The following is a 72,089-nucleotide window of genomic DNA, read 5'->3' as shown; positions in this document are numbered from 1 at the left end:
GTACGAGCTCCATAAAATTCCCCGGAGAAGCACATGCTATTCCGTGCTCTGTGTTGTGGCTGATAAACGTAATTGATTGTAATATTTGTGGTGATTATCTTTATTATTGTGCTAATTATGTCGAATTCTTTATATTTCGGATAGTGCGAGGCTATTTCGGACCCGTTGGAGTACAGCGGTTGAAGTTGCAATTCGTCCACTAAACCATCAAATAGGTTGAATGTTGATAATTATGAACCATACTGCTATATTTCTATATCATCCTTTGGTTTAAGTTCATAATCGAAAAACACTACGAAGTACACTGTTGTGCTTTTATGTGATTTTCCTCTTTGCTTTCTTTTTCAATGTGTTTTTCTCCATTTTCCTCTTTCAATTACATGTATATTGTGAATTTGCAGCCTTTATTGGCATCATGTTCTTCTCATAGGGCTCGTTTGGTTATGTTTATAGACACTTTTTTTCTATTTTTCAAAAGCGAAAAATTTATTTTTTACATAAAATTATCATTTGGATGGTTATGGATAAAATCAATTTTTTCAAAAATCAAATCAACATTAATCTATTTTCTTGAGAGCAACACATTTTGTTTTACATAATCAGAAAAGTGATTTTGGTTATCTCTAATTTTATTTAAGTGGAGCAAAACAGTTGTAGATGTCTTTTACTTAAGAATTTGTATCTTCTTCTTTGCTACAAGAAAGATGAGAGCTCTCGGTGTCGTTAGTATTTTTACGAGGGGTTCAAGTGACCAATTCATATGATAGCTGCGTACATTACTGTCGATAGTAACTTCTCTCATATTATGTCATAAGAACTATTAGCATCTTTGAAACTTTTGTTTATCTTTTGATCACTAAATTTTTTTTCCGTCCGAGAAACATTAAGAATATCATTTTGAATCGAGAGTAGTTCTTTTAATGTTTTAAGGGAATGAACACACTACTTTCATTAGTTCTAACTAGACTTGTCAAACGAGTGAATTGGGTTGAAAAAGATCCGACCCAAATTGACACATTTAATCTGTTTTGAGATATTTGCATGCAATATAAATCTAGTAACCCATATTCAATCTGATCCAAAATGGGTTTAGAATAGAAAAGCCTAAAATAATATGGGTGTTAAATAGGTTCATAACTTACTTTAGCCCAACCCACCTCTATGACTCCCTCTTCACTCTCTCTCGTTCAGACTCGATTTCAAGCTCGTTTACTCCGTGCTCTCACCTCAGTTTGGTTATGAGTTTTCCTAAATCGGGTTAAATATAGAAGTGTTTTAGCAGTATGGTTCGTGTCGGTTTGAGTTGGGTTTGGGTCGAATCAGGTATGGGTTACTAGATTTGTATTGTATGGAAATTAATCAAAACGGGTAAATGGGTCAATTTGATTCAGACCATTTTCGATCTGATTCTCCTGTTCAATGGGTCTAGTTAGAACTAATCAAGGTAGCACGTTCATTCCTTTCAAACATTAAAAGAACTACTCTCAATTCAAACTAATATCATTAATGGTTCCTATGAATATGAGAGAAGTTATTATTGACAATAATGTATGCAGCTATCATAGGAATTAGTAATTTCACCCCTCGTAAAAATATTAACAACACTGAGAACTCTCATCTTTCTTGTGGCAAAGAAGAAGATACAAATTATTAAGTAAAAGAGATCCGAAACTGTTTTCCTGCACTTATATGAAATTAGAGATAACCAAAATCACTTTTCTGATTATGTAAAGAAAAATGTGTTGCTCTCAAGTAAATAGATTAATGTTGATTTTGATTTTATCCATAACCACCCAAATGATAATTTCATGTAAAAAATAATTTTTTTGCTTTTGAAAAATAGAAAAAAAAAAGTTTCTATGAACATAACCAAACTGAGCTCTATGAGAAGAACATGATGCCAATAAAGGCTACAAATTCACAATATACATGAAATTTAAAGTGGAAAATGGAGAAAATCACATTGAAAAATAAAGCAAAGAGGAAAATCACATAAAAACACAACAGTGTACTTCAAAGTGTTTTTCAATGATTTGGAAAACATTTTCCTAAAACTGATTACTTATGTTGCTTACATAATAAAAGAACGAACGAAACTCCTCAAAGTATCTTTCCTAGCGACTGTATATTGCACTTGGATGGAGCGCAACCATAGGCAGTTTCAAAACAATCCAACTGACATTCAGATTATTTTGGCGAAGGTGCGGAAAAATGTAAGAGGTAGAGCTTCACTATACAAAAAAATCAAACCTTCGCAAGCTAACTTTGTTTTAGCTACTTTATGGAGACTTCCTACCTCCATATTCTCGAATTATTAGTACTAGTTGTAATGCCCGGGAATGCCCCTAAGCTGCTGTACATCATCTGTTATATACTACTTACATTTTACACCAAAAAAAAAATAATAAAAGAACGAAAAATATTTTCATCATTTAAGAAAATGTTTAGACATAAATTATTGTTGATATTGCAATATAAACGATTAATTTTAGGAAAATATTTTCCAAATCATTTCATTTTATGCGAAACAAACGGAGCCTAAGTATAACCCTTTTGTGTATTTAAAAGACACGAAAGATTCTCAAACAAGAAGTGGACGTACGTGCATGAGTTTGCAGTCGGTATTTGCATTTATTTGATTTTTTTTTTGGTTATAAATTTGATTGATTGATAAACTTTTATCTGTAAGGTTAGTTATGTAGAGAAATCTATTACAAACAGGCGGCGGATACAATAAAAAAAACCCATGCGTCATAACACTTAACGACCACAAACTACCTATAATTAAATATAACTCACCTAAATTCTAGAATGCAGTTCTAAATTTCCAACTTAACAATTCAAGTTGGAAATTATTGTTAAAACTATTAGAATATTTAAATAATAAATCACGTCTTCATCTAATAGCTTAAACTTTTTGAATACTTGGCAGTGGTCCTACAAAATCTCACATGATATTAGAGCTAGGACATCCTGAGTTCGAATCTTCCAGGCTCCTATTTGCCTCCCCAATCGAATAAAATCTAGCCTACGCGTGAGGGAGAATGTTAGAATATTTAAATAATAAACTACGCCTTCATCTAATAGCCTAAGTTTTTATAATAGTTGGCAGTAGTCTCACAAAATCTCACAAAAACTACATTATGGAATTTAAGTGAGTTATATTTAATTATAGGTAGTTTGTGGTCGTTAACTGTTATGACGATTAAAAAAAAAGGGAAAGCTCAATAGCTTGCGTATTTAATGATGGTTTCTAGATCTTAACAAATAAAAAACATGAATTGAAGTCAAAAGCAGAATTCTTTGTTTTTGTGGGGGTGTTGTTTATTGAACCTCATTTACTGAAGAAACACCCTCTTGGGCTACAATGCCTTGTTTTAAGTCCTGACCGCCGGACTATCCAGGGACCCCCTATTGTCGGGGAATTGTTTTTTTTTTTCTGCCTCTCCAGCAGGCAGTATCCCCTTTAGAGTTTTACAACCCCAAAAAATCTAAGGGAGAGACCTTAAAGTTGGAGCCTTTTAATGACCTGCTTAGGTTCAATGAGGGTCCATTTTTCTTGTGAGAGATGCCCCAAGAATTTAAGGGCTCCTATCAATTTTGTTTTAGTAACATCCTATTAATTAAGAGGATGTTGAATTTTGGGCGGCTTTGATTTAAATTTTGTTGACTTTAGAGCATCTCTTACATGGGGTTAGGTCGTTTACAAAACTGCAAGAGATCGTTGCATGTGAATAGCATCTGTTCGTGCCCTTCTTTTAATTCTTGATTTTGGACCCATTCACCATATCTAAAGTTCATGATTGTAATATTTCTTTCTTTCTTCTTTTTTCCTTTTTCTGACTCCAACCTTCTATTTTTCTTATTTAATCAAACAGCTCCGTAAGAAATATCATAAACAGTCTTTTTAACAAGTAATATATGCCGGTGACTTGTTTAAGACCCCTTCTTGTTCCTTCAAATGGTTATAAGACTCAAAAGCTCATTCACCAAACCAAGGGCCATGTTATGTCTACCATATTCGTATCCGTGCCCCTTGATTAGGGATACATTATTGACAAAGGTCTTGCTATTGGAGAGAGCCTCTGATCTTACGTGTTATTATTAGCTTTTGGGGCGGGTCTGTGAGCTCTAAGATATTGAAACTAGTGTAATTGAAGTCTATTGAGGGGTGTTCGTACAAGCTTCATAAAATTCAGCAAAGAAGCACATGCTATTCCGTGCTTTGTGTTGTGGCCGATTACCTAATTGTTAATGGTATTTGTGTTGATCGAGTTTTATTTTATGCAGAAAATATTGTTATGGAAGCCAAACGATCGAATAATAAAATAGACAGAACAAGAAAATAAATTGAACACCAGATTTACATGGTTCGGTCGTAGTGACTTACGTCCACGGGGAGAGCAGCACGAAATTCCACTATAGATCAAGCGATACAATTGAGATTACAACCACACTCGAGTCACTTAAATACTCTAAGTGTTTCTCAAGCCCCAAGTACACCCAATAACTCACGTAGTGTTTAGCCTCGCAATTTCTACTAAATAATCTCTCAATCTCGCGAAGGAATTCACAAATCTTACCACGAGATTTAATTAGCTAAAAAACACTAGCACATGGATGTAATTATCTAAACTTTGAAGCCCCATGATAGAGTCCCTCTACACCTCTTCGCACAGCAAAGCATGCCCACTGCTCCACTATCAAGCACTCAAAACGGCGCTTGAAGCGATTCATCAACAATAGCTCTCACTTAAAAAACCAACGTGTAAGCTATAAATACATATATGTCCACCGCCTGAAGAAGAGCATAACGTGGTCAAAGATGGCCACGTGTACTGGAGAAGGAAACTAAATCAAATGGAATTCGGTCAGCAAAAGTCCAATGTTTGACTTTTCTCGTCACTCTTCTTTTGGCCGACTCCAGCACATATTTGGAGCAACATGAAATATATTCCGTGCGCCCCTTTTGCTTTTATTTTTTTCCTTCTTTTGTTGGCTGCCAACTCTTGCACATTAGGAAAGTAAATTTCCAATATTTGTTTTTTTGCTCGATTTCGGATGTCGGCAAAATATCAATTTGGAATATTCAGATTTTTGTTTCGGGCTCAAACTCGATACATATTTTAACAAATATAGTATTTTATATTGGAGAAATATTGAAAAGAAAAAGACTACGACAGAAAAGAAAAACCGGCCAAAACTTTGACCGACGCTGGCTCAGTGCAATTGGAAACGGTTGCTGTGCAGGAGGTCCATTGGTACAGCAAGGGCATTAAACCGACACTGAAGGAGCACATGGACGTTGCGGCGAGCTCAGCCGGAGGGCTGGTTATGCTGTTGGCCAGTTACTTCCTAACCACGGATAAATTGATGGAAGAGGGACTTGATTACGTTTCCAAAATCCCGAGTGTCGTGCATTGTTCTGCCGAGATCCTTCGACTCACCAATGATCTCAGCACATCGTCGGTAACTTACTTTTATATTGTTTTTCTCCTTGTAAATAGTGACTTATAACAAAAAAAGAGTACATCATTGGTATATTCATAGTGACAAACTACTCTTTCTTATTTCTTCGATACGAATGCGAGATGAGTATTTGGACTTGCTTGGTATGAATTGGCGCGAGGAGATAGCTTCAAGGCGCTAGAATGCTACATGATTGAAACCGGGGCTTCAGAAGAGGCCGTGCGGGAACACATCGGGCATATGGTGCGTGAGACCTAAAAGAGGATGAATAGAGTCGTGTCTGAGGACTACCCAGTTCCCGGGTTCGGGCCTTTTCTTGGTGCCTGTTTGAACTTGGCACGAGTTTCTCAGATTTTTTACCAATATGGAGACGGATTCGGCTCTCCCAGTCACAAAACCAAGGACCATCTTGTGTCGGCTATATACAAAGCCGTTCCCCTCGATTAGGCATGCATTATTGACCAAGTTCTTGCTTTTGGAGAGAGCCTTTGATCTTATGTGTCTTCCTTAGCTTTTGGGGTGGCTCTGTGAGCTCTAAGATATGGAAGCACATGCTATGCCGTGCTTTGTGTGGAGACTGATTATGTAATTACAAACAATATTCGTGGTGATCGAATTTTATTTTATGTTGAATATATAGCTTTTTGTATTGGAGAAAAATTGAAAAGAAAAGTTATCATATAGAAAAAAAGAAATTCGTCAACTTTGACCAGGGGTACTCCGTGGATCCTTGGGTGTTTAGGGTGTATCCTCACCACAGAGCAGGCTTCACCGACTGGGGCCACCTCGCCTGTCCAGGAAACCCTAGCGGGCTAACAGGACAATGTTCCTTATTTTAACTTTCCTGGTGCCCTCACGCCCGGCCCCTCTTGTCCCCCTTGTATCTTGTTGAAAATATATCTCGAGTTTGAGTCCAAAAATGAAAGTTTCCTAATTCAAGTAGGTTTCTTATTTTGAATAGATTTTCTAATTGAATGATTTCCTTGTCGGAAAAGATTTCTTAATTGGAGAAGGTTCCTAAAAAGAGGTTTCCTAATTTGGATCCAATTCTTGCCTATAAATAAGAAGGGGATGTTATTTGTGAAGATCATCAAAGAGGAACTTCTGCTAGTGAATTACACTATGAAGATATCCGAGTATTTGTAGCGATTAAATTCTTGTGGTAAGAATTTGTGTCAATTCCTTCGTGAGATTGAGAGATTATTTCGTGAGGAATTATTGGGCTAAACATTGCGTGAGTTATTGGGTGTAATTGGGGCTTGGGAAACACTTAGAGTGTTTGAGTGATTCGAGTGTGGTTGTAATCTCTGTTGTATCGCTTGATCTATAATAGAATTTCGTGCTGCTCTCCCCGTAGATGTAGGTCACTATGACCGAACCAAGTAAATTCGGTGTCCGATTTATTTTCTTGTTCTGTCTATTTTATTGTTCGATCGCTTGCTTCTACAAGATATCTTTATCTTCCCGAAGGAGAGGGAATACCCTCTGTGTTTTACATACAAGGGATGTCAAGGTCCGCATGAGGTCCTAGATGAAGCAATTTAACCTCTTACTCATGAGGGAAAAGAAAAGTTATCATATAGAAGCAAAGAAAAATCGTCAACTTTGACCAACGCTGATTCAATGCAATTAGATTGGAACGAGTATTTTCTTCTGCTCCAATAATACTACTAGCTTTCTATATCGTTCTTTGGGTTTGAATTCATAATCAAAGAACACCTTCAAGTAGGGGTGTGCAAAAAACCCGGTACCCGCCCAACCCGCCCAGGACCGCCCGAAACCGGACCAGGACCGGTGGGTTCTAAGGGTTTCGGTCTGGTTCCCGGTTCCAATTTTTTGGAACCGGTGGGTACCGGTCCGGTTCCCGGTTCCGGGTGTGGAACCGCCCACCCGCCCACCCGGACCGGACCGGTATAATATATATAATATAATATTTTTAATTTTTAATTTAAAAAATTCAAAACCCTAAATCAGGATACTCTCTCACAACACAAGCTCACTCAGTCACTCTTGGTCGACGCCTCTCAAGTCTCAATCTCCGATACTCTCTCCTCTCCGACTCTCACCGTCTCCGTCTCCATCGCTCGGTCTCCGTCTCCGTCGGGTCCGCCGGTCTCCGTCTCCGTCTCTTCCATTGCGACTGCCAGGTCTGCTCTCTCGCTATCTCTCTCTAGCCGGTTGTCCTTTGCATTTGCTGCTCTCTCGATTTTCTGCGGGGTGTGGCTTCGTTTCGCCTGAATGTGGGGGTGTACGTGTGCGAAGAAACCCACGCACTTTGCTGGGCTTTGGATGTTATGCTGCATGAATTCCTCGCGTGTTTCAGTCGCATCTCTATTTCGTGTGAATTCCTCTTTCGCATGTTTCGGTGCTTGATGGCGTCTACTTTCGTGCGATTCTCGACATGGGTTGGTCAAATTCGCCGTTTTCCTCCGCATTTGCTGCTCTGGGTAGTGGGTTGTAAATGGGTAGTTTAGTTGGAGAAACTACCCATTAAAAGTCATTTACAAAATGATGCACTTAGATGGGTCTTTAGTAGCATCTCTGTTTTATGATGGTAAAACGGGTAGATATGTTGGCAAGCAAGCAAGAAAGTACCAATCATGGTCTATAGCAGGATATTTGGTAGCGAAGATGATGCTGGAGGATCCTTCGCACTTGGGAATGATTTCCCTAGAAGAGGACAAGCAGATGAAGCCAGTGATTAAGAGATCTTCTTCTTGGACTTGCTGAATAAATCCCGACAGTAGAAAAAAACACCAGAGAATCGAACAGAGAGCACAAGCGAGATTAGCTTGTTCTTACGCCGATATTCTTTTGGTGATTTGCATCTTGTAGGTTTGTTTTGAACCCTTCTGAAAGTTTGGTTTTGTGTACAATAGCAACTGCTAAATTGCATCAAGCTTGCTGAATAAAAAGAAAAACATTCTGGTACTTGTGCAGTTTTATAAATGCTTGCCTTGATTATGAGCCATGCTCTCCTATCTCACGAGTGATTCTCAGTTTTATACTTTTGTTAATATGATGGTAGAACTTTAGGGCAAAATTTTGGAACATCCATGCCCAAAAAGATGCTTTCTTTTACCAGTCACTAGTATGTTCAAGCTGCTGGTGTTCTAGAATTGGTATTCTTGGTATTTTATGTTCGATTAAGTTTGCTATGTTGGTAAATTTCTTTTGTTTTTTTGTGAAGTATTCAGTTGACAAGTGCTTGAGATCTCTTATATGGTCTCAATGTTTTTTCACCTTCAAGCCTGGTTGGGAGGCTTAACAAGACCCATCAAGCCTACCCGTCATGATAAGTTTTATCACGGCTATGCCGTGATCGACGTCGTTTTTTTGCGTTTCGGAGTCGTTTAGATGGGTTTTCTAGCTTTAGTTTTGAATCTTGATGACCTTAAATTTTATCCGTTAATGACATGTTGCTTGATTTGAGCAGGTGATCTATTAACATGTCAATGGAAGTAGAGAAATCCTATGATGAGATAACACCAATAATTGAATCAGAATCACTAGAACATGGAGGAGGGGAAGATGACTTTGAAGAGGCATCAGATAAGGTATCTGGTTCTTGTCCTCAGTCTAGTAAGCGAAAATCAGTAGCTTGGCTTCATTTTCGTAAAGGCAAAACTGACGCGAACGGGAAACTTGAAATGTTTTGCAATTATTGTGGGACCAAGTATTTGTACCATGTTGATAATGGCACTTCAACTATGTTGAAACATTTGAGAAAGTGCCCTAAGTATCCTCGCAATATAGATAAGAAGCAAAAATTGTTTGCATCACATACAGTATGTGGGAATCAAATGATAGGGGGAAATACTAGTATTGGAAGTGCTAGTTTTTTAACGACATGGAAGTTTGATCAGGAGAAATGTAGGGAAATGCTAGTTCGAATGATTATAATTGATGAACAACCATTTTCGATGGCTGAGCATGTTGGATTTCGTGATTATACCAATCAATTACAGCCTCTCTTCAAGCATGTGTCGCGATTTACGGTGGCTAGAGATTGTATGAAGTTGTATTTTTGTGAAAAAAAGAGTTTGAAGGCTTCCTTTCATAAGCTTAATTCTAGAATCGCACTCACGACTGATACATGGAGTTCCCTTCAGAATTTGAACTATTTATGTCTCACCGCACATTTTATTGATGAAAACTGGAAATTGAACAAAAGAATCATCAATTTTGTGGTGTTGCCTAGTCACAAGGGTAGGGATATTGGGAAAATGGTTGAGAAATGCATTTACGAGTGGGGAATAGAGAAAAAAGTGTCAACAATCACTGTGGATAATGCTAGTTCGAATGATGTTGCCATTGGTTATTTGAAAGAAAAGTTTGCAAGAGATAAACTTTTGATCTTAGATGGTGAAGTTTTACACATGAGGTGCACGGCTCATATATTAAACTTGATTGTGAGGGATGGCTTAGCTGAGGTACGCGATTCTATTGCACGTATTCGTAACGTTGTTAGGTATGTGAGAAGTTCTCCCATGAGAGCTAAAGCATTTCAAGATTGCATTGAGAAAACAAGGATCACTTATAAGGGTTCAGTTTGTCTTGATGTCTCCACTAGGTGGAACTCCACTTACCTAATGTTAGACACCGCCATAAAGCTAAGAAAAGCTTTTGAAAGGATGGATGAAGAAGATATTTCTTTCTCAACTGAGCTTAGCTCCGATACTCCAACTAGTGTTGATTGGGAAAATGCCATTATTCTTTGCAAATTTTTGAAGAAGTTTTATGATGCAACCAACAAGATGTCTGGGACTTTGTATATCACTTCAAATGATTATTTTGAGGGAATAGCTTCTTTATTCAATTATCTGAAAGAAGCGGCGAAGGCTTTCGATCCTAGGGTGAGAGTTATGGGTGCGAAAATGAAAGATAAGTTTGACAAATACTATGGGAGTTTTGAGAAAGTGAATATGATGGTGTTGATTGCTGTAGCATTGGATCCTAGAAAAAAAATGAATTATGTGAGGTATTGTTGTAGACTCATTTATGATGATATTGCAATAGTTGATGAGATGTTTGACAAGGTGAAGTTCGCCATGGAACGTTTGTTTAAATTTTATGAGAAATCTTCTCTTGGGTCTTGTGATAAGAATTTGGGTGGTCAACTTTTGAGTTCTACTAGTGCTGGTAGTAGTTGCGATCCTTATTGCGATGAGGGAAATGAAGGGGAAGATTGCGGTTTGGATTTCTACGTGCAAGAGCCATCATATGAAGCCTTTCTTAATGAGGAGAAAAAGAAGTCTGAGGGCAACTTATCTGAACTCGATCGGTATCTTAAAGCTGAACTTGAAGAGGCTCGCGATCTTGACATTTTGATGTGGTGGAGCATGACCGGTCAAAAGTTTAAAATTCTATCTTTGATGGCTCGGGATATTTTGTCTGTTCCTGTAACTACTGTTGCTTCAGAGTCTACCTTCAGTACATCTGGTCGTGTGCTTGATGGCTTTAGAAGTTCTTTGACTCCTAGAGTCTTGGAAGCTTTGATTTGCACTCAAGATTGGTTGAGAGCGGTTATCGAGCCGATTAATATTGAAGAGTGCATCGAGAATGCAGAAAAGTTTGAGTTGGGTAAGGCCATATCTTTTCATCTTGTAATTATTTCATATATCTAATGAGTGAATGCTTTATTTAATATCTTCTTTTTATTAGATATGGATCATGTTAACGTGGAGATTAACAGTACATAGAGTTTACAAGTTGAAGCGAAAGGAATATATGTGGTGAGATTTTTCAATAATTGTTTGATTTCAATTTGTAGTTCTAATTTATAACTAATGTTGTGTGATCATCTGCATCTATACGTATTGTTGTTTTGTTTTCAGGAGGTTGGAACTTGGAGTTTTAGAGCACTCAAAGCCTGAGAAGTTGTTTGCTGCTTTTATTCATGCGTAAGTTCATATTCTTCAATACAAAGTGTCTGTAAATTGTAAACACTATTATTTCAGACTTGTTTCATCTATACTTATTTGTTTTCAGGATGTTGGAACTTGAAGTGAAAGAGCTCTCAAAGCTTAATAAGTTGCTTGCTCTTTTGATTCCTGAGAATAGGAAAGTTGTTGTTGTGTTTACTTGCTAACTATTGTGAACTTGTGGCAAACTCCCATGTGTGATATATAATATAAGCTACGGATGTATTTGATGTGGAGCTTGTGAAGTTGTTATGCATGCTTGTCGTAATCTTTGATTGTCAATCAATTTGATTGAGATCAAAGCTTTCCTTCTGTGAAATCCATACCAGATCACTAGCTATTGTTTTTCGTTCTGAGTTCTGCATCTGAAGAATTTCTGCGTCTGCGTCTGCTTCTGAAAAATTTCAGCTTCTGCATCTGCTTCTTAAAATTTCTCCGTCTGCGTCTGAATAATTTCAGCGTCTGAGATCAAAGCTTTCCTTCTGTGAAATCCATACCAGATCACTAGCTATTGTTTTTCGTTCTGAGTTCTGTATCTGAAGAATTTCTGCGTCTGCGTCTGCTTCTGAAAAATTTCAGCTTCTGCATCTGCTTCTTAAAATTTCTCCGTCTGCGTCTGAATAATTTCAGTGTCTGAGTCTCAGAACTTAGATTATATGGGTCTTCAATAATGTATTTACCAGCTTGTAAAGTCTGAAAAACTTCCTTCTGAGCTTCCATAATATATATACATTCCTGGAATAGAATAGTTCAGAATAAGTATCAGATTTACAATAACATGGAAGGTTTTGTCAACTTCAAAATCAATAGGAGTTTTCCTCAACAACATATTCCCTTTGTTGACATTTGCTAGTGATTTGGTCGTGAAAATGCTGGTCTTTCTGTGAATTTCCTTACATCTTGTGGGTTGCAGTCTTGTTATTGAAAGTGCTCGTCCCGCTCGCTGCTAGCCTTTTGCCGCTCGCCACTCGCCGCGCTCGGTCCGATCCGAACCCATTGGGTCGGTTGGTCCCGGGTTAAACCTGGTACAAAAAATGAAATAAAAAAATTATCGGTTGGTCCCGGGTTGACCCTGGACCGGACCGAACCCATTGGGTCGGTCCGGTCCTCGGTCCTAGGCTCAATAGGGTCGGTCCTCGGTCCCAAAAATTGAGGACCAACACTGTGCGGGTTGGTCCTAGGGTTAGGGGGTGGACCGGCCCAACCCGGACCATGCTCACCCCTACCTTCAAGTACATTATTGTACAGACCAAAAAAATAAGGTTCGTTATCATTTTCTTATGCAAGACATTATATCTTAAAGTCAATACTTTCATTGAAGCCGTTTGCACAATAATAGAAATATAACTATCTTGTAGAAAGTTTCCTGGAAAGTGTCTTGACTCGTTGCATCTTTTGTCTTTAATTCTTTTTCAATTTAGTTTTCTCCATTTTCCTCTTTCAATTTCATGTATATTTTGAATTTGTAGCCTTTATTGGCAACATGTTCATCTCATAGAGCTTGACGAGGACGAGGGATGAGCAGCAATGGGGACCGGCAAGGTCTAAGGGTTGATTCGGGGGCTCAGTCGACCTTGGATCTCTGGGTTCATTCGAGGTTCGCTGCTGCAAGCGTCCAGGGCGAACGTCCCAAGTTCATGGGAACGCTGCAAAATTAATTCCACATTCACTTCACTCGCAATGTTCCTCCTCAATAAACTGTCGCGACCTTCCTCGAGGTGAAATACCAAGGGAAGCTAATGGAATACTAAGCCAAAGGCTCAGCGCAGATTCTCCCAAACAACAAGTCGTGATCCAACGATTTTCCAGTTTCCCACTCTAATAACTTCGAATTGACTTACCTCACTCAATTAGTTGCAGCATTCCAAGAAACAAAGCTTACATATTAGCTCACATTCTACGATTTTTTTTTTTTGCATTTATAAGCTGCCACACAGCTGAGAAATTTAAGCAAGCCGAAAGCCAGGTGCTAAAGCTCACCCATAATCTGGCAAATCCACAATGTACCAACTCTTGTTCACCAAGAAGTGATTTATAAGCTGAGTCTTGCCTGCAAAATACAATCAATCAGCCGATCCCTCGCGACCAAAGCAAAACCATAAGCGAAAAGAAGAGGACCTGGTTTCTTAAATGTAACCGTAACTTCCTTCTTCCTCTAAACCAGAGCATTGATATGCGAAGACTTGCCCAAATTAGAGGACCCAGAATCGCAAACTGGGGCCTCCCATTTTGGGACAGCCCTTGGCCCTCCCACTGCTCTTCATGAACTCCACTTCCATAATCTGGGCATGACCCTTGGCCGGATCGACCCCGGGCAGGAAGAAGAAAACTTTCTGGACGAGTCCGAGGCTGTCGGGCTTGCTGTTTTGGAAGCTGAGGCATGGAAGCTAGGTCCGTGGTGGGTGGGCTGCAAGAGAGGAGGGGTCTTGAGAGAGAGTGAGAAGGGCAAAAAGACATTATAAGTGTCATAAGTTGTGTACAGAGATCACTTTGGTGCCATAACTTTTTTTCGGATCACTTTGGTGCCAAGTCGGAGGAAAAGAGATCAGTTTAGTGACTCCGGCCAAAATTCCGGCCAACAAAAGAGCCACGTCAGATTTCCGGTGAGCCATGTCAGCATCGCAAATTAATAAAAAAAAAAGCCGCGTCAGATTTCCGACGGCCATGTCAGCATTGGCATTAAAGTGATCGTTTTTCAAAAAAGTTGACATCAAAGTGATCCGAAAAAAAATTATGACATCAAATTGGTCTCCGTACACAACTTATGACACTTATAGTGTTTTTTTGCCGAGTGAGAAGAGTGTGGCATTCGGAGATGGCGGAAGTGAGGGTTGAAGAAGAGAGGTCAAGTGCAAAGTGAAGATTGTCAAATAGAGATGATTTGCTTTGCCCAAAGGGGCAGTCTAGGAAGCGAAGAAAAAGAGAAGAGGAAGCAAAGAGGTAGAGGGAGAGAGAGTGTTTCTCGGTAAGGAAGCATGCTTCGACATTGATGGAAGGAGAGAGAGAAGAGTACGGGGAGAGAAGACACAGAATTTTGAAAACTTTGACGAGCAGGACCCATCTAGATACGTGGTAAGGGAGTGGAGCGGCCTATGGCTAACGCGGAAAGTGAAGTCTACCAAATATTTTTTCACTATTCTGAGGCGTCTTTTCGCCTGCCCTCAATTCAGGTCACCCAAACGTGGGAGGCGTATGGTACATTTTGATCGTCATGTCAAATCTCTAACGGCCACTATAGATGGAAGCTAAAAGGGGGGCCTTTTTGGGTTGTAAGCCAAATTTTGTGTTCCTTCGTGAGATACTTGAAGATTCAGATAGAATCTGACTTTATTGTCAGTAGATATAATTTCACTAAATGGTCAATAACAATTGTCCTCGACTAGTTCTGTTAAGATTGTGATTTAGGTAATAGGACAGTTCGTTCAACGAATTAAAAATGGAAGGTTCAGTTAGAGCTCGTTCACGTACAAAGACTTTCGCTTTGATTGATGATTTCTCAATCATAATAAACAACCACCATCGTAAGTTCATATTACTCAGGATTGTGCATATATCTCCTTTGATCGTTCATATTTCCAATTGAATAATCTTATTAGGCTCACATACTCTTCGTTACAACTTACACAGAAACATATAGAAATTACATAATTCTCTCTTCTGCGTGTTTCTTTTCTTGGTGTAGAGCTTTTTGTGGGAAAAAGGACACCACAAATGCTATGTAACTTTTTCGATCACTTGAGTACCACATTAGTGAAAAATCAATCACTACAATGCTTGTTGCGAAATTAAGCGATCGAACAATAAAATAAAGAAAGCAAGAAAATAAATTGGACACTAGATTTTATGTGGTTCAAGTCCACGGGTAGAGCAGCAAAGAATTTCACTATAAATTAAGCGATACAAAAGAAATTATAACCATATTTGAATCATTCGAACACTCTCAGTGTTTCTCAGTCCTCAATTACACCTAATAAATCACTCAGTGTTTAGCCTCATAATTCCTTACGAAATAATCTTTCAATCTCACAAAAGAATTCACAAAATTTTAACATAAGATTTTCGTGGCTTCAAACACTAGGGATGTAATTTACAAGTAAAAGTTCCTCTTTGATGCTCTTCAGAAAAAAAAACATCCACTTATATATATACACAAGCAATAATTGAATTCAAAATAAGAAACCTCTTCTTAGGAAATCTATTCCAACTAGGAAACTTATTCAAAATAGGAAACCTATTTAAAATAGGAAACTTTCCTCTTCATGCTCAAACTTAATAAATATTTTGTTCAATCTCCACCTTGGCTTGACGTTTGAAACAAGTCACAATCGCTTCATTGGAATCCAAACTTCACTGCTATTATTCCACAGGCTCTAATGGGCTCAATCGCCACAGATATTTTCCAAGTCCAAATCCAAGCCTTGCTTGAACTTCGCCATAATCCTGGACTTCATTAGAACACTAACTCTACCTGGATTTAACTGCTACACAAGGATTTTCAGACAACTTCATCTATCACATATAAAGAAAAACCACCGTTGCATCCATATATGTCAAGAGATCAAACATGCACCTTGTTAAACTCAATAGTTAGAGCAATTGTTAACTCTACCAACTCCATATTGCTACAAGCACCATGTATGTCGATTACCACATTAGCACCCGCTACTTTAAGAGTTTCTAGTTGCCACTCCACCTAGAGCTGAATACCGTTCGGATCCGTATAAACACTATTGCAATCACTGCTGCCTAAATGTATCGGAGACTCATCAAATGTAACTTCTTTGCTAATAATAGGTGGATTTAATTCTGACACCACAACCGATAGTCTCATTTACCTTGTACATAGCCTACGAACATGCACTTTTTTTCCTTCCATTGAGCTTACCATCTCTCACTTAAGTATAACACGAACAACCAAATATTCACTTAGCAGCTCAACAATTCTTCACGAAATAATCTATCAATCTTACAAAGAAAATCACAAAATCTTAACATAAGATTTTCATGGCTTCAAACACTAGGGATGTAATTGACAAGCAAGAACTCTTCTTTGATGCTCTTTAGAAAAAACATCCACTTCTGATATACGATTGGATCCAACATAGGAAATCTCTTTTTAAGAAACTTACTCCAACTAGAAAATTTATTCAAAATCAGAAACCTATTTAATATAGGAAACTTTCATCTTCATGCTCAAACTCGAGATATATTTTCAACAGTGCCTCTGGTGAGATATTCCGGTTCATTAAAATCATGTTGATCCATTGTCATGTGACACAATTATATCGACTCCTATCCAACTGGACCTGATCTGGACACAACTCAGCTCCAAATTTTAGCAATATTTCCTCTTAAATATGGAAAACCATACTAAATTATTACACATGTGACAAACAGAAGGGTAAAACCTCAACTTAGTACATTTGTCAACTTTCACGTATCATCCAACTCATCAATTTGATGGTAAAATTTATTGAAAACTAAGGGTAAATTTATTACAGGTATACCAGTTTGGGATTTTTAGCTGTCAAGAAATTAGTTTTGGGTAAATTTATCACAAGTGTACCAATTTGAGTTTTTTGTGGTATTAACCCTTTAGTTTTTGAAACTTTTTTATTGGCCACAACATTGATTGATTGTTATAGTAATAGTTTGGTGTTGTGTGCCGGCCAAATATTTTAAATGTGCTTCTTGTTATATATTTAACCTAAACTTTTTCTCGTCACATAAACACCATAAACTTTATGTGATACATTTATCATATGTTAAGGTTTCGTAAGATGATTTTTAAGCCAAAACAATGACGTTATTATTTCACTTAAGCCATGTGGGTGCCATTCAATCCTGTTTGCTTTCTGGCATCCATGTAGGCAGAATTTTAATGATTCTCATTGACAAAACTTTGATATAGGGTAAAATGTCACACATGTACAAATTTGGGAAGGTTTAGGATTTTTGGTGGCTTTTCACCTAAAATTACTTTGTGGTTAACAAGAAACGTGAAGTGGGACGAGGCATCAAAATATAAACGTATGCATGTAGAAACAAAACAAATACTCTAAATTTCCATTAAGACCCAACTTGATTGAACATTAATTTTTTAAACTCATTTTCACCCGGCATTTTTAATGTTTAAACAACCCATTACAACCTGATTGTAAATGAGTGAATGAATGGATTTATGATCCATTTTGACCGCTCTAGTTTTGAAGCACGGCATTTTTATTTATCCAAATCAGTCGTGGTGTGTCGAGGACAACCATTTTGGAACAAAATAAAAAAAAATAAGAACATAAATTCCAATGCTTAGAGAATGGCTTGAGTAAATAGAAAAATTTGCACCGAAAGCATCTGCAAACTTTTCCATGACTGGGGCTCCACAGCGACACCTATATAAAGGATGGTGAGCATACTGAGTCACTTGCATCAAATTTTGCAATGGCTCTTCCTGCTTTGTTCACAAGCTTCATCCCCTCCTCAATCCGCCATAATCAACCCTCTCTCTTGTTCTCTAGACACCTTCGCTCCTCCTTGTCCTCGTCCTCCTCCACCTCCTCCGGCGCTCAATTCGTGAAATGCGCTTTGAAGATTGAAGATCAAGAGATTGTGAGACGTTCGGCAAATTGGCAACCTAGCATTTGGGACTATGACTTTGTGCAGTCACTCAGTGTTGATTACACAGTAATGATTTTTTTTATCGGCATAAAATCCACTCTAGCTTAAATACTATGGAAAATATTCACATTCAGTATTGAATTTGCAATCTTTTTTCCATTTGGTCCTGAAACTTCGAAAAATTTCCTGTCATATTTTTTGGTCCATGGTTTTGACAATTTGAAGCTAGCTCATGTCCATGTCATTGGTAGCTGAAAGTATGCTGTGGAAAAACTCGGCACTATTGTGGATATTCAATTCGCAAACTACAAAAACAGTAACTCAAGTTTAATTTAAGCAAATTTCAGTAACACTTTATTCCATGATGGCACTGATTATTTGAATATTAGACTTTTGTTCGGTAGCGATTAATACCTCGGCTTCACTTTGCTATGTTCGAAGTTTAAGTTACCACATTGACAACAAAAACAACTTAAGTTTGGTGACCGAAGTGCACTTTTTCCCCATTTTCTATTTACTTTGATGGGATGAGTCCACAAATCCCAAAACGACATAGAAAAAAAGAAAAAGAAAAATTGTACTTTAAAATAGAAATGTGGTTTGACCAAAAAAGATTGATATATGGATGTACACTTCTTGTCCATTTCTGTATATGATTTATATACGACATTCGAGATACGTAACATCAATTTACACAACCATCCATAGCAACTCTATTAAATATACGGCCAACCCCAACAATATTCTACAGGAGATATTAATAAACCTGGTCAAAATGGCATATTCTCAACATATAGGCACGAGCTCAACAATGCCTATTCAAATGTTTTTGGAAATAAAATGAGAATCGATCTGTTTTAATACGATAGGCAATATGCAACTATGCTTATGTACTAACTGTGATTAAGATCTCAATTTTTATGAATTTTTAACGTGCCTAGGAGGATAAATATACCGAGCAACTCCGAAGGTTGAAACAAGAAGTGAGGGGTCTGTTCAGCAGGAAGATGAACCAGGTGGCCAAGCTCGAGTTCATTGATGTGGTTCAAAGACTAGGACTAGGTTACCAATTTGAGACAGAGATCAAGAACGCTCTAATTTCCATCTATAACAAGACTGAAGATGCTCAGCTTTTGGACGATCTCTATGCCACTTCCCTTCGATTCCGGCTACTCAGACAACATGGATACAAAGTACTGCAAGGTGGTCGCTAACTAGTTAACCTTTTGTGAATCATGTTGACGCATCAAATTTTACCTTACCATTCCTTTTGCTAAATGTACAGATGTGTTTGAAAGGTTTATGAACAAAACGGGCACATTCAACGAATTGCTCAATAAGGATGTGAAGGGGCTTCTTGGTCTTTATGAAGCTTGTTTTCATGGATTGGAAGGGGAAACCATACTTGATGAAGCTTGGAACTTTGCTTCTAAGCATTTGAAGGATCTAAACCTCGACGAAGTTCCCACTAATTTAGCGAGCAACGTGAGTCATGCACTAGGTATGCCAATCCACTGGAGGCCAAACAGGTTGGAGGCTCGGTGGTTCATGGACATGTACGAGAAACAACATGACATGATCCCCTCTTTGCTACGATTGGCTAAACTAGATTTCAATTTAGTGCAGTCAGTCCACAGGAAGGAACTTAGCAATCTGGCGAAGTATACACAAGCACTCTATAATTCATAGATGCAATCTGGCAGCGTAGGAGCGCATTTTCGAGTAACGGTAAAATTTATAAGATCGTTGAAATAGTGATAACTTGTCTAGGTGTGACATCACGGACATCAATAAGCTTCCTCCAACAATAAGAGATAGTTTTATGGTCTTGTACAACACGACCAACGAAGTTGGGTATTGGACGATGAGAGAGCGAGGTATCAACCCCATCCCTTACATGCGAAAAGTGGTAATCTCGACTTGCTAAATCTTTCACCTTATAATGTATATCCCGAAAAAGTAGGAGAAAGAACGTCCCTCGACTTGGTGATTGACACACTTTTCGAATTTCAATCCAATAGTGGGCGGATGAATGCAAGGCGTACATGAAGGAGGTCCATTGGTACAACAAGGGCATTAAACCGACACTGAAGGAGTACATGGACGTTGCGGTGGATTCGATCGGAGGGCTGATTTTGCTGTTGGATAGCTACTTCCTAACCACAGACATAGTGACGGGGGGAAGAACAGCATTGGTGTTAAAACTTGTGTACGGAGGCCACTTTGGTGCCAAAAGTTCTATTTGGATCACTTTAGTGCCAAATCGGAGGAAAAATGATCACTTTGGTGTCAACGGCGAGAAATTCCGACCAAATTAATACGTGGCATTTATAATTAAATTTTTCATCTTAGTTGGATTTTTTTTTAAACAAATTAGTCTACGTGGCATTTCCACGTATATATTTCGATTTTTTAAATATTTTTCTGAATTTTTTTCTTTTTTTTCTTTTTTTCTTTTTTTCTTTTCTTTCTTCTCCCTTTGGTCACCGCCGGTGACCGGAGGCTGGCCACCGGCCGCCTGGCCTCGCCCGGACGAGGCCGCCGCCGCCCGCCACAAGGCGAGGCCCGCCGACCCTCGCTCGGGTGACGGCGGGCAAGCCCCGGCGAGGTCGGCCTCGCCTCGCATGGGCGAGGGCGAGCCCGGCGAGGGCTCCTCGCCATCCGACGAGGCCGGCCGTGGCCCAGCCACGGCGGCCCCGCCGAGCGTCGCCTTCCCCGAGCGATGTCCGGCGGGGCCGCCGTGGCTCCGGCGACGGCCGGCCTCGCCGGATCTGGCGAGGGGAGCCTCGCCGAGGCTTGCCCGCCGTCGCCCGTGCGAGGGTCGACCGGGCCTCGCCCGTGGCGGGCGGCGGCGGCCTTGTCCGGCAAGGCCCGACCGACCCTCGCCCGGGCGATGGCGGGCAAGCCCCGGCGAGGTCGGCCTCGCCTCGCATGGGCGAGGGCGAGCTCGCCGGATTCGGCGAGGCTCCCTCGGCCTCGGCGAGGCCGGCCGTGGCCTAGGCCACGGCGGCCCCGCCCGGACGTCGCCTTCCCCAGGGCGACGTCCGGCGAGGCCGCCGTGGCCTGGGCGACGGCCGGCCTCGCCGGATCTGGCGAGGGGAGCCCTCGCCGGGGCTCGCCCTCACCCATGCGAGGTGAGGCCGACCTCGCCGGGGCGAGGGTCGGCCAGGCCTCGCCTGTGGCGGGCGGCGGCGGCCTCGTCCAGGCGAGGCCAGGCGGCCGGTGGCCGGCCTCCAGTCACCGGGGGTGATCAAAGGGAGACGAAAGAAAAGAAAAAAGAAAAGAAGGAAAAAAGAAAGAAAAGAAATAAAAAGGAAAAAAAATTATTTAAAATAAAAAATGCTGACTGTGCGTGCTCACTGTATCTCCGGCGAGCCACGTCGGCTTCAAATACTAATAAAAAATTGCCACGTCAGATTTCCGACCAATCAGATCGGAGTTGGCACTTAAAAGATCGTTTTTCAAATTTTTTGGCACTAAAGTGATCCAAATGAAACTTTTGGCACAAAAGTGGCCTCCGTACACAAGTTTTGGCACCAATGCTGTTCTTACCCCCATAGTGACGGAAGAGGGGAAAAGTGTCAAAAAAGTCATAAACCTTTTGCATTGGTGTCAATTTAGTCCTAAACTTTTTTTGGGTGCTAATTCAGTCCTAAACCTTTTGCATTTGTGCCAATTCAGTCCTTCCGATTAATTTTGGCCGAATTTTACTTACGTGGATGCCGGCCGGTCACTGGCGCTGACGCGGACAATTTTTAATAATATTTTAATATTTTTTTGAAATTTTATTAATTTTTTTATTCTTTTCTTTTTTCCCTCCCTCCTTTCTCCAACTGATCGCCGGACCGGTGATCGGCCAGAGGCCAGAGGCCGGTGAGGTCGACCTCGCTGGCCACTGGCGAGCCTTGCCATGGCTGGGCGAGGCACAACCTCGCCGGATCTGGCGAGGTCGAGCCTCTACGGCCGCTGGGCGAGGCACGACCTCGCCCAGCCATGGCGAGGGTCGCCTTCATCGTTGCTGGCGAGGGTAAGCCTCGCCAGGGGCTGGCGAGGTCGACCTTGCCAGCGGCTGGGCAAGGCTCGCCTTCGCCATCGCTGGCAAGGGCAAGCCTCGCCAATGGCCAGCGAGGACCTCGTTGGCCTCTAGCAGGTCGCCGGTCCAACGATCGGCTGGAGGAAGAAGGGAGGGGAGGGAAAAAAAAGAAAATAAATAAATAAAAATTCAAAAAAATATTAAAATATTATTAAAAGTTATCAACATCAACGCTGGTGATTGGCCGCCGGCCGGCCGACGTCCACGTCAACAAAATCGCGCCAAAATCGCCTGGAAGGACTGAATTGGCACAAAGACAAAAAAGTTTAGGACTGAATTGGCACAAATACAAAAGGTTTAGGACTAAATTGGCATAAATGCAAAAGGTTTAAGACTTTTTTGGCACTTTTCTCGACGGAAGAGGGACTTGATAACGTGTCGAAAATCCAGGGCATCATGCATTCTTCCGCCAAGATCCTTCGATTCAACGATGATCTCAGTACATCATCGGTAACTTACTTTGATAGTTGTCCTTTCCTTGTTAATCATCTCTTATAAAAACTGCACATTATCGAATTATTCACAGTGATGTTCCATTATTTTTTTATTTCTTTGATACAAATGTGAGATGAATCTAGGGACTTACGTTAGTGACCCATCTCTGTCGTCCATGCTTAGCATGAATTGGCACGAGGAGACAACTACAAGGCGCTAGAATGCTACATGAATGAAACCGGCGCTTTGGAAGAGGCCGCGCGGGAACATATCAGGCATCTGGTGCGTGAGACCTGGAAGAGGATGAACAAAGAAGTTTTTGAGGACTACCCATTCTCTGGGTTCAGGCCTTTTCTCAATGCCTGTCTCAACTTGGCACGAGCTTCTCAGTGCTTTTACGATTATGGAGACGGACACGGCCTTCCCGGTCACCAAACCAAGGACCATGTTATGTGGACCATATTCGAATCCGTGCCCATTGATTAAGGATGCATCATTGACCAAGGTCTTGCTATTGGAGAGAGCCTCTGATGTTATGTGTTATTATTAGCCTTTGGGGCGGCTCTGTGAGCTCTAAGATATTGAAACTATTGTAATTGAAGTCTATTGAGGGGTGTTCGTACAAGCTTCACAAAATTCGGCAGAGAAGCACATGCTATTCCGTGCTTTGTATTGTGGCCGATTACGTAATTGCTGATGGTATTTGTGGTGATCTATTTCTATTTTATGTAAAAAAATATAGCATTTTATATTGGCGAAATATTGAAAAGAAAGAGAGAATGCGACAGAAAAGAAAAACCGGTCAACTTTGACCGACGCTGGCTCCGTGCAATTGGAAACGGTCGCCGTGCAGTCCGTTAACATCTGAATTTTCGCCCTAATGTCTCTTTTCGCATTAGGAATTGAACTCGTTCATGCCATCGAAATCTGGCCCATAGTAAAATAATTCATATTAAATTAAATTTTGGCATGTCCCATTTAGGAGACATGTTGAATACAACTTTGCATTGTGATTTCCTTAATATTTCTCTACATTAGAGTTGCATTCATTCGAACTATGGGTTACATTCGCTTGTATTTCTCGACAACTTTGTTGGTATTGATGCACATGGTGAAATGCCTTTCACAAAGATGGATCTTTGGTTTTTATTTAATCGGGTTCAGTGGAGATTCGAACATGAAGTTACTAATGGTGGACAAATAAATCTAGAGTAAAGTAAAACGCAAGTATAGGAAACTAATAAATTGATAAATCGATAGACTGGAATCAAAAAGATACGTAAGTGTTGATAATTGCGGATCCTTTATAATGATTAAGCACGACTCTCATATAGTCTATTACTGTTGGGAGCGCGTAGCAGAAGCCCGATACCTTCACCTAGGGAGATTGCCAAGAGGGAACTTAAGTTCGAGCCCGTCAACATATCCAGTTGAACCCACCTTCACTCAAAAGCTTAAGTTAATGAGTTATGGGTCAACTATGATATATTAACTGTTCAACACTACATCAATTATCCAATGTGGGATTTCTCTAACACAACTCACACGTGTTTCTCAACAATTATGATGTGTAACTCTTTATAAACGATTAATATTCAAATAGCAAGTTACAACCTCACCCCTTCACCATCCTATGTCGATAGCATTACCAGTAGGAAAATTGAGGTGTCAACAAATTTATCCTGGTAAATCTTCTCTGCTGATCCGAACATTTGAATTTCTTCTTTTGTACTTGGACTGCTTTGAGTATTCTCGCAGTTCTGCTTATGCATTGAGGATCTAGTTCCAGTTGCACTTCGAAGGTATATTAAGGCCATAACAGCATCAGGGCTTCAGGCTGACATTCTCAACCCTGGGACAAACACTTCCGTGCATCTCCGGAAAAGCTGTTTGGTAAGTTATGCTTTAGACTGGAAGAAATCTTGTGTATCTCAGAATTAAGGCCTGTAATTTAGAATTTAGCTGCTTTAATAGGCAAAGGTTTGTCGTCAAAAGAACTAGTTATTTAGGAATTCCTCGTCAATCACAAGGTGAATAAGCTGCTAGTTCAGTATTACTGTCAGATGAGTCCATTCTATATGCTGAAACACATGCGAATCATCGATTTTGCACAGTGATATCAATCTGTCAATGACCAATAATACATTACATTCACTAGGAACAACCGTAGAATTTATCTGTTTGGTTGTGTCGAAATTCTAGTCATTCGACTTACCAAAAAAAAAAAAATTTCTAGTCATTCTGGTGCATGCTCCAATTTCACCTCTTCTCACTTTTCCTGTCATATCGATAAATACTATGCCCTGAATCTACCGTTTGCTATTTGTACTTAATGCACTTATCAATAAATATCGTGACAAGTTGTCATAACATCTAGTGAAGGTATCAATTTTAGAACTTAAGATATAGATGCCACTTTTCAGTCATCTTGGTTAGTATCTGATTTTATTTATAATCTGTCCTTGCGGTGCTCCAATTGTAACTTTTGCTCCATGTCTCACCTGGTCGTGTGACTGAATTTGATTAGTAATTTATGTATAAATTCTTGTTAATGAGCTGGTGCTTGCCAGCTTTTCTTGTACTTGTCAAGAGTGTGTTAAGGACTACATTTTTTATTGTAACAATAATTTGCAAGTTCTAAGTGTCATAGATAGTATGATTGCTAGATATCTTCAGCAAATTATTCTAGTGTCACATATTGAAGAGCAGACCTATAGTGTGGGAACACTTTAAAAAGATTTCTGATCAAGAAAAGGCTTAATTTTTATATTGTGGGGCCCCTATTGGTTGTCCTAGTGGTTAAGGGACCAGTTCGATACATCATCATTTAACTAAATGTTAGGAAGACCCATATGTGAACATCATGAAAAGGCAGAAAAGTGCCTCAGGTCAACTTATTGGGATCGGTAGTTCTTTGGGTCCATGAAAATTTTACCAAGATGCTAGTTGAAAGGACCCGGCGGCCATGTTTATTCTTGGTGAATTACCTTTCAAGTTCATAGAAAATGAGGGATTTTGACGATTTGTGAATAGAATCCTGCCGAAATTTTTAATCCAATCACGTAACACATTGAGGCACGGCTGTTATGAGTTATACTTGAAGGAAAGAAGCAAATTGAAAAATTATTTTTCTAAGATATCTCTAAGAGTTTGTCTTACAAGTAACACATGGACCTCTTGTTAGAATTTGAGTTACATATGTCACATTGCTCGTTTTGTTGACCATAATTGGAAGTTGCAAAAGAAAATTTTGAACTTTTGTCTAATCCCGGGGTCATTATGCTAAGATTATAGGAAAATCGGTTGAGAAATGCTTAACTAGTTAGGGGATTAAAGGAGTTTTTTCTATTACCGTAGATAATGCAAGTTCAAATGACTTGGGAGTTTGATACTTGAAAAAGAGACTTAACTCTTGGAACTCTTTAGTATTGACAGGTGAATTACTCCACGTGAGATGTTGTCCTCATATATTGAGTTTTATTGTGAAAAAGGGCTTGAAAGATATAGATGATTCTATAGTTAGATTACGCTTGATTGTGCATTATGTGAGGTCTTTTCTTGCGAGGTTGCAACGATTTAACAGGTGCACTAAATTAGAGAATATTGACTCCAAGAGTCTTCTATGTTTGGATGTGGAGACTCATTGGAACTCGACAAACATGGTGTTGAAAGCGGCTTTAAAGCTTCAAAAAGCTTTTACCTTATTGGATATTCATGATAGCAAATTTGTTGAAGAAATTTCCAAGGTGAAAGGGTTGCCTGCGAGTGATGATTGCGAGTATGCCTGTCAATTTCTTCCTTTCCTAAAGTTGTTATATGATATATTTTTAAAAGTATCAGTCTCTTCTTGTGTCACCAGTAATGATAAGGCGAAAGATGTCTTGAGGTTTGTACGATGATTGATGGGCATTGTAAGAATGAGGACAAAAGTTTGTAGGAAATGGCCAAGAGAATGAAGACCAAATTTAAGAAGTATTTTGGCAATGTGAACAACATCAATCTGACTTTGCTTATTGCCTGTATACTTGACCCTCGACATAAGTGGGAGTATGTGAATTGGATGATTAGTGATGTTTATGAAAGTAAGCGGGCGGAAATTTTACGAGACAAAGTAATAACATCTCTAAAGCTATTGTTCGAACAATACTGCATTGGTATATGCCCCTCAAAGCAACTTAAGGTTAAAGGGCACAAGGACAATGAATGTGTTAAAGTCCCATGTGGTTGGTGCAGACATTATAACTGAAAAATATCTTAACCAAATGGGACAGCAATATTTGGAAAAAAAATATGATTTAGACAAATATTTCGGGGAAGGATGTGAATGTTATAGCCCAAACTTTGATATCTTGAATTGGTTGAAAGTGAAATTCTTCGAGATATCCTATCATCTCTTCCATTGCTCCCGATATTTTGGCAATGCCCGTCTCGACTATTGCATAAGAGGCCGCATTCAGCACAGGAGGTCGTGTACTCAATGTGTTTCGTAGCTCCTTGACCCCTGTCGCGACCGAACTCCCGAGCCCTTTTTATCGAACATGCAAAAAAGGGGGGCTCGCCTGGTACGTGCTAAGTCTAGGTTCAGGACTTAACTCGGGCTCTCCCAAGCCCGTACCATATCGCGACTTAGGGTTTAAGTTTTTAACATGCAAGTGGTTTATATCAAGGAGTCGCCACTAATCGATTTGGGGTAGGTCGATTAGAAACCCAAATAGGGTGATGGGAGAGTCACCCTATTCCTACGAACCAGAGATTAACTGAATTCGGGGACTTGGTTACACTAGTTAGATAACTAATGCCCTTTCGGTACCTTTTTACCCTGTTCATTTCTGAAAACATTTGTCAGGCAATTTGAATTGATTTTAGGACCTTTCTTCTAACATGTGAGGTGATCAAGCGAGTGCATAATCAGAAACGATTAGCAGTCAGGAACACAACCATTCATGCAGCCTAAGGTTCTAACCTTAACTAAGTCAGATGACATTCAAAACACAACAGCTCATGCAATTGTATTAAAAACATGCATAATAATACAGCGATAATAAAAATAACATGCAAAATATTACCGCGCAATCTCAGGCTTGTCTAATTTAAACAAGACAAAAATATGCATAATAACACTACAATAAATTAAACATTTAGAATATATCACACAATTTTTTTTTTGGAATTTTTTTTTTTAAAATAAATAAATACGGAAGAAAAAAAAATTAATTTTTTTTTAAAACGAGAAAAAAATATATGATAAAATAATAATAATAATAATAACCGGGTCGGGTCGCGGATCCGGGCCGGGTCGGAACCGACCCGGGTCAACGGATCCGACCTGGGAGTTGACCCGGGTCGGATCGGCTGAACCGGGTCGGTCGGACCGACCCGGGTCGGATCGGCTGAACCGGATCGGTCGGAACCGACCCGGGTTAACGGATCCGACCCGGTCGTTGACCGGGTCGGGTCGGCTGAACCGGGTCAGGCTGAATTCGTGGGAGCAGCCGCCGGCGAAGCCAAAAACGGCCTCTCGCCGGCGGACCCAGATCAGCGCCGCCCCCAAATCGGCCTCCTGGGAGTAAAACCGAGCCTCTCCACCCACCGGGGTCACCGTCCGACCGCCGTTCGCCGGCCGGCGACCAAAACAAAAACTGGTTTCATTGAGGACTTTTGTCGAGCAGATGGTGTGCGCGACCGAAAACAACAAGTTCTGACCTGTTCCGGCGAACCGGCGGATTCAGGCGACCCAACTTACCTTCGGTGAGGACACACGGACGGCGGGGGATGACGGTATGGGCCGGGATTCGCGCGAAACGGCCGGCGCGAGTCCCGGCCAAACCGAACAGAAAAACAGAGCAGAACAGAGGCGATTCGGGCTGGGGGGAGAGCTCACCGTCGACGGCGCGTCTGGGGCTTTCCGGTTGATCGGGGGGCGACGGCGACGCGGCTGGGAACCTGCAAGAACCGACTCTCCCCTCTTTTTCTCTCTATTTTCTCTCTTTCTCTCTCAATTTTTCTCTCTCTGTTTCTCTCTGAAATCGGCCGACCCTCTCTCTCTCCCTCTTTCTGTCTTTCATAGCCGACGACGACAAGTCTGGGCCCGGCCGCGTCGGCGTGACGATGGCCTGCACCGGCCTACGCCATGCCACGACTTTCGTGGCCATTTGCAGGCCGGTGCAGAGCAGGGGCGGAGCAGGTCTGAGACGGGGCAGAGAGGAATAGCGAGCTGAGAGGGAGGAGGAGATAAGGAAGTGGGGAAGACGAGACTGGCCTTAATGGCCAGTCCCTGTGGCGTGCTCGCCTGGGCCTCCTCTGACCGGATGACGACGATGAGGAGCGGCGCCGCCGTGCGTCACGCTTCGGTCGCGCACAGGGGAGAACAGGGGAGGAGAGAGCGACCGGCGCAGGGGGAAGGAAGGAAGGAAGAAGGTGCTGGGCCGGGCCAGGCCCAGCTGCGGGGGGGGAAAAGAAGAAAAGAAAAGGAAAGCGGGCCGAGCCCGCGCGAAGGGAAAAAAGAAAAGAAAAAGGGCCGGGCCAGGGGGAAAAAGGACAAAAGAAATGGGCCGGGTCGGCCCAGCTCCGACTCGGCCCGACTCGAATTTTTTTTTTTTTAAATTTTTGTTTAAAATTTAAGAAAATATGCTCTAATAGGCCCTATTAATGCACATATGCCTAATGTCTATATGCAATGCATTTAAATAGAAATATTTTTTTGTTTTAGGAATTAAAGAAAATTAATTCCTAAATTTTGTGTAATTAATTTTGGGCAAATTAAAAATAGGTGTCAACAGCTGCCCCTCTTTGAAGGTGAGCTCGCAAAGATTGAGCTCGCAGAGGTTACGTTCAAAGATAAAATGGCACCTAAATTTGGCCCATGCATGCTCGATGAATGCTATTTTTGGCGAGACTGGTGTCCCATTTTTATGATGCGATATAAGATGATGCATGCTAAAGCAAATAAAAACATACCTGGGGCTACTTACCTTGCCGAAGGGTAGAGTAATTCCAGATAGTTGATATTGTGTGTCGAGGACCCGAACCTGTCTTCGGTCGCCTTGACGGAAAAAATGGTTTGTCTAGGACCCGAACCTATCTTCGGTCGCCTTGATGGGGATTGTTTTTGTCCAGGACCCGAACCTTTCTTCGGTCGCCTTGACTGGAGAAATCGCTTGCCTAGGACTCGAACCTATCTTCGGTCGCCTTGACTGGATTTCATTTGTCTAGGACCCGAACCTTTCTTCGGTTGCCTTGACTGGGGGAAATCGCTTGCCTAGGACCCGAACTTATATTCGGTCGCCTTGACTGGATTTCATTTGTCTAGGACCCGAATCTACCTTCGGTTGCCTCGACTGGGGAAATCGCTTGCCTAGGACCCGAACCTTTCTTCGGTCGCCTTGACTGGATTTCATTTGGTCTGTCTAGGACCCGAACCTTTCTTCGGTCGCCTTGACTGACTGGATTTTGCCTGTCTAGGACCCGAACCTTTCTTCGGTCGCCTTGACTGACTGGATTTTGTTTTGACAAAGTACCTGGGGGTCCTCGCCCAAGGATTTGATGGTTTGCCTGGTGGGTCCTCGCCAGCAGTTCTTGAAAAGGCTCAAATGATGAGCACCTGGGGGTCCTCGCCCGAGGATTTGTTGGTTTGCCTAGTGGGTCCTCGCCAGCAGGTCTTGAAAAGGCTCAAACGATGAGCACCTGGGGGTCCTCGCCCGAGGATTTGATGTGAACATAGGGAGTCAGTTCCATGCTCAGAGGGTGAACAATGGGGTCAATCCAATGTTCAGTTGGTGAACAATGGGGTCAATCTGATGTTCAGAGGGTGAACAACGGGGTCAATCCGATGTTAAGTTGGTGAACAACGGGGTCAATCCGATGTTCAAAGGGTACCATAACAATCGTAGGTACATGGATTTTTGGAATCGGCATGGGTAAAATGTACTTACCTGGGCACGTTCCTGCCTCTTAAGGGCGTGTCTCCTGTCAGACAAGTTTTTTTGTGCAAACACATACGCATTCATTGGAGAAATAGACAACTGAGGCTATTCTTGAATATCGTATGAAATATCTTGACCAGCTAGTCAAGATGCTTTTCTTTTTCAAAGGAACACCCGGTTTACCTTCTGGGTAGTTTGAAAAGAAAACTGATGAAATACCTGGGATTTCTTACCCGGAGGTTTGATGTATCATCTGCTGAATACCCGACCTTTTTCAGGGCATCTCTTTTGTGATGATAATGAGGGCTTCTCCAGCGCCCGAATTTTCGTGTTCTATCACTGGGGATTAGAACTCTGAGCTGCAAAAGCATGCTGTGTCAATTCCACTTGGGGAACGGAAATATTTTTTTGTGACATCTTTGGAGACGCTCCAAAGGTCATATGTTCTTTGAGTCTTTGAGGATATTTTACCTGTCAAAGAGGGTTAGCGCAAACATGCATGCATTCATCAAGGATAGACAAGCTATGCTATTCCAGAATGCGCATTTGAAAGTTCATGCATGATAATTTTGCCATGTTTGCATCACCAAACATCCATCGAGGGTAAATCAAGACAATTTTCGCTTGGGAGGTGGACTTCTCGAGATGCTGAACGAGGGATTCTCAGTCAGAAAGGACTTTCCACTCGCTCTCGTTGAAAAGGGCTATTTGTCCCGTCCATTAATGCGGGAACATCGAAAACACTCAATCTGACCGTTATCACGTCCGCAAGGGTCTGAGTTTTCTCGCAAGCGGTAGACGCTGCCAATCTGAGAGGTCTTCTTCAGGGTCGTAATGTAGGCTTGGTCAATGGCTTAATGAAGGTGACTGTCCAAGTCAAGGCCATGAAAGAAAATATTCTGCAATCATCTCCGGGTTTACAAGTCAAGAACCCTGCAAAACGAGATAGAAATAGTCTTGCTCGCACTTCCTCGAGCGTTGTTTATAAACATTTGAAATTCCACGTTAAATCAAGTGCCCTAGTCAGAAGAGACTTCATGAGGGATGTAACGTGGGCTCAGTTCACAGGTTGAGAAACGAAAGAATCGTTAGGCTCAAAAATGTGTGTAAGGGTGAGAGTTGGTGATCATCTTGGCATTGTCACCTGTCTTTTTCTTCATCATCAGGATCCTCTTGGACAACTCCCTGGGTAATCCCGTGTTTTAGCATCTTTGACAACATTTTCTTGAGGAGCTTCTGCGTCAAGCATTTTCCTGGATACCATTCTATCTCTGTTCCAATTGCTTTCTCAAGAGTAGTTTTGTCTTCATCTATCATATGACATGACAGATCTTTGTCAAGACAGAGTTCCTAAAGTAGGAATTTGTATCGAAGAAGAACTCAAGTTTAATCCTTTGGGGTCGTCTTTTTCATCGTTTTTCTTCTTCTCCTTTTTCTTTTTCTTTGTTTTTTATTCATGGGCATTGGCCTTGCTTTGACCAGGCACACTGCTTTTTCATGCCCCTAGTTTTTAGCATTTTTTGCTGCTCTTTTGGTGTTGTCAGGACTAGCCTAAACAAATTTGAGCAGAATAATGTTATTAGGCTCTTGGAGTCTTCATCTTGATTCGGTACTTTGGACCCTAATGCTCAAGCTGTGGTGACTTTTGCCTTGCCCCGGTGTGGGGGATGATCACCAACTGGGTTGGTACGAAATGAAATCGCTGGCTCAATTGGGCTAGCAAGGGATATGAGTGTATGGGATAGAAGAAGAACCGCTCTTCGTCATCCTAGGGCATTTAAATTATCGCGAGAGTTCATCTGCAATAAAAACACTCGAAGATTAATGCAAGTGAGAGCAAGAAAATTTCTATACATCTTTTCACCTTGTGCGAGCTGTTACAGCTGATGATCATAGAAAATTTTAGATATTACAAACTCCTCATCCTTCTTGTCTTGCTCATCACTGTTATCAATAAGATATTGGCATTTTGGACAAGCTTTAGTTTGCTGTTTCTCTCTTGACAAAGCCCTCTTAGCCTCGACTGTCCGGCCGTCGATGGTGTGCTTGTCTTGGAAGACTCTGTCGAGGACCACCGGATCCATGAAAACGACGAGGCCGAAGTCACAGGGGCGGTGATCGAAAGGGAGAGACGCTCTTCTTGCTCCCTCTGAATTTGAATTCTCCCTGTGATGCTGATTTACCTCAAGCTGCCCCAATGTGGGGTGGTTCTTGACAGGGGTGATTTAAAGGGAACCTCCAAGTGTATGGGCTTAAATGGTCAAGCAAAGGATTAATGGAAGTGTATGGGGCAGGGAAATGAACTGCCTCTTGTCATTTTGGCTACCGTACCTTATGCGAGAAACCCCTTTACCTTGTAGAAGTGGAACCTTTTCGCTCATCTTACATGGGTTTGGTACTTGAGAATGTATATAGGCTAAGGATTGCCTCTCATCATCCTGACACACCTCGTTCAATACCTCGGAGTAGTTCGACACCATTTGTCGAATTGTCAAAATTTTCACAGGGAATTGGTGAATTAAACAGGTAAAATTACCATGCGAAATTCTTTCCAAAAGACATGCGATGCACTTGGAGAAGGGTTAAGCATTCATTTGCTTTAACATGTTTCCTCTTTCTTTTGATTCTTTCAACTCTTATGAAAAGAGTTTTAGGGAAAGAGATACTTACCTGTGCTGCAATGGCGGCGAGACAAACTTGCCAGGTAATAAGAAAGACCGTGTTAATGAACTGCTCATTGAGGGACAGGAATTGGGAACGATACAACATTACCCTTCGTGATTCCCCTCATTTGAAATTAAATTGACAACTCCTTGAGTTTTCTCGAATATTGATAATTCCCTTATGACAAAAACAGGAGCTTATGTTAGAAATGAGACGATTGAGGGTAAATTGAGAACGATACAAATTACCCTTCTTCCATTTTGCCTTCAAAGCTAGCAGAGTCTTTTTTCCTCTTTACTTTGTTCAGCCTTCTCTGTCTCAATCTGCTCCTCCATATTCTAGGTCTCGAAGCTCGAATGAAATCCTCTATAATTAGGGGTGCTCCCGAATAGAGGGTTCTATTGTCAGCACATGCTGTGTCAATGCGGTTCCAGCATGTTGAGGAGTTTCTTGTGGATGCTCCGATTCTCGACTGCACAGGCATGTGCAATTGCTTGCGTGGAGAACTTCGCAGCAAAGCTAATCTCTGCTTTAAAGGTCTTTGACGAACATGGGCATGACTACCATTGAGACTTCCGTGGTTGCCAGGATCGGCCTTGAAGTCACTTTGTCATGTGCAAAGTCCTTTCTAGCTGCTTGTACCATGAGTGTTCTTTACTCAATTTTGTCCTATGTAAAAGGAAAAGATATGTCGTTTCTATGCTAAAGTGGATGAATTTTAGGAACGAAATACACCCTTTTTTATGGACTGGGAGATTGCATGCCCCCTAGTCTACTCTCCCAATTAAGCATTTCTTTGCATGTTTCATTCGAGAGATTGCAACATTGGTGCTCTGTCCGGCTCGCTAGCACGTCAGAGTCTAGCATGTTCCCCGGTTCATTATTTGCAAAAGAAAAGGGAAGGAATGTCATTTCCACAATTTGTTAAGGAATAAGACATACCTTTTTCTTTCAAAAGGGATAGTCTTTTCTTGATCTGCCCCCGGCTCTTGTACGAAATGATGTTTCGCTCATCATGGAGTCAAGGAATGCTCAGCATTCTCTTTGACTCTCTGGGGCTGATATCACCCACTGGTAGTAATGAGATTTGCCCCATGCTTCATTTGAAGGTTGGATGATCTTTGCTCGGACTATCCCTATTGGATTAGTCAGTCTGCGATCATTACCAGGGTCTGATGTGCTCTTCAGTTTGTGTCATTTCCAAATGTCCCTTTCGTAATAACAAATCAAAAAGGAGTATGCTCTGAGACACGAAGTGAGCGAGTTAGAAAAACAAACAGGGCTATGAGTATGAATGCTTTTCCACCACTATTCTTTTTTTTGCCCTTTTGAAAAATGATAAAACGTTTGTTCTATTTTCAAAAGCTTAGAAACGAGGAAACATGAGGAAGCCCGGGCCTCAGAATACTTTCCTTTTCGTGGCTGGATATCATCAACGGGCCGGTTTGGAATACTTCCTCAGGCCTTCAAAACAAAACATTTGTAATTCTTTTGAATAGTTCAGGCGAATTACATTTGTTGGAATGGAAATTGCAATACTAAAATTCCAAGCATAATTACAAATTCAGAAAACTAGGAATCTTAGAAAACAACTGGGACTTTTAGAAAGCAAGAAAAGCTCCTACATAGGAGGATTCAAACTATTAAATATGCCTCTATTCTAAAGGAGGAAAATTGAGTCTACAGTTTACTCAATGACGATATCCGTGCCTCCTGCTTGATTGGGTGGTGCGTTGCGGAATAAAAACATCTTTGCATCCAGCAATTTCTGGACCTTACTTTTCAAGACGACACAGTCATTGACGGAATGTCCTATTTCGCCCAAATGATAGTCACATGCCTTGGAGGGATCGTAGTTGGGGAAACGCTCAGGATTTTCACGCTTTGGCTCTTTAGCAAGCAACCTCTTTTCCAGGAGAATAGGCAGGATCTGAGACATAGGCAAAGGGAGTGGCGTGAACTGCTTTTTGTTATTTCGCCTTTGGGGCGGCTTGCGGCTTGAGGCCGGTTGCTGTCCACTGCTCATTTGAATCATTGGGGAAGGACGAACGGTTTGGGTGTATGCAACATCCGCATCTGTCAAGGGTTCTTTCTCCTTCTTCATGCCGAGTTTCTTGCTTGTGGAAGTGGGGTCTGTAAACCACCCCTCACGTAATCCCATTTCGATTCGTTCACCCACAGGAACAAGACGATTAAGGGATTCAGCAGTGGCACCAACCAGGCGGTGTCTGTATTCATATGGAAGAGACTTTATGAACAATTTCACTTGTTCATGATCAGTGAGTTGTGGGGTAACCTGGGCGGCCAAGTTTCTCCATCTGGTGACATACTCTTTGAAGGACTCACTCTTCTTCTTCTCAGCGCGTTCCAGATCGTCACGAGTAAAGGTGACGTCGAGGTTGAATTGATAATGCTTGAGGAATGCATCAGCGGCATCATCCCAAGACTTAAAAGTATCTACATCCTTCGACATATACCATGTCATGGCTGGCCCCGTCAAACTCGCTTGAAAGGTCTGAATCATGAGGGGTTCGTTGTCAACGTACTGGGTCATCCGCACATGATACATGTGCAAATGATGTCTGGGGCATGAGGTACCGTCATACTTCTCGAATTCCGGCATCTTGAATTTTTCTGGTACTTTGACCCGTTTGTATATAGACAGTCAAGTGGGACAAGATTCTCAGGGCCTCAGTAGCTGTTTCAAAGATCTCCTCGACCTTTGCAAGGCGTTTGTCCTGTTTCACATCGGTACAGCCTTCAAGCTCGGCTTCCTCGACAAAGAAGGGGAAGCGGATCGTCCTCTAGCGGGGGCATGTTGCTATCGCTGGCGGAGGTCTTGTCTTTTCCAGTAGACGGTGGTGGTAACACCACTTCAATTGCTGCAGGCGTGGGTGTGAGTTTGCCCTGAATGGATTCCACCTGATTTGTGAGATTTTGGATCGCATTAAAGACCATCTTTATCTCATCCTCCATGTTGTTGAGACGGACGTTTTCTTCGGCCATTTTTTGTAGCTACCTGCGAAAACGCGTATATGAATGACTATAATGCCCAATAAAGAATCATTCTATGACTTATTCATATTATTATTGCATATTTTCTTTATTTGCAAAGAAAAAATAAGCAAAAAGGGTTTTTATTAATATTAACATTACAGGCGGCGTCCCCGGGGTTCGAACCCCGGTCGCCTCGGACCGTTACTGCTCATCCCCAGATACAACTGGGCCGAAGGCCGCGGTGGTGTCATTAAGGGGCAAAAAATTTCATTTAAAGCATAAAAATAAACGGCCCGAGCTATATTAGCATTTGTACAACCCATAAACATTTTTACAGGATAAAACCAAAACCCCTAAACATAAATACTAGGAAAATATAAAAGACAAGGGATTTTAATAAAAGGGCGCCATTCCCGGATACTCATTTTACAAACGATGGGGAAATCACGGTCTCTCGGAGGCGCTTATTTTTACGGACAAGCTCCGCAATAAGCGTATCCCTGGTATATAGACTGCAATCAACGGGTGGCCTAACAGTAACAAATCAATTGAATAAGTAGACCGTATATAAAAAATGAGAAGGGATAGAATATATATACCTTTCCTTGAACCATGGCAATCGCAACAACATGCACATGAGGAGTGAGGTTTGATTTCTATCTAGACTGGCTCAGCAAAATGAAATTAAAAGGGTGCCTGACCGTCGCAGTCTCGCGTTGGTGTCAAGTCCTTTTAACCTCGGCCAAATCGAAAGGAATATCTTATAGTCATGCGAATAGCGGCTAAAGATACTTCTTTACGATTTTTTAGAAATAAATTTCGGGGAAAAGAAAGGCAACCTCTACATCGCGGGCTCGCGTTCGAGGTCGTATCTTTCTTAACACCATCCTAAAATGCCCTATCGTGGCCCAGGTCCGGCAGCGTGATTATGTGTGCAACGGTGTAGCGCTAAATCATTAAAGCATGCACAACAAATTATAAACAATCAATTCGAACCTGCGAGAACAAATAACATCTTAATGTCAGTATTGTACCTGGAGTCCTTGCTGCCAAACAAAAATCATTTTTGAACAGGATAAAATTTTTGGCCTAAGTCCACTTTAAAAAAATGCAAGTCCCCAGCGGAGTCGCCAGTCTGTCGCGACCGAACTCCCGAGCCCTTTTTTATCGAACATGCAAAAAAGGGGGGCTCGCCTGGTACGTGCTAAGTCTAGGTTCATGACTTAACTCGAGCTCTCCCAAGCTCGTACCATATCGCGACTTAGGGTTTAAGTTTTTAACATGCAAGTGGTTTATATCAAGGAGTCGCCACTAATCGATTTGCGGTAGGTCGATTAGAAACCCAAATAGGGTGATGGGAGAGTCACCCTATTCCTACGAACCAGAGATTAACTGAATTCGGGGACTTGGTTACACTAGTTAGATAACTAATGCCCTTTCGGTACCTTTTTACCCTGTTCATTTCTGAAAACATTTGTCAGGCAATTTGAATTGATTTTAGGACCTTTCTTCTAACATGTGAGGTGATCAAGCGAGTGCATAATCAGAAACGATTAGCAGTCAGGAACACAACCATTCATGCAGCCTAAGGTTCTAACCTTAACTAAGTCAGATGACATTCAAAACACAACAGCTCATGCAATTGTATTAAAAACATGCATAATAATACAGCGATAATAAAAATAACATGCAAAATATTACCGCGCAATCTCAGGCTTGTCTAATTTAAACAAGACAAAAATATGCATAATAACACTACAATAAATTAAACATTTAGAATATATCACACAAATTTTTTTTAGAAAAAAAAATAAAATTTTGGAATTTTTTTTTTAAAAAAATAAATAAATAAATACGGAAGAAAAAAAAAATTAATTTTTTTTTTAAAATCTCGAGAAAAAAAAGAAAAAAATATTAAATAATATAATAATAATAACCGGGTCGGGTCGCGGATCCGGGCCCGGTCGGAACCGACCCGGGTCAACGGATCCGACCCAGGAGTTGACCCGGGTCGGTCGGACTGATCCGGGTCGGATCGGCTGAACCGGGTCAGGCCGAATTCGTGGGAGCAGCCACCGGCGAAGCCGTAAACGGCCTCTCGCCGGCGGACCCAGACCAACGCCGCCCCCAAATCGGCCTCCTGGGAATAAAATCGAGCCTCTCCACCCACCGGGGTCACCGTCCGACCGCCGTTCGCCGGCCGGCGACCAAAACAAAAACTGGTTTCATTGAGGACTTTTGTCGAGCAGATGGTGTGCGCGACCGAAAACAACAAATTCTGACCTGTTCCGGCGAACCGGCGGATTCAGGCGACCCAACTTACCTTCGGTGAGGACACACGGATGGCGGGGGATGACGGTATGGGCCGGGATTCGCGCAAAACGGCCGGCGCGAGTCCCGGCCAAACCGAACAGAAAAACAGAGCAGAACAGAGGCGATTCGGGCTGGGGGGAGAGCTCACCGTCGACGGCGCGTCTGGGGCTTTCCGGTTGATCGGGGGACGACGGCGACGCGGCTGGGAACCTGCAAGAACCGACTCTCCCCTCTTTTTCTCTCTATTTTCTCTCTTTCTCTCTCAATTTTTCTCTCTCTGTTTCTCTCTGAAATCGGCCGACCCTCTCTCTCTCCCTCTTTCTGTCTTTCATAGCCGACGACGACAAGTCTGGGCCCGGCCGCGTCGGCGTGACGATGGCCTGCACCGGCCTATGCCACGCCACGACTTTCGTGGCCATTTGCAGGCCGGTGCAGAGCAGGGGCGGAGCAGGTCTGAGACGGGGCAGAGAGGAATAGCGAGCTGAGAGGGAGGAGGAGATAAGGAAGTGGGGAAGACGAGACTGGCCTTAATGGCCAGTCCCTGTGGCGTGCTCGCCTGGGCCTCCTCTGACCGGATGACGACGATGAGGAGCGGTGCCGCCGTGCGTCACGCTTCGGTCGCGCACAGGGGAGAACAGGGGGAGGAGAGAGCGACCGGCGCAGGGGAAGGAAGGAAGGAAGAAGGTGCTTGGGCCGGGCCGTGCCCACCAAGGGGAAAAAGAAGAAAAGAAAAGGAAAGCGGGCCGGGCCCGCGCGAAGGGAAAAAAGAAAAGAAAAAAGGCCGGGCCCGGGGGAAAAAGGAAAAAAAAGAAATGGGCCGGGTCGGCCCAGCTCCGACCCGGCCCGACTCGAAGTTTTTTTTTTTTTTTTTTTTTTAAATTTTTGTTTAAAATTTAAGAAAATATGCTCTAATAGGCCCTATTAATGCACATATGCCTAATGTCTATATGCAATGCATTTAAATAGAAATATTTTTTTGTTTTAGGAATTAAAGAAAATTAATTCCTAAATTTTGTGTAATTAATTTTGGGCAAATTAAAAATAGGTGTCAACAATCCCAAGTATGGCGGAGGCTCTTATATGTGCTCAAGATTGGCTACGATCTGCACCACTTTCACTTTTGATTGAGGATGACTTATAAGAACTTGAATATTTTGAGTCAGGTGAGAAAGTATTATTGTGGAATATTTATACCCTACTATATTACAATGGATGCTCCAGTTCTCATTTTCATTGTGAATTTAATGTAGAGTAGTCAACTACGACCATGGAGCCAAACTCGATTTTGGTTTCTCTTGATGATAGATGAAGTCGGAGATTGAGACTTGTTAAACAAATTAGTTATTTTTATTGCGAATTTACTTCTTCATATTTGTATTAGACATTTAGTGATTGATAGCAAATTTGATTCCTCAAGGGTATATATGATCTGAAAGAGCTTTGATGATTTTGTTCCACTTGCGAATGATAAACTTTATCTTCCTCATATGAGTTTTTAAGCAAAAAGTAGTATTTGATAATGACACAAATTTTTTTTTCTTGAAATAGAAATTTGTTTGATAGGTTATTCTTAAATTTCTATTCTCGGCGAACAGGACGACGGATAGGGCAGGGCGAACGGTTGGCGTACTCGACAAGCGGACGACGACGAACAACGAGTAGGCAGCGACGGCACCGGGCGGCGATGGCCGGGCGGTGGCGGACGGTTGGTGAGCGGCGGTGGACGACCAACGGGTGGGCAACGGCAGGCGACGAGGTCGAGCAATAGAAAAGACTCATTATCTTTGTTTCTATTCCAGAAATAGAAAAGTAAAAAAAATCTACTTCTCATTTCTATTCCAAACCTATTTCTAGGCTACAAATTTGTCCCAAAAAAAAAAAAAGAAATTGCATTGCCAAATCGATTTCTATTCCAAACCTGTTCTCGGGAACAAACAAAATAAAAAATAGAGAACAGAATGGATATCATTCGCGCCTAAAGTTCCTTTGTTGAATATGTTGATGACAGCTACCAAATCTTTTTAGATCAATCCATTTTTCAATTTACAGTCTTGTATGCTTTTCCGGGCGTTCTAGTTTAGCATGCCCATATAAATACGGCAACTCCAGTCCTATTAAGCCAGAACTGTCATAGATAGCTTCCCTCATGTAAGCTCCTGGAATCATTGGGCCTTCAGAGTTGCCACATTGATTGTTTTGTTTCTCTTTTCTCTTCCTTTCCGGTGTGTGTGCGGTCAATATGAACAAGAAACACTTATATTGTTCTTATATGTCTTACCTCGGTTAATACCTGCCTTACATTTGGCTGTATTTGTATCTTGTGTTGCCTGCAGGGGTCCTTCTGGTTACTGTACGTGCTGAAGTAGTTTTTATGGAGTTCTGCAATTAGTTTGTTTAGACTTTAGAGAATAATTTCAGCTCAGTAGTCTCTACCTAAGTAAAGGATGAAAATCTTTTTCCTGAAACGGCACAGAAATCTTAGTCTCTACCTATCGTTTATGCTGCTTTTACCTTTCTATATGCTACAGAAAAAATTCGAAACACAAAACCCAACCCGATGACTTGAGCTATATGCAGTGCGGGTCGCGTCAAGCATACTTCCATTTCGGTTTGAGTATCGTGGAAACCCGAATTGAATCGAATCGTTTTCACCCCTATTGCTCACATGGATTTAAGGTACCAACTTTTAGGGGTGTGCAATAGGAACCACCCGAACTGGGGGCTACTCGGACCGGATTGAACCGACCGATTCTGGGCGGATCCTAGGGGTGCCGTTCTGGTCCCCAATTACAAAAAATTGGAACCGGTGACGGGCGGTCTAGTTCCCGATTTTAGGGTGGGAATTGGACCAATTGGACCGGATTGAATTTTTTTATTTATTTCTTAAAGAACAACTTAGTGTAAAGTGTAAACCTAATAATTAGCTCTCTCCTTGTTCGCCTCTCAGTATCTCACGCCTCCTCTTTCCCTCTCTTTCTCTCTTGGCTCCTCACAGTCACTCTCTTTCTCTCTTGACTCTCAGCAGTGACCCTCTTTCCTTCTCAGCTCCTCACGGAAGGCCGACATGCTCTCCACGATGTCGGTGCCACCCGCGACCTCCACGACGTGGGAGCGAAGGGTGTTGGGGCTGTCCCGGGTTATGATGATGGGGGCCTTTGGCTCGTTCTTAGAACCCGCTGGCTGCCCCCTTGGCCTCCTCGACACCTCTATACCTCCTCCTACAACAACTTGTTTCCCATTGGAAGTGGGGGAAGTAGCAACGGCGGAGGTGGAGGACTAGTCGTCGCGATCCCGTTTCAGGCAGTGGCCAAAGCTGCTGTTGTTACTGAGGTTGTCATCCTCAGAGTTCTGCTGGTGGTGGTGGGATTGGAATTGGTGATGATGAGTAAGCTGTGGAGGTCTCGGCTGAGGAAAGGAAGTGGAAGAGGACGCCCATGTGCTGTTACTGGATCCATTTCTTTTCCTGGCTTTGCTTGCGGTAACTCTTTTGTGTTAGCTCAAAATACCACTTGATGAATTATTAAACTTTTCCACACAAATAATTTAGAATCCAAAACTGCCTTGTATCTTTTCTTGTCGTCAATTCTTGCTTGAATGATGCTGGTGGGCATGAACTTCACTAGGGAGAGCTTTCTTGAGGATAAATCACGCTACGCCCACCAAATCTTGAGCTGAATTGAAGTGTCCTTTGAGTGAGATTGTAGAGTGGTGGTGATGGGGTTTGTTTTGCTTAGGTTTCTCAAGTGTCTTCCATGAAGTTGAGAGAGGAGAAGGTTGGCTTGTTGAAACTCCACCGGTTTCTTTGGACCGCTCAGGAATTGCATCGGACCGGTTGGTCCGGTTCCCGGTTCCAGAAATTGGGAACTGGTCTTCCTAGTCCGGTTCTCAGTTCCTAGGTGGGACAGGATTGGAGCAGACCGGAACCGATCACCCCAACCAACTTTCACTGTTCATAGTCTTCTCGACAAATTCGAGGCACAACTTTCACTGTTCATCTTTTTCTTCGCCTTATTTTCAGATTCAAGGCACCAGATTTCACTGTTCACCATCTTCTACGCATGGTCTCACTTGGCCACGGCTTCATTGGTGCTCACCCAGCACCACTTCGATCTTCGACTCCATGCAATCGACCTCCGACAACCCCGCCGCGACCTCAGCTCATCATTACTGCGAGCGTGTCACGGGGCTCCAGTGACCATAGATCGGGGGTCACCCGGAGCTCCCAAGACTCATCTTTGCCCTCGCGGATTGCCGAATTCAACGCCTGCGAGAATGACACCATCCCTTCCAAAAACCTCCTTCTCTGAAACGTCAAGCAACGGCATGCATTTCACACACTGCACATTCTCACCAACCACGTACACCTTGAACACGACACCACCGTGATTCACAAACTCCTGAAGCACAATTGGGCGACTAATCGCTCTCGCTAGCAACTAAAGGTTTCGCAATCCCCGAGAACGCCAAACCCTCATATTATTTCTCAATCGACAACCTCTTACTATCACAAACCACTATATGATTGGTGGTTTGAAATGACGACCCACTCAATTTCGAGTTCAGAAACTACCCGGAGCATCAAGATTCAGTTGTGGAGCCTGTTGATCGTACCTGGCAAGCCCACAATCACTGCATCGAGATTCCTCCAACTAAACCCATGCAGTTGGCGGCTTCGGTCCTGGTCGTGGAACTTGTGGGGGCGCAATCAAAGGACACTTGGTCGACAAGCAGACGGCGAAGGTCCACCAAAACGGGGGACGAGCTCAAGTCGATAGTCATGAAGCTCGCCTGAGATCTGGACAGCTATGGAACGACGAGGTTGGGGATGGCCATGGTGGCAGCTATGGAGGAGCTTGACTTCCAGATCTGGAGTTCCTCCATCTCAAGCTTGACTTGACCTCAAAAGAGTCCCATGAGGACATCTGCAGTATTGAGATGCTTATGTGAACCGTGTTAAAAAAGTCCCACGTCGGAGAATTAGTGTGGTTTGGAGCGGTTTATACATCCTAGTTGGTATATAACTCATTAACTTAAGCTTTTGAGTGAAGGTAGGTTCGACGTGATTTGTTGACAAGCTCGGACTTTGGTTCTCTTTTAGTGATGTTTCCAAGTGAAGGTATCGAACTTCTACTATGTGCTTCCAATGAATGGTAATAGAGTTGATAGTTGATTAATGCTATACCCCCAATCTATTCGAATGTTTGATGAATATCTCAAGAAGCGAATCTCATGACCAATGTGGTTTCTAAGTAGTGGGCCCTATGGTGTAGCAACATGATTTTGATAGTACCCTCATGGTTCAGTCTAGTTCGATCTAGAGAAAAAGAGTATGGTTGAACTTAGAGTGCAAATTTCAGATTTTAAACAATCTTGGAAGCAATTGTGCAAGTGTGCAGTAGAATGTAATCAATAAAAGGAGCTTTAAGGGATGAGAAAATCTGAACACAAGACGTATAGTGGTTCGGCTTAGATCAAACCTACGTCTACTCTCTTACGCTGATAGCCTACTAATTGAATTCCACTAGATGATTAATTAAGAAATTACAATTACGAGTGATAACACTCAGTGTATGATAGATCTCATTATCTCACTCAATCACTCTTTCAGTACTTCTCTCAATATCATGAATTTTGTCACACAGAAGACAAGTATATATGTTTGAAGTACGCTCAGACTTTGGACTTGTAGATTATGGACTTTGTCTCTTGCTTCTGCTCCTCGGTACTTTGGTTTCCTTTTATACTCCTCTATTTCTAGTTTAACCGTTGGATAGTCTTCGAGGATCGTCTTCCAATCTACCCATTGGTGTCGCGACCTTCCCGGAGGTGAACCACTAGGGGACGGCTAACGGATTTACTAAACGGGAACAAAGGTTCCTCTCATGAGACAATTGCTCGCATTTAGTGCAGACTCTCCCAAGCCCATCCGACCACAACTTGATACTCGATTCAATCATGAAATTTATCTTACCTTTTAGAGCCAGCACTAATCAGTCGTGTATCGATTAAACACCCAAGTAAAATGTGGGAGTATATTTCACTTCTGCGAATCAGAGATTTATGAGTACGGAGACTTGGTTACGCTAGATTAATATAACGCCCTTTCGGTACCTTTTCTTTTTATTTCGAAAATATTTTACGTGCAGTCTTTATCCATTTTCACCCTATACCACTAACATATATGGGCTGATCATGCAGGTACGTACTCAGGAAAGTAGCACCCAATAATTAAACAATAAATATATTGCAGAAGATTTTAAGAACCTAAACGCACTAAGCAAGCGAAGCATATCTTTATCCATAATCACAAGATTTTTGCAAACTATTGCTTTAGAAAAATATGCAAGCCGAATGCATGATTGTCACGCATGAATGTGCATGAAATTATGACTAATTAACGTCCAATCTATACTAATTTTTCTATTTTTTTATTATTATCATGTCTAATTTAAGAAATAAAACATGGATAAATTCTAGAGTTATGTATTAAAAAAATGATTTATATGCACTAATTACTAGATGACGTGCAAGAATGCTATGCATGCTATGAGCCTAATCAACTTTACACCTACATGCAGGCTCCATGATCCTAATGACAATTTATTTGATTGATTTTTGTTTAATGAAAACTAAGGATTACCCTAAATCTACACACATTCTAATTAACGTGTTGACCTAACTATATAAAAAATTAAAAATATGAATTACGAATATGTCCTATATACGCGATAAGTAATAAATTTCATTGAGCTTTAAAAATGTGTGTTATTCACAAGATTCATCAACAACCAAAATTCATAAAATATCACGCACAAACTGGATCAAGGAGTCACAGTAAGATAATATTAAGGGTTTGACCTTAGTGTCTAAAGGTCCAAATGCCATAATATATCTTGGTTAATGCAAAAATAAAATAAAAAATACAACTATATAACCTAAGGTTTTACTTACTAATGACATGTAGTTAAAATCATGTACTGACAATCCACGAATTAAAACCGACCTCACCCTCACCTTGGTTAGAGTTAACCACAAGAAATTGATACTGAAGACACAAAATCGTGGAAAGCAACCGGAGGTATGCAACAACAGTGAAAAGCAATGAACGGCAAGAAAAGTAGAAACAAGAAGAACGGTGGCGCAACAAAGAATTGCGAACAACAAACAAAAGTGATGAATGTAAAACAACGACGAACAAGAATAACGCAAAGAATCGCCAGCGAGCAAGCAACGATGAGCAAGCAGCAGCGTAGCGGCGAACAGCGGCAACAAGGACGTAGCAAAGAATGCAACAGCAAAAAACAACAAACAAACAAGAACAAAGCAACGAACAGCAAGAACACAGCGCGAACAAAGGACGAACAACAGTAAACAACAAATAACAAGAATAAACAACAGCATGCAGCAGCAAACAAGCAGCGAACAACAGCGACATAATAGCAATTAGCAGCAAGAGCGACGCAACTAGGCTCACAGGAACAAAGGAATTTGCTACAAATCACTGAGGAGAGGGATGTGGTGGAACAATAGCCACAGAAAAGAACTCTTTTGTTTCTCACCTATTTTGATCTCTCTTTATTACGAGCTCCCCTCCATGATTTCTTGCTATTTCAATTATGCTCGTGCGTTCCTTCATTGAATTTGTTTCACATTCGCTCAATTAAAATGCATGTGGGTCTAATGCTTATGAGAAATGCAATTTGATTGATGTTTTTTCGTTTAAGAGTCGGGATTGACCCTTAATTTTTTTATGCAATAAATGACTAAACATGTCGCCAAAATTTAGGTGTCAACAGTTGGACGGATCTGTATTAAGAAGATTGAGTACCATTGAGGGACAAAATCTGAATCTCCGCTGATTCTGATCGCCCATACAACAAAAGTCTTGCTTTCCATAAGTAGAGTTTCTCCGTTTATAAAGTAACTTGTCTCGAGATTGATTTGCCAATCATTTAAAATGTTTTGTATATTAAACTATTGCAAAAACAATCTTTAAGATTGAGTTAATCAATTCATTCCAAATGTGAAATCCGAACCAAATCACTAGCCATTATATACGTTCTGAACTTGTGTCACGTTTTGAACTTGTGTTATGTTCTGAACATTGTTACGATCTGAACTTGTGTTAGGATGGGAACATAAGTAGTTCTCTAAATCTGAAGTTCTTCATCTCTAGTATAAAGTCTGAACCTTTTTTATTTGAAGTAAATTCCACAATTTGAGTAGGATTAAGATTACCATATTCTTCTCTTCCAAGAATAAGTTCCTGAATCAAAATACTTCAAGGCATTTATTAGACTTATAAAAAACACATGGATAGTTTTGTCAATTTCAAAATTTATCAAGAGGTTTTCTCAACATAACAAACTTAACATTGAGCTCACACGTGAGAGGGAGATTGTTGAAAAAGCTTACGTCGAAGAATTAATATGGTTTAGAGCAGTTAATATATATTAGTTGGTCCATAACTCATAATTTAAACTTTTGAGCGAATGTATGTTTAACTGGAAATGTTAACGAGCTTGCACTTGGGCTCTCTCTTGGCAATATCCCCATGTGAAGGTATCTTGATTCTGCTAGGAGCTCCACTTGACAATCATGGAGTTCGTTGTTGAGATCTGGATAGGGACAGTCATGGACACATTGAGTTGGGGACGACCATGGAGCTCGACTTGACAACGGTGAAGTTGGACAATCATGGAGTTCATTGTTGTGATCTGGACAGGGACAGCCATGGAAACAATGAGTTGGGGACGGCCATGGAACTCGACTCAACAGCTGTGGAGTTGGCCAGGCAGTTGTCATGGGTGGAGTTTGACTAGATTCGGATAAGGCGTTGCACAATGAGGTTGGGGTGATGAACAGCTAATGTAAATTAATTGATGACATGGAATCGCCACATCCAATCTCTGCTGGTGACTTTGGACGGTTAGTTAATGGTGGTTAGATTTGGGGGCTGTAAGTGAAAATTATAGATTTTTTACGAGATAAAAAAAGTTCAAGTCAAAATTGGAACTCAACCTAAAGTTGGTGCACTTTTTAAGAAATTAGGATTGAAAAGATGGAACGGAGCGCTATTTTTATGGGAGAGTTAACTAGCAAAACTAATCCTTTAGCTCGAAGAATCGTTTTAACTGTTTATTTTCATTCTACTCCTTCCATGGAACTGGGAGCAGCAATGAAAAGTATAGCATGAAGACTTTTAAGAATGTACAAATTTACTTCTTCCACATCACGATCATATCAAAATATGGAAACTAGAGGAACAGAAAGACCGTAAATTGAAGACGGAATTCCCAGCGTCTACATCTTAGCTGAAAGAATTACTACCTTGGCGTTTCCAAAGTCACAGGTAAAAAAAGCCTAAACCATTTAAGCCCAATTAATCAAGTTTTGGAAGCTCGTCAACAAGTTGTGATCCAACGATTTTTCAGTTCCCCAATCTAACAACTTCCAATCGGCTTACCTCACTCAATTAGTTGGAGCATTCCAAGAAACAGGACTTCCATATTAGCTCCCATTCTGCGATTTGTTGCATTTATAAGCTGCCAGAAATTTAAGCAAGCCAAAAGCCAAGTGCTTAGAGCTCAACCATAACCCGGAAAATCCACAATATACCAACTCTTGCTCACCAAGAAGTGATTGATAGGCCGAGTCTTGCTTGCAAAATACATCAATCAATCAGCCTATCCCTCGCAACGAAAGCAAAACCATACGAAACAGCATCATTTGGCGACAACTACAAATACGGGAAAAAAGGACCTGGTTTCTTGATAAGCATTGATAAGCGAAGACTTACCCACATTAGACCGACCCAGAATGGCAAACTTGGGCCTCCCATCTTTGGGATAGTCCTTGGCTCTCCCACTGCTCTTGTCTTCACGACCTCCACTTCCTTAATCTGGGCATGACCCGCGTAGGGTCCGACGTTGATGTTCGACCCGAGAAGCACCATGTCTTCGGAGACCTCGGCCTGATCGACCCCGGGCGGGATAAAGAAAAATTTCCGGATGATCCCGGCCTAGTGTGAGGCTGATGGGCTCACGGTTTTGGAAGCGGAGGCATGGAAGCTTGGGCCGTGGTGGGTGCGCCACGAGAGAGGAGGGGGTCTTGAGAGAGAGCGAGAAGAGTGGAGCATTCGGAGATGGCCGAAGTGAGGGTTGAAGAAGAGAGGTCGAGTGCAGAGTGTAGACAGACGATTTGCTTTGCTCAAAGGGGCAGCTGAGGATGCGAAGAAAAGAGAAGAAGAAGCGAAGAGGGAGAGGGAAAGAGAGAGCGTGTCAGTGAGGAAGCCTTCTTTCTCAACGGAGGGGGAAAGAGAGAGAGAGAGTATAAGAGAGAGAAGAAGGAAATTTTGAAAACTGACTAGTGAGATCCATCTAGACAAGTGGCGATTAGCGAGTAGAGTGGCTGATGGTTGACATGGAAACCCAATTATACCCAATATTTTCTCACTTTTCTAAAGCAATTTATGGAGTGATACAGTATCTTTTCACCTCCCATCAATCCGCATCACCTAAATCCGAGAGGCGTGTGTTCTAGTTCGGTCGACACATCGAATCATTAACAGTACTATAAATGGAAGCTAAAAGGGGGACTTTTGGGGCTGGAAGCCAAACTTTGTGTTCGTTATTGAGATACTTGAAAATTCGGATAGAACCTGACTTTATTATTAGTAGATGTAATTTCACTAAGGGTTGATTTGGGGACTCAGTCGACCTTGGATCTCTGGGTTATTCGAGGTTCATTGCTGCAAGCGTCCAGGGCGAACGTCCCAGGTTCATGGGGACACTGCAAAATCAATTCCACATCTCTTACTTTCACTTGCGATGTTTCTCCTCAACAAACTGTTGCGACCTTCTTCGAGGTGAAACACTGAGGAAAAGCTAATGAATTACTAAGTTAAAGACATAGCGTAGATTGTCCCGAACAACAAGTTGGAATCCAATGATTTTTCAATTTCCCACTCTTAATAACTTCGAATCGACTTACTTCATTCAATTAGGCTGCGAATGATAACTATCCTATTTTTCTGTTTTTCTATTTTTCTGTTCCTGGGAGCAGGTTTGAAACAGAAATTCATTTGGTAATGCAATTTTTTTTTTCTATTTCTGGAACAAATTTTGATTTCAAAAATAGGTTTGGAAAAAAAATTGAAAAGTAAAAATTTTCTATTTTTCTATTTCTGGAACAGAAATGAGAAATAAAAAATTTTCTCATCGCTCGCCCTCATTACGAGCTGACCGCCCACCACCAGCCGCTAACCGTTTGTCACCTCCTGCCGCCGCTTGCCGTTCGTTGGGCGCTGTCTCTTGCTGCCACCCAACATCGGTCGCCGTCTCCCGCCACCTACCTCGCACCGCCATCTGCCGCCTCCCGCTACCAATTGCCGCCGTCGCCCGCTGCCGATCGCCGCTCGTCGCCCGCCTCCGGCCGTCGCTCGATGCCGGCCACCTCCTGCCACCGTCCTTCGTGCCGACCACCTCCTGCCACCATCCTTCGTGCCAGCCGCCTCCTGCCACCATCCTGCGCACTGCGACCGCCGTCCGCCTCCTGCTGTCGTCCACTGTCCTCCACCACCAACTACCTCCCACCGTCCACCCGCTAGCCATCCGGGAGGGAGAAATTTTGTGCCATTATCAAACGAATTTTTATTTGGAAAATAGAAATTTTGTGTCGTTATTAAACGCGTATTTTTGCTCAGAAACTCTATCATGGAATAGAAATAGAAAATTCTATTTCTTGAATAGAATTGTTATCATTCGGGCTTAGTTGCAGCATTCTAAGAAACAAAACTTACATATTAGCTCACATTCTGCGATTTTTTTGCATTTATAAGCTGCCACATAGATGAGAAATTTAAGCAAATCCACAATGTACCAACTCTTGTTCACCAAGAAGTGATTTATAAGCTGAGTCTTACCTGCAAAATACATCAATCAGTCAGCCCATCCCTTGCGACCAAACTAAAACCATACGAAACAACATCATTTGGCGACAACTATAAATATGGGAAAAAAGGACCTGGTTTCTTGGATGTGACTGCAGCTTCCTTCTTCAGAACTAGAGTATTGATAAGCGAAGGCTTGCACACCTTAGACCGATCCAGAATGGCAAACTCGGGCCTCCCAACTTTGGGACAGTCCTTGGCCCTCCCACTGCTCTTCACCAACTCCACTTCCTTAATCTGGGCATGACCCACGTAGGGTCCGGCGATGATGTTCGACCCGGGAAGCACCATGTCTTCGTAGACCTCGACCTGATCGACCCCAGGTGGGATGAAGAAAACTTTCTGGATGATCCGGGCCGAGTCTGAGGCTGCTGGGCTCGCGGTTTTGGAAGTGGAGGCATGGAAGCTTCGGCCGTGGTGGGTGGGCGGCGAAAGGTTGATAGAGAGCAAGAAGAGTGGGGCATTCGAACATGGCCGAAGTGAGGGTTGACGAAGAGAGGTTGTGTGCAGAGTGAATACGCGATTTCGCAGTGTAATTGCCATTGTCGGAGAGAGATGATTTGCTTTTCTCAAAGGGGCAGTTGAGGAAGAGAGAAAGGAGAAGAGGAAGAGGGAGAGGGAGAGGGAGAGAGAGAGAGACCGTGTCAGTAAGGAAGCCTGCTTCCACAGGAAAGGAGGGGGAAAGAGAGCAACAGAGAGAGAAGAGAGGAAATTTGAAAACTTTGACAAGTGAGACATATCTAAACACGTGGCGATCAATGAGTAGGATGGCCTATGGCTGACACGGAAAGCTAATACTACCAAATATTTTCTCACTTTTCTGAAGCAATCTATGGAGTGATCCTGCGTCCTTTTGCCTCCTCTCAATCCATGTCATCTAAATCCGCGAGGCTAACAGTATATTTAGATCGACGTGTCGAATCTCTAACAACTACTATAGATGGAAGCTAAAAGAGGGAGGACTTTTTGGGTTGGAAGCCAAACTTTGAGTTCTTTTGTGAGAGATTTGAAAGTTTTGATAAAATCTGACTTTATCATTAGTAGATGTAATTTCACTAAATTGACAAGAACGATTGTCCTAGATCTGTCCCATTAAGATTGTGACTTAGGTATAGGACCCCTTCATTCAACGAATTAATAATGGAAGCTCCACCTAGAGCTCAATTCATTTACAACGACTTGCGTTGTGTTTATGATTTCTCAGCCTTAATAAACAACAACCATCATTAAGTCCATATCAAAAGCAGATTTTCTATTTGTAACGCAGGAGACCACGTATAGGGAAAGGGAGTTGGTGCGGTCTAGTTGAACGTGAGACGTGTCCTATAATTCCAAGCCACCCTAACCAAACTTATATTGATTTTGTAGTATTTAGCGACGCCCTATTAATTAGGCGCGGCTGCATTTTGGGGCATTAGTTTTTGCTTATTTAGGGGGTGTGTCTCCCATAAACAGTTGCTACACGCAATTTTTGTGATATTTGCAATCGATAGTGAATGACCTTTAGCCTTCATTAACGTTCCATCAATAAATATCGCTAAAAAATTGTCTATATAGACGATGAAAGGCAACCGGTATTGACATGGCGCTCACGTGACATAAGTGAAACAAAAATGTTGTCATTTTGCCTGGAAAATCATTCGACGGAATTTTGATGGAGTGTAAATGTATCATATGGGTGCAAGTTTGGGGTTTTTGACATCACAATAAAAAGTTTAGGGTAAATATATTATAGTGGACATAGTTTTAAGATTTTTGATGTCCCAAAACAAAGTTCGATCTAGATGTGTCATAGCAGATATAATTTGAGAGTTTTTGTGGCTTTTTCCCTATTTAAAATTGATCGTTATTTAATTTATTTATAAATTTCATAGTAAAAATTGCAGTTTAAGCATTTTTTATGGCGGACATAACGACATGCTGATTCATGGAGAACACTTTTTATACGAAAATAAATAAATTCAAGGGTCTTCAAGAGATTGTGTTATAATACTAGACAGTTTTTGAGAGACAATTGTCTAAAAAGTCATAAACTATTTAATGGCGATCAATTTAGTCCTAAACTTTTCAGTTTTAATTGGCCTAATACCCAAAAAAACCCCAAACTTTAGCCTTTGTCCCAATTATATCCTAAACTTTTTTTGTCTCATAAAAAATCCCGAACTTTTACTTTTGTCCCAAATCTACCACCATTAACTTTTCCGTCCAATATTACCGTTAATAATTATTTTAATAATATTTTTTATTTTTTCGAATTTTTTGATTTTTTCTTTTCTTTTCTTTTTCCTTTCCTTTTCTTTTTTTTTTCCCCTTCACCTTCAACTTCTGGCCGGCGAGGCTCGACCTCGCCGGCGTTGGGCGAGGTCGGCCTCGCCCGCCCCTGACGAGGTTCGTCCTCGCCATGGCTAGCGAGGCTCGGCCTCGCCTGCCCCTGGCGAGGTTCGTCCTCGCCATGGCTAGCGAGGCTTGGCCTCGCCCAACGCCTGTGAGGGCTCAGTCCCGCCGGTCTCGTCCTCGCCGGCCGCGGCGAGGCTCGACCTCGCCACTAGCCGACAGGACCAAGCCTCGCCAGCCACGGAGAGGACGAACCTTGCCAGGGGCGGGCGAGGCTCGACCTCGCTGGCGTTGGGCGAGGTCGGCCTCGCCCGCCCCCGGCGAGGTTCGTCCTCGCCGTGGCTAGCGAGGGCTCGGCCCCGCCGGCCTCGTCCTCGCCACGGCTCGTGAGGACGAGGCCGGCGGGGGCTCGCCCTCGCAAGTTGCTGGCGAGTTCGAGCCTCGCCGGCCACGATGAGGACGAACCTCGCCCGCCCCCAGCAAGGTTCGTCCTCACCGTGGCTGGCGAGGGCGAGCCCCCGCCGGCCTCGTCCTCGCCACGGCTGGCGGGGGCTCGTCCTCGCCACGGTTGGCGGGGGCTCGCCCTCGCCAGTTGCCGGCGAGTTCGAGCCTCACCAGCCACGGCGAGGACGACATTCGCCAGGGGCGGGCGAGGCCGACCTCACCGGCCCCCGCCTCTGTCCGGTTGCTGGACCGGCGACCGGCCAGAGGTTGAAGGTGAAGGGGAAAAAAAAGAAAAGGAAAGGAAAAATAAAAAATAAAAAAATTCGAAAAAATAAATATTAAAATAATTATTAACGGTAATATTGGACGGAAAAGTTAACGGTGGTAGATTTGGGACAAAAGTAAAAGTTTGGGGTTTTTTATGAGACAAAAAAAAATTTAGGATATAATTGGGACAAAGGCTAAAGTTTGGGGTTTTTTTGGGTATTAGGCCGTTTTAGTTTTAAAACTTTTGACGATTTTTTAATGTAGTCTATTTTGGCCAAAAATAAATAACGTGGCCATCCAATCAGCGCTGGCCGTCCTACATGGTACAACCAACGCTAACGTGGATGATTTTTTGCAATTTTTTAAATTTTGGAATTTTTCATAAATTTTTTTGTTTCTTTTATTTTCTTTTCCACTGTTCATCTTCCTAAAAGGGCCAACAGGGCCTCGACGATGTCCTACGCAACATAAAAAAAATTATGAAAAGATAAGAAAACCTAAAAAAAATTACAAATGTAGGACAATGACAGCCACGTCAGCGACTTCCAACCTATATTAGCCAGGAGTACTAAAATAGAAAATCATAAAAAATCCTAACATAAAATTAGCCAAATTTTGACAAAAAAAATTAGCCAAATTGAAAATTTTAATACTGAAATAGCGCCATACAATAGGTTTATAATTTTTTAAATAATTTTTTCCTGTTTTGTATTAAGAAAATAGTAAAAAGTTCGAGTCTTTTCATGATATTTGGCCTTCAAACTATTTCTAATTTGTCTACTACTTTGCTAATTTCCTTTTATTAGGAGACAACCGGTTTTATTGTCTCAATTTAGATAAACATTCTAGTCGAAAGATGTATAGAGTTTTGTAATTGCGATGATATTTGAATGCATGCGTGGGATCATTAGAGATTTTTTGAGTAATTCCAAAGCACAGGATACTTGTTTCTGCAAATCAATAATCGCATGTCGAAGGCTATAAACTTTTTCCACGACCGGTGCTCAACAACAACGCCTATATAAAGGGTGGTTAGCCCACTAAAAGATTGCAGCAAATTTCGCAATGGCTCTTCCTGCTTTGTTCACAAGCTTCGTCCCCTCCTTGATCAGCCATAGCCAACCCTCTCTCTCATTCTTCAGACACCCTCGCTGCTCCTCCTTCTCCTCCGCCGGCACTAAATCTGCGACATGTGCCTTGACGATTGAAAATCAAGAGACTGTGAGACGTTCGGCGAATTGGAAACCTAATGTGTGGGACTATGGGTTTCTACAGTCACTCACCGTAGATTACACGGTAATGATTGCTTTTTGGTTCAGCATAATACCCAGCCTGGCTGGGTTCTATGGAAAACGTTTCACATTTGATCCTGAATTTGTATTCCTTTTCCAATTTTGTCCTTAAACTAGTGGAAATTTCCCATCAAATTTCATGGTCTATGGTTCTGGCAAATTGAAGCTCATGCGCGTGCCAATGCTAGCTGAAAGTATGATGTGGAAAACTCGGTACAAGTTTCGAGTTCAAGGACCATGTTGAGAACAAAAACAACATAAGTTGTGGATCGTAGATAGAGTCCACAACACCCAAAAGGAAATAGAAACAAAAGAAAACTGTATTTTGAATTAGATATAAGGATGTATGCTTCTCGTGTACTTTTGCATATGCTTTATATACGACATTGGAGCTATGTAATAAGAATTTACACATTCATCCACTGCCACTCTATTATATATACGACCAACCCCAACAATATTCTGTAAGAGATATCAATAAACCTGGTCAAAATGGCATATTCTCAGCATATAGGCACGAGCACAACAATTCCTTCTCAAATGTGTTTGCAAATAAAATGAGAATCAATCTGTTTCAATACGAGAGGCAATATTCAACTCTACGTGTGCATCAACTTTGATTAAGATCTCAATTTTCTGAATTTTTCACATGCCTAGGAGGATAAATATACCGAGCAAGTCCAAATGTTGATGGAAGAAGTCAGGGGTCTATTCGATTGGGAGACGAACCAGGTGGCCAAGCTCGAGTTCATTGACGCAGTTCAATGACTAGGACTAGGATACCATTTCCAGACGGAGATAAAAAACGCTCTTAGTTCCATCTATAACAACGCTGGAGATGCTCAGCTTTCGCACAATCCCTATGCCGCTTCCCTTCGATTCCGGCTACTCAGACAACATGGATACTATTGAGGAAAACTCCTATTAATTTTGAAGTTGACAAAACCTTCCACATAATTATAAGTCTGATACTTATTCTGAACTAATTTATTCCAGGTATTTATGTTCTGGAAACTCAGAAGGAAATTATTCAGACTTTACAAACTGTCAAGTATGTTTTTGAAGACCCACATTGTCACGCCCCGAACCCTACGGACACGCAACATCCCGCTATGGTCATTATGATGCGACGTCCCAGGACTCGTCGCCGACCCTTTTCTTTTTATCTTTGAATTACGCAAGCGGAAACGATCACAAACACAACAAACCCCAGACAATAATCGAATCAGGGATAGCAGAGGAAAACCAGCCATAATAAAAGCTATTTTTAATATTCACTTGACTAACCCCTGGGAACATACTTGCAAGCCCACTTCGGGCGCTACCACAAAAAGCCAGCAAAAGACAAAGGTTAGGGTTAATCTACTCCACCAACAAGTCGAACTCCAAAAACCAGCTTCCGAACACCCTGAACTAATTGGGTGCATCAACGTGCTAACGGCCTGAAAAGTGGTTAACAACAACAAATGAGACGAAAGTCTCAATAAGTTAACAGCCTAAGCCCCGCTTAGGAGGCTAACTCGCACGGGGGTCCCTAACCAGGCAATACAGCATCAACAGCACATCATTAAACAGTCACAGGCATCCTTACCTCGCCTTGGGACACTCGTTGATGAAATGCATATGTCGCAAACTCGAAGCATCTAGATCAATTACTCATGCATCAATGCATCACAAGCGGGCGTGTCCCGATTATAAGATAGAATCCACTTGAGCACGTCCCATACCATGCCTAGCAGTTTCTACCACATAATCAGGCACTATGCATCACACGTATTCCAGTTATTACGCCCCCTCGGGGCCACCACACATCAAGCGATACGCAGCAAGATGGCGGTCTACCGGTAAAAACCGGGCTCCGTCCCGCCCCGTCGGGCACGGCTACGTCAAACGATCTACAGTAAGACGGCATTCCAATACGGCAACATCAAACGATCTACAGTAAGATGGTATCCCGTAAGGAGCATCGAGTCCGGCCTCGGGCCGCGACAAGGCATCCGGGGTATCGGCACTCCAGATAATCCCCAGGCATCCGATAAATCGAGCATCGTCAAGCGATACACAGCAAGACGGTTCCAACGTGTGACCACACGAGCACACAAGCATTCCGGCCAATTATTATCTTCTCAATTAGCCCATGCATACATGAATCGTGCTCTCCTCAATGTCATGCAATAATACCAAGTGGCCACACATGCAAGCAGTCAATCAATTCTCACAAGCTTCGATATCAAACACGAATATCAACCACCAAGCATCACTAACATTACTTGGCATAACAGAATAAAATAATTTAATTCCAAAAGTCTCATAAATTTTCCACAGAAACTTTCGATCAAACAATTTGCCATAAAATCAATTTAATACGACAATTCGCGGCAAAATCGCCAACATTCAAGCTAGAAATCATAATTTGAAATTATAAATTTTCCGAAATAACAATAAATTAAATTCGGAATTAATTAATTAATAATATCCGAAAATAATTTAATTTTCCAAAATGTCAAAATATTTCCTCGAATTGAAATCATTCAAATCATTTCCTAAATACGCCAACTTATACGGCGAAAACCAACATTGGTATCACAATTTGACGCTAGAAATTTTCCGAAAATAATAACATTTAATTTTCGGGAATTAATTATTTAATAATAAAATAATAATATTTAATTCGGAATTAATTTATTAACTAATAAAATAATATTTAAATTCCGAAAATAATAACATTTCATATAATAATCAATAACAATAAACTAATCAATAACTTATACCCTAAACACAATTAATTAACCACTAACCCACAATTAACACAAACTAAACATAAATTAAACTACCCTAAGCAAGTTTAACGCCCTAAACACGAGATTAGGGGTTAACTTACTCGGCTAACGCCGGCGATGACGCGAGGACGACGGCAGCGACGAGGGCGGTCCACGGTGATTCCGGTTTGGGCTCGGCGGCCGGCGGACGGACGACGAACGGCGGCAAACGAGCACGGCAAAGGAAGCGGCTGCTGTGGGTGGCTGTCCGGTGCGGCTTGGAGGCCGAGTCAGGCGAAAATGGAGGTTGGCGGTGTTGGTCTCGCAGCCGGGACAGCGGCAGCGAGCGACGAGGCAGACGTGGGCGGACCGGCGGGAGGCGAGCTCGCGGCCGGGCTGGAATGCACTGGACCGACGGGTGGCCGAGGGGTGGCTGGGACGGTGCTGCACGGCCCGGGGGGGAGGGAGCCGAGGTAACGACGGCTCGGCAGCGAGAAGGCGGCGCGTGGCGGAGCTAGTCCGACGAAGGCCAGGCCGGCGAGAGGCGCGGCAACAAGCAGAAGCCGAGCGGAAGAAGAGGACCAGCGAAGGAGAAGAAGAAGAGAAGAAAAGAAAAGAAGAAGAAGAAAAAGAAAAAGAAGAAAGGAGAAATGATGGGGGCTGGTGGGAGTAGGTGGTGGTGTCAGACGCATGGGGAGACCGGCGTGGAAAAGGGAAGAGAGAGAGAGAGAGAAAGTCAAATCGCAATAATCGCGATCCAATGGCCACGATTCGAATCCAAAAACGATCTAACGGTCCCCGAAAATTCCTAATTAATAATTTAGGATTTGGCCAAAGGGTATTAATAAAAACACACCGCAAGAGAGGTCTACCAGCCCAAATCCGCACCCGGTCAAAAACTCACTTTCCACATATCCCGTGCAATATCGAGGTGGGCCATAATAATATCGACACCGTTCAATTAAATTCGTCCCGTAACTCCGAGAAATTCAACACCAAAGTTTGGGCTCTAAATAACGGCCAAATTCGATCAAGTGCGATTCTAGCGAAATCTCAATTTTAAAATCAATAACCGGGAGTGATCAGTTCCCGGGCGAGATTTTACTATAAGCACACTGACGAATTACACGTTTTATAAATCCCAAAAATGGGTCGAAATTCGGAATGTCACAACTCTTCCCCCCTTATAAAAATTTCGTCCTCGAAATTTGCAATCCATCCCAATTACTCAAATAAATGGGGGTATTGGTGTCGCATCAACTCTTCACTTTCCCATGTGGCTCCCTCGTTCCCATGATGTTGCCACACAATTTTGACCAGAGGAATCATCTTGTTTCTTAATACCTGCTCCTTCCGATCCTCAATTCTCATTGGCTTTTCCACATACGATACCCTATCGTTCACGATGATCTCTTCGTAGTTCAAAACGTGGGTTGAATCCGGTTCATACTTCCTTAGCATAAACACGTGGAATACATTATGTACTTAAGCCAACCTTGGCGGCAATGCTAAACGATACGCCAACGATCCAATATGCTCCAAGATTTCGAACGGTCCTACATATCTTGGGCTCAGCTTGCCTTTCTTGCCAAAGCGGGACGTTCCTCGCATTGGTGATACCTTGAGGAACACATGATTTCCAACCTAAAACTCCATTGGTCTACGTCGCCTATCTGCATAATTTTTCCGGCGACTTTGGGCAGTCCTTAGCTTATCGCGTATCACCCTTATTGAATCAGTTATAACTGGCATCAACTCCGATCTTGCCAACTTCCCTTCTCTAACCTCGCCCCAGTAGACAAATGTTCCATAAGCCCTTCCATATAAGGCCTCAAATGGGGTCATGTTAATACTTTTCTCAAAACAGTTGTAAACAAATTCTACTAGATGTAACTTCTCATCCCAATTATCCTTGATATCAATCATATATGCCCGCAACACGTCCTCTAACACTTAAATCACCCGTTCTGATTGTCCATCCGTTTGTGGGTGGAGTGCACTACTGTACTGAAGTTTTGTTCCTAGAGCCACTTGGAGACTCTTCCAAAAATTTGAGGTGAAACTTGGGTCTCAGTCCGATGCAATGGTCACAAGCACTCCGTGCAGTCGCACTATTTATTTAACATATAAGCCTTTATACTTTTCAAATGTATAGTCCACTCGCACAGCCAGAAATTGCGCAGATTTAGGCAATCGATCCACTATTATCCAAATAAAATCGTGATTACTTGACGTTCTTGACAATCCTTGTATAAAATCCATAATAACAAGCTCCCATCTCCATTTGGGAATTTCTAAAGGTTTTATCATATCTGCAGACTTATGGCGTTCGGTCTTCACTTGCTGACACGCCAGACACTTCGAGACGTGCTTAGCGATATCAACCTTCATTCTACTTCATCAATAATGTTGTTGAAGGTTACGATACACTTTCATACTCTCAAGGTGGATACTATATCTTCTCTTATGCGTTTCTGACAAAATCTCATTCCTAAGTCCTTTCTCTTTGGGCACGCGGAGACGTCCATGAAGCCTTACCATTTCATCATCCGGTACTTGAAAATTCCAATCTTTCTACCTTCTGCTACTTCTTTGCAACCCTTTGTAATCCCAAAATTTGATTGCTGCATTTTTCTAATCCTTTACATAATCTCCGGTTCAATCCTAAGTGAAGCCATCACACTCGTCAGCTCATTCATATCTAGCTTAGACTCCAAATTTGAATTTTCCTTAAGCAAATTCCATTCCCGCTTAATCATATTCACCACCGTCATTGAAGATTTCTGACTAAGAACATCCGCTAGCATTTTCGCTTGCGTTCCAACCAACAATCTACCTGACCTCCAATGTATTGCATCTTTCATATCCAGCATGATCTGAACTTTCAGAAACCATAAATGAATCTATCAAGATCTCTATCATCTTAATTACGAAATAACCTAAGAATACCTCTCCCTCCAATTGGAGATTCACGAAATCAGAATATTAAATCAATGGCTAAAATACTTCCAATCATAATACTTAGAAAAAGATCAATTTCTTCGAATGTCGAACTCATTATCTCCTAAGCAATTGACTGTATTTGTCCCCATGAAGTTTGATACCGCCTGAGTAAGAACTTGTCTTTGATCACTATTTGAAAGATCGACTCTTAGACATGAGTGACTATCATCTTCCAAATCATCAAAATAAGAGGTTGTCCTCAATTCCACATAACTTAACGTGAATATTATTACTTAAATGATCATCAACTAATTGAATAACTTCAGCTCCTCAAATCTCCCAAAGGTAAAAACTTACCTATATTCTATTCAATGTTCCCCAAGTTCTAAACCTCGAGAATCATCATTCAACTTATCACTTCTAATATTACAACTTAAGCATCCAGCCATTTTCCTTTAAAGAGGGTACAATCCTTATCCTCTAATTCCACAAAACTGGTTAAAATTAAGTTGGATCCTACAATCATGAGGAACATACCTATCACTTCAACCTATAAACCACAAGTGAATTTACACCACATGTAACAACTCAAGCTTATAACTTCCAAGGTCATTACTTATCATACTAAGTATCTTCATGTGATACATCAAGACTTTGGATATAGATTCTCTTTTTTCCAATAGAAGATCGCAGCCTAACCCAATCAATCATAACTTAGTTTTCAAAATCATAACTTACTTTCTATAAATCATATCTTGGCCAATTCATCTAGTTCCACCAATAATCAAAACTCATCCATCTCATTCGAAGACCTTTGCGGATAACATCCAAACATCCAAAAGATCAGTACTCACCATCAGAGCTTAAAATTTAAACTTAATACCTCTAAAATACATCAATCTTGATGCAAAATAACCAATACTAGCATCCTTGATTCCTCTGCCAAAGTGTCAACTACAGTTGCCAAATAGCCTTGGTAACCCTCATCTAACATCCGAGTAACCTTAGGTGACGAAATCAAAGGGATCGATAGTCCTCCTCGATTCCCGTCAAACTCAAATCCAACGCTTCCTATAGGCTCAAACTGAATCGTCTTACGATAACAATTTACTGTGGCTCATTGCTTGGTGAGCCAATCCATCCCAATAATCGCACCGAGGTCAAATATCGTCCAAACAATTAAATCTATGTTGTCTTTACGACCACCAACAGATAACTTACAACTAGCACAACCCACTGCGGACACTACGCTATCCTTTAAAGGGGCAGAAATACTATAGACCACTCTCAGTAATTTCGGATTTAACCCCACTAAGTCCACAAATTGCTTAGCCACAACAAAGGCGTAGATCCAGGATCAAACAAAGCGTAAGCAGCATGGTTGTGTAACGAGACTATACCTATAATTATGGTAGGCGAGTCTTCCGCCTCCTTCCTCGCGACAGCATAGACCCTTCCTTATATTTGGGGTCGGATCAACAGGTTTGGTGAGACATTCCTAGCAGGTTGTCCTACCTGCTGCACTGGTCCATGCGCTCCTGCGGCTTGTTATGGACAGTCTCTTACATGGTGGCCGTGCTAGCTACATCTTAAGCGAGCTCCCGTCTTCCCTAAGCACGGGGCTGATCCACGGCTTCTATGATAAAAGCGGCACACACCATTTGAATTGAATGTCAATTTCCTCATACTACCTTTCTCGTTAGGAGGGCTGGGAAACCTATTCCCTGTCATCAATTTCTTCCCAATCCAATGATTATCCTTGTTTGGCACAAACCATGATCTAGACGAGGCTGCCCTCTCAGCCAGGTTCCTTTCAATTAACTGTGCCCTCTCATACAACTCATCATAATCCTTCAAATTCTGGGGCACCAGTGGGTCTTAATATCGGGCTTTAACTCATCCCTAAACCTCCTTGCTTCCCAATTCCAAAAACGAATTAGGAACCATAAACAATCCGTTGAAAAACAAGAAATCTAATAACCAAGCACAGGCACATAATGTTTTCCTAACTTACTATCCCAAAACCCATCGCACCTTATCACTCCAGGTCTCGACCGAACTTGGATCAAGCTGACCTTGCTCTGATACCAATTCGGATGAGGTTGTCACGCCCCGAACCCTACGGACACGCAACATCCCGCTATGGTCATTATGATGCGACGTCCCAGGACTCGTCGCCGACCCTTTTCTTTTTATCTTTGAATTACGCAAGCGGAAACGATCACAAACACAACAAACCCCAGACAATAATCGAATCAGGGATAGCAGAGGAAAACCAGCCATAATAAAAGCTATTTTTAATATTCACTTGACTAACCCCTGGGAACATACTTGCAAGCCCACTTCGGGCGCTACCACAAAAAGCCAGCAAAAGACAAAGGTTAGGGTTAATCTACTCCACCAACAAGTCGAACTCCAAAAACCAGCTTCCGAACACCCTGAACTAATTGGGTGCATCAACGTGCTAACGGCCTGAAAAGTGGTTAACAACAACAAATGAGACGAAAGTCTCAATAAGTTAACGACCTAAGCCCCGCTTAGGAGGCTAACTCGCACGGGGTCCCTAACCGGGCAATACAAGATCAACAACACATCATTAAACAATCACAGGCATCCTTACCTCGCCTTGGGACACTCGTTGATGAAATGCATATGTCGCAAACTCGAAGCATCTAGATCAATTACTCATGCATCAATGCATCACAAGCGGGCGTGTCCCGATTATAAGATAGAATCCACTTGAGCACGTCCCATACCATGCCTAGCAGTTTCTACCACATAATCAGGCACTATGCATCACACGTATTCCAGTTATTACGCCCCCTCGGGGCCACCACACATCAAGCGATACGCAGCAAGATGGCGGTCTACCGGTAAAAACCGGGCTCCGTCCCGCCCCGTCGGGCACGGCTACGTCAAACGATCTACAGTAAGACGGCATTCCAATACGGCAACATCAAACGATCTACAGTAAGATGGTATCCCGTAAGGAGCATCGAGTCCGGCCTCGGGCCGCGACAAGGCATCCGGGATCGGCACTCCGGATAATCCCCGGGCATCCGATAAATCGAGCATCGTCAAGCGATACACAAAAGACGGTTCCAACGTGTGACCACACGAGCACACAAGCATTCCGGCCAATTATTATCTTCTCAATTAGCCCATGCATACATGAATCGTGCTCTCCTCAATGTCATGCAATAATACCAAGTGGCCACACATGCAAGCAGTCAATCAATTCTCACAAGCTTCGATATCAAACACGAATATCAACCACCAAGCATCACTAACATTACTTGGCATAACAGAATAAAATAATTTAATTCCAAAAGTCTCATAAATTTTCCACAGAAACTTTCGATCAAACAATTTGCCATAAAATCAATTTAATACGACAATTCGCGGCAAAATCGCCAACATTCAAGCTAGAAATCATAATTTGAAATTATAAATTTTCCGAAATAACAATAAATTAAATTCGGAATTAATTAATTAATAATATCCGAAAATAATTTAATTTTCCAAAATGTCAAAATATTTCCTCGAATTGAAATCATTCAAATCATTTCCTAAATACGCCAACTTATACGGCGAAAACCAACATTGGTATCACAATTTGACGCTAGAAATTTTCCGAAAATAATAACATTTAATTTTCGGGAATTAATTATTTAATAATAAAATAATAATATTTAATTCGGAATTAATTTATTAACTAATAAAATAATATTTAAATTCCGAAAATAATAACATTTCATATAATAATCAATAACAATAAACTAATCAATAACTTATACCCTAAACACAATTAATTAACCACTAACCCACAATTAACACAAACTAAACATAAATTAAACTACCCTAAGCAAGTTTAACGCCCTAAACACGAGATTAGGGGTTAACTTACTCGGCTAACGCCGGCGATGACGCGAGGACGACGGCAGCGACGAGGGCGGTCCACGGTGATTCCGGTTTGGGCTCGGCGGCCGGCGGACGGACGACGAACGGCGACAAACGAGCACGGCAAAGGAAGCGGCTGCTGTGGGTGGCTGTCCGGTGCGGCTTGGAGGCTGAGTCGAGCGAGAAATGGAGGTTGGCGGTGTTGGTCTCAGCAGGGGACAGCGCGGCAGCAGCGAGGCAGACGTGGGCGGACCGGCGGGAGGCGAGCTCCGCTGGCGACAGATCCCGCGACAGGTGGCCGAGGGGTGGCTGGGACAGTCTTGCACGGCCCGGGGGAGAGGAGCCGAGGTAACGACGGCTCGGCAGCGAGAAGGCGGCGCGTGGCGGAGCTAGTCCGACGAAGGCCGGGCCGGCGAGGCGCGGCAACAAGCGAAGCCGAGCGGAAGAAGAGGACCGCGAAGGAGAAGAAGAAGAGAAGAAAAGAAAAGAAGAAGAAGAAAAAGAAAAAGAAGAAAGGAGAAATGATGGGGGCTGGTGGGAGTAGGTGGTGGTGTCAGACGCATGGGGAGACCGGCGTGGAAAAGGGAAGAGAGAGAGAGAGAGAAAGTCAAATCGCAATAATCGCGATCCAATGGCCACGATTCGAATCCAAAAACGATCTAACGGTCCCCGAAAATTCCTAATTAATAATTTAGGATTTGGCCAAAGGGTATTAATAAAAACACACCGCAAGAGAGGTCTACCAGCCCAAATCCGCACCCGGTCAAAAACTCACTTTCCACATATCCCGTGCAATATCGAGGTGGGCCATAATAATATCGACACCGTTCAATTAAATTCGTCCCGTAACTCCGAGAAATTCAACACCAAAGTTTGGGCTCTAAATAACGGCCAAATTCGATCAAGTGCGATTCTAGCGAAATCTCAATTTTAAAATCAATAACCGGGAGTGATCAGTTCCCGGGCGAGATTTTACTATAAGCACACTGACGAATTACACGTTTTATAAATCCCAAAAATGGGTCGAAATTCGGAATATCACACACATAATCTAGGTTACGAGATTCGGGCAGCGAAGTTCGGATGCGGATGCGAGATGCGAAGCGAAGTTATTCGGATGCGAGCGCGGGCAGCGGAATTTCTTCGGACGCAGAATTCAGAACGAAACACAACAGCTAGTGATCTGGCATGGATTTCACAGAAGGAATGTTCTGATTGTCTCAATCTCAATCAAATTGATTGACAATCAAACATCACGACAAGAATGCATTACAACGGACAAAGCTCTACTTATGAAAACCAAGATTCTGATTGTATGGGCGACCAGAATCAGCAGGATTCAGAATCTGTCATCCAACGGCTACTCAATCCTTATTATACAAATCTGTCCAAAGTGAAGATTGGAAGATGATCCTCTGAAAGCTGTCCAATGGCTAGTAGAGGAGTATTTAAGGAGATCAACGAGCAGCAGAAGGTACACATAATCAAGAATCAACAAGTCCAAAGTCTGAGCATACTCCAATCATTTCTCTTGTCGTTCTGAGCAAAACATTAAGATCTTGAGGGACACTTTATAAGAGTGATTGTGTGAGATAGAGAGTCCTATTATACACAAGAGTGTTAACAATCAGAAGTTGTAATTCCTCTTGATTACATAGTGAAATTCAGCCGGTAGGCTGTAAGTGTGGGAGAGTGGACGTAGGCTTGCTATAAGCCGAACCACTATAAACTTGTGTGCAGATTCTCTATCCATTATCTCTTACTTTACATTCTGCACATCAAGAGCACCGTCTATATAATCTGTCTTGAATCTGAATTTTATTCAGAATCTTCTGTGATTTATTTTGTTTCCGCATAAATTATTAAAAATTGGTTAAGATCACCTATTCACCCCTCTCTAGGTGATCCTTGCTAGCTACATCAGATACAACGTGCAGTAAGGTAGTCACCACCTATTACCCTTTCGTGAATCATGTTGATGTATCAAAAGTTACCTTACCGTTCCTTTTGTTGGACGTATAGATGTGTTTCAAAGGTCTATGAACAAGATGGGCACGTTCAACGACTCGCTCAATAAGGATGTGAAGGGGCTTCTTGGTCTTTATGAAGCTTCTTTTCATGGATTGGAAGGTGAAACCATACTTGATGAAGCTAGGAACTTTGCTTCCAAGCATCTAAAGGATCTAAACCTCGACGAAGTTCCCGCTATATTAGCGAGCCACATGAGTCATGCATTAGATATGCCGATCCACTGGAGGCCAAACAGGTTGGAGGCTCGGTGGTTCATGGACATGTACGAGAAACAGGGTGATATGATCCCCTCTTTACTACGATTGGCTAAAATTGACTTCAATTTAGTGCAATCAGTCCACAAGAAGGAAGTTAGCAATATGGCAAGGTATGCGTAAGCACTCTACATATAGTTGATAGATGCATTTGACGTGAGGATACAAATTCATGCAAATACCAAACATATAGGAGCGCATTCAGATCGACTTAGTCGTTGTATGGCAAATTTTTCAGGTGGTGGGTTGAACTTGGCGCGAACAAGATGACCTTCTTTAGAGACAGGCTAGTGGAACGCTATTTTTGGTGCTGCGCACTGGTTTTCGAACCTCAATATTCAGCTTACAGGGAAATGACGACGAAGCTCCTTTGTATGGTGACACTTATTGATGACGTTTATGATGTATATGGGACTCTGGAAGAACTTGAACTCTTAACAGATTTCATTGTCAGGTTAGTATAATATGATTACCATCATCATTTTCTTTTGTAACTATTATTGCCAAGAGAAATGGTAGGCGATTAATTAGTCTTTGAATGACGCGAGGGATAAAACAAATCCTAAAAATTATATGATATAAATTCTCCGATGTATTTTGAACATATCACTTTTTAAAGTAGCTTTTTTTTCCCTCTAATTAATTGATTGGTTTGGGCAAATAAAGTAATAGTAAGCACTTAACCTTCATTGTTATCACTAAAAACGTATCGAGTGATGATAAAATTTACAAAATGTTGAAATGGTGATATCTTATTTAGGTGGGACATCACAGACATCGATAAGCTTCCTCCAACAATAAGGGATAGTTTCATGGCCTTGTACAATACAACCAACGAAATTGGGTATTGGACGATGAGAGAGCTAGGGATCAACACCATTCCTTACATGCGAAAAGTGGTAATCTCGATTTGCTAAATCTTTCGCCTAATAATTTCTAGCCCGTGGAGGGCAACTCGCTTTTCTACTTCTAACTTTCGTAATGAAACTCACTTTTCGAATTTTAATCCTACAGTGGGCGGATGAATGCAAGGCCTACATAAAGGAGGTCAATTGGTACAACAAGGGGATTAAACCGACACTGAAGGAGTACATGGACAATGCGGTGGATTCAATCGGAGGGCTCATTATGCTGTTGGGCAGCTATTTCCTAACCACGGAAAAATTGACCGAAGAGGGACTTGATTACGTGTCGAAAATCCCGAGTGTCATGCATTGTTCTGCCAAGATCCTTCGACTCAACAATGATCTCAGTACCTCATCGGTAACTTACTTTTTCGTTTATCCTTCTTGTAATTAATCGCTTATGAAGAGAAAGTACGACATCGATGTGTTCAGAATGACGTGCTATTCTTGAGACTTATGTTTGTAAAACATCAATGTCGTCCATGCACAGTATGAATTGGCACGAGGAGACAACTTCAAGGTGCTCGAAAGCTACATAAATGAAACCGGCGCTTCGGAAGAGGCCACGCGGGAACACGTGTGGCATTTGGTGCACGAGACCTGGACTACCCATTTTCTGGGTTCACGCCTTTTCTCGGCGCTTGTTTGAACTTGGCACGAGCTTACCAGTATGGACACGGACACGGCCTTCCCGATAACGAAACCAAGGACCATCTTGTGACGGCTTTATTCGAACCCGTGCCCCTTGATTAGGGATGCATTACTACAAAGGTGCCGCTGTTGGAGAGAGCCTATAATCTTACGTGTTATTATTAGCTTTCGGGGTGGCTCCGGAAGCTGTAAGACATTGAAACTGTTGTAATTGAAGTCTATTGATGTTCGTTGTACGAGCTCCATAAAATTCGCCGGAGAAGCACGTGCTATTCCGTGCTTTGTGTTGTGGCTGATATACGTAATTGATAATAATATTTGTTGTGATTATCTTCATTATTATGCTAAATATGTCGAATATTTTATATTGGAGAAAAAATTGGAAAGAAAATGAATATATAGCGACAAAGAAAACCGGTCAGCTTTGACCAACGACGAAACAATGCAATTTGAAACGGTGGGATCGAGTTTCAGTCAAAACGGTGCCGCAATGTCCAGAACAGCGCGAGGCTATTTCGTACTCGTTGGACTACGACGGTTGAAGTTGCAGCTCGTCCACTAAACCATCAAAAAGGTTGAAATGTTGATAATTATGAACAATAGTGCTATATTTCTATATCGTCCTTTGGTTTAAGTTAATAATCGAAAAACACTTTGATATACACCTGAACCACGATGCTCGTGCCCGAATCTCTAACACCCGAGCTCGGGTCCATTGAGGTCAGGCTCAAGTCCACAGCGCCTGGGCCCAAGACCTAACGCCCAAACCCAGATACATGACCCCGGTGCTAGTGTCCGGGTCCCTAGCACCTAGGCCCTCATCCATGGAGGCCGCGCCCGGGCCGGTGTCCATCGAGGTCACACCCGGGCTCAAGTCCATCAAGGCTGGGCTTGGGTCCCCGACGCCCCATTCCCGTGTCCATTGAGTATGGGTCCGGGACCTCAGTGCCCACGCCTGGGACCCCGGCACTCGGACTTGAGACGACATCCCGACCCAAGTCCCTAGTCTTGGGCCCAGGTCAATTCCATCTAGGCTAAGTTTTGGATGCCGGCGCCTGCCCAAGTCAATCAAAGCTAGGCTTGAGACCCCAGTGCCCACAACCAAGTCCATCGAGGCTGGACCCTTGTCCATTGAGGTTGAGACCAGGACCACAGTCCCCAAGCCCAAGCCCCCAACTCTTGTGCTCGGGTCCAATGAGGCCAGGATCAAGACCTTAGAGCCCGGGTTTATCAAGGCTAGGCTCGAGTCCTGGCACCTGAGTCGAAGTTCATCGAGGTCGGACTCGAAACCCAACTGCTCATAGCCGGTTCTTCAGCTGCCTATGTGCAAGTCACTAGCACCCGATAATGTGTGTCTATTTAGAAAATCAAATCAAATTTTCCTTACCAAACAATGAAAAATATTTTCCAGTTCATTTTCAGGTTTCAGCGAAATACCAAAAAATATTGTCGTTTTCCATAAATGTCACATTTTCCGAGAAATAAACGAAGTCTTAATATATCATCAATCATGTAGGCCTTATATGTCATATGTTATTCATTTAGCAAACATTCATATAATAAAAATACAAAAAAAATATTACATTGCATTTAGGATAATATATTGCACCACCTAAGTTTCCTATAGAATTACATATTTTAGGAAATCATGTAGTAATTAGGAAATTACCTGATTAGATTGAGATTTAATATAAATTATTTCCTAATTAAATTTAGGTCATCATATTTTTTAGGCAGTTTTCTATTTTAGCTTTTAAAGAAAATCTACAAAATATAGCATGCATATCTCATATAGAAATAGTTTTATAATTCCTATGTCATATATTACATATTATTTAGTAATCATATACTGTAGGGCCATGTCATGTAAATTAATTATTGCATCTCATGCATTGCATATAATTTAATTTTAATTAAAATGAAAAAAAAATCTCACCTAATTAAATAATAGGGTTAATTCGTAGTTAATCCTAACTCGTGTCATTAAGATAGCATGTAGGTTACATTTAAGTCATTGATATAGCTTGCACGTCATTTAGAATTTCATTCTAATTCATTAATGCATGTTATTATAATTTAAATTAAATCATGCTCGTTGTGAAAGAAAAATCCAAAAATAACTAATTGGCATTGCATTTAGGAATCATGTTTAGGTCATGCATTATTGTTTGGTTTTCAGTTAACATCTTGCTGAATGCTTGGTGTACTGGACGATAATAAAGTCTCGCTTTTGCTTTGATACGAATGTATCAGGGTTGTTTGTCTTTTTCTAGCAATTTATTTATCGCATTGATTTGTTGAGTTTTACATTCATAATTGTGCACCCGCATAAAAACCTCTCACATGTTGTGGTGTAAGATTAAAATTGACCAAGACTACTTATAAGATTATTATCGCGACCTAAAATTTCTCAGGCTAATGGATTATTAAGACTAAGCCTAACTCGGGCCCTCCCAAGCTCTACCAATTCGCGACTTAGGGTTTAAGTTTTTAATATGCAAAAGTTTTCATACTTGGAATCGCCACTAATCTATTTGTGGTAGGTCGATTAGAAACCTAAATAAAACATAGAAAGATATGTTTTATTCCTACGAACCAGAGATTCTAAGCTCGGGGACTTGGTTACGCTAGATCTAGTCTAACGCCCTTTCGGTACCTTTTCTTTTCAAAAATATTTATGCAGGCAGTCTGGATCTATTTTATTACCTAATCACTAACATGTGAGGTGTTCATGCGGGTGCGCAAACCACCAATTTAACACCCAAGAAAACAGTAAATAAATTGCAAGATTGGGAGAACGACGTACCTTAAAACAACGCAAGCGTCTGCATTAGTAGTAGAAAATCACACAGACAATTCTAATATGATTTCTAATTAACAAAGCAAGGCACTCAAAGTGTTCTTTAGGGTTTGCGCTTTATTAAAATACAAACTAACCTATATGCAATGACGTGCAAAAAATGACATGCAATTAATGCAACCTAGCATGCGAACTATATGTCATGCGACGACGTGACCTAATTCTAATGACGGACAAATGATTTATTTTTGGTATTTTTTTCAATGAAATTCGGAATTAAAAATACTCAAATCAACATGCATTCTATCCTAAAGAAAATGATTTGATCTATCCTAAAGTGATTCTTTTTTTTGGGATTTTTATTAAAATTCGAAATCTAAATATCCTAAATAATCCACAAAGATTAAAACAATTTCTAATTTAAACCAGGAAATATGCTACTCTAAATCCCAATTTAAATCAAATAATTACCTTACTCTCTTGGATATATTTAGGATTCTTTAAGCATGCAAAATTTCTAATTTAAATCTAACTAACAAATTTTTGGATTTTCTTTATTTAAAAAAAAAGCAATCAAACAAAGATAACAATCACATTCAAACGATCCACGCAATCTGCAATATTCTTCTTATCAAATTCGAATTAGGAAAGAGAATCGAACTAACGGTCATATCTATAGGGTTATAGATATCGACGGAAAGCTGATTGCTCGAATTTGGAAAGCAGATAAAATCGATTATCACATACAAGTAGTTATGGATGAGATAACAATTTCCGTATCACCGCATATCGTACCTTATGGATAAGGTCGGATAGTCGTCCAGATACGTTGCCAAATTAGGAATAATTCCTAATTTTGAGTGTTTTAGAATATTGCAGATAGAGCAAACAATATCCTAAGATATCTAAATATCCACACAATATTCTAACATCCGAAAATTAAGAAACCAAATATTCTGAAAATATTGAATAACATCCTTACCTAATTTCGAGATATTTCCAAATTTGGACTCGCGGATCGGGATTACGGATCGGGACGAGCGGCGAGGGGACGGACTGCACGGGATCGGCGGTGACCAGGCTTGGCGTCGAGCTTGCGGTGGGTCACAATTGGCTCATCGGCGTCG

The 72,089-nt window shown here is 41.8% G+C and overlaps 2 protein-coding genes across 2 annotated transcripts in view; both read left to right on the top strand.

The window, feature by feature from the left end:
- Positions 1-6, top strand: part of LOC115669648 ((+)-alpha-terpineol synthase-like) — a 2,785-nt gene extending 2,779 nt beyond the window's left edge. The window contains exon 7 of the mRNA XM_056321493.1: positions 1-6. This exon is cut by the window's left edge and continues 435 nt beyond it. The gene's annotated coding sequence lies outside the window, so the exon portion shown is untranslated.
- Positions 7-17,831: 17,825 nt separating this feature from the next.
- On the top strand, positions 17,832-68,160 carry LOC115665878 ((+)-alpha-terpineol synthase-like). Its single transcript, XM_056302457.1, has 7 exons — positions 17,832-18,074; positions 18,950-19,211; positions 66,344-66,719; positions 66,845-67,060; positions 67,367-67,505; positions 67,621-67,869; positions 68,002-68,160. Exons 1-7 carry the CDS (start codon positions 17,832-17,834, stop codon positions 68,158-68,160), a joined length of 1,644 nt encoding a protein of 547 aa, XP_056158432.1.
- The last annotated feature ends 3,929 nt before the right edge of the window (positions 68,161-72,089 follow it).

The sequence above is a fragment of the Syzygium oleosum genome, unplaced genomic scaffold (genome assembly GCF_021117445.2).
Source record: "Syzygium oleosum isolate NSW1041296 unplaced genomic scaffold, Sole_v2.1 Sole_v2.23, whole genome shotgun sequence".
In the NCBI taxonomy this organism is placed as follows: domain Eukaryota; kingdom Viridiplantae; phylum Streptophyta; class Magnoliopsida; order Myrtales; family Myrtaceae; genus Syzygium; species Syzygium oleosum.
Note: the sequence above shows the minus strand (reverse complement) of the source record. Positions and strands in the feature narration are given on the sequence as shown.

What these genes read in the sequence shown, in the direction of transcription:
- LOC115665878 (XM_056302457.1), top strand. Translation starts at nt 17,832, where the DNA reads ATGGCTCTTCCTGCTTTGTTCACAAGCTTCATCCCCTCCTCAATCCGC. An exon ending in GAAGTTAGCAATATGGCAAG is followed by an intron (nt 66,720 to 66,844) that starts GTATGCGTAAGC and finishes CAAATTTTTCAG; the next exon opens with GTGGTGGGTTGAACTTGGCG. An exon ending in ATGATCTCAGTACCTCATCG is followed by an intron (nt 67,870 to 68,001) that starts GTAACTTACTTT and finishes GTCCATGCACAG; the next exon opens with TATGAATTGGCACGAGGAGA.